The sequence below is a fragment of the Delphinus delphis genome, chromosome X (assembly GCF_949987515.2).
Source record: "Delphinus delphis chromosome X, mDelDel1.2, whole genome shotgun sequence".
Classification (NCBI taxonomy): domain Eukaryota; kingdom Metazoa; phylum Chordata; class Mammalia; order Artiodactyla; family Delphinidae; genus Delphinus; species Delphinus delphis.
In genome coordinates, this window is record NC_082704.1 from 41,173,441 (window position 1) to 41,245,220 (window position 71,780).

At 41.7% G+C, this 71,780-nt stretch overlaps 4 protein-coding genes and 1 long non-coding RNA gene across 10 annotated transcripts in view; 3 read left to right on the forward strand and 2 right to left on the reverse strand.

Moving 5' to 3' along the window:
- ARMCX2 (armadillo repeat containing X-linked 2) overlaps positions 1-8,522 on the forward strand; it is a 9,282-nt gene extending 760 nt beyond the window's left edge. The window contains exons 1-4 of one of the 4 annotated variants that reach the window (XM_060002117.2): positions 4,022-4,102; positions 5,318-5,381; positions 5,701-5,777; positions 6,132-8,522. In XM_060002117.2, coding sequence (XP_059858100.1) covers positions 6,261-8,120 — 1,860 coding nt within the window. In that variant the 5' untranslated portion in view covers positions 4,022-4,102; positions 5,318-5,381; positions 5,701-5,777; positions 6,132-6,260 and the 3' untranslated portion in view covers positions 8,121-8,522. Of the gene's footprint in view, positions 1-4,021; positions 4,103-5,240; positions 5,382-5,700; positions 5,778-6,131 lie in introns of those variants that run through there. The other 3 variants (XM_060002115.1, XM_060002116.1, XM_060002114.1) reach the window with 3 other exon arrangements.
- A 21,917-nt stretch (positions 8,523-30,439) lies between these two features.
- Positions 30,440-35,325, reverse strand: ARMCX3 (armadillo repeat containing X-linked 3). Of its 3 annotated transcripts, none has more exons than XM_060001761.1 (5): positions 35,086-35,325; positions 34,481-34,560; positions 34,121-34,181; positions 33,775-33,845; positions 30,440-33,508 (listed from the first exon to the last, which is right to left on the reverse strand). In XM_060001761.1, the coding sequence occupies exon 5, from the start codon at positions 33,357-33,359 to the stop codon at positions 32,220-32,222; it is 1,140 nt and encodes a 379-aa protein (XP_059857744.1). In that variant the 5' UTR covers positions 33,360-33,508; positions 33,775-33,845; positions 34,121-34,181; positions 34,481-34,560; positions 35,086-35,325; the 3' UTR covers positions 30,440-32,219. The 3 variants fall into 3 exon arrangements, with proteins under 3 accessions (XP_059857744.1, XP_059857745.1, XP_059857746.1); XM_060001762.1 differs by having other exon boundaries at positions 33,764-33,845; XM_060001763.1 differs by lacking the exon at positions 33,775-33,845.
- Positions 35,326-40,503: 5,178 nt separating this feature from the next.
- On the forward strand, positions 40,504-43,413 carry LOC132419005 (uncharacterized). The gene is made up of 5 exons (XR_009518064.1): positions 40,504-40,625; positions 40,928-41,006; positions 41,348-41,463; positions 41,770-41,838; positions 43,046-43,413. It is a non-coding gene; the product is annotated as an uncharacterized lncRNA (long non-coding RNA).
- On the forward strand, positions 41,857-43,049 carry ARMCX6 (armadillo repeat containing X-linked 6). The gene has a single exon (XM_060003116.1). The coding sequence runs from the start codon at positions 41,919-41,921 to the stop codon at positions 42,813-42,815; it is 897 nt and encodes a 298-aa protein (XP_059859099.1). The 5' UTR covers positions 41,857-41,918; the 3' UTR covers positions 42,816-43,049.
- A 20,405-nt stretch (positions 43,414-63,818) lies between the features above and the next one.
- LOC132418121 (protein ARMCX6-like) lies at positions 63,819-65,145 on the reverse strand. Its single transcript, XM_060002010.1, has 2 exons — positions 65,142-65,145; positions 63,819-64,967 (listed from the first exon to the last, which is right to left on the reverse strand). Exons 1-2 carry the CDS (start codon positions 65,143-65,145, stop codon positions 64,417-64,419), a joined length of 555 nt encoding a protein of 184 aa, XP_059857993.1. The 3' UTR covers positions 63,819-64,416.
- Between the last annotated feature and the right edge of the window lie 6,635 nt (positions 65,146-71,780).

Below are 71,780 nucleotides of genomic sequence, written 5' to 3' on the forward strand. Positions count from 1 at the left end.
AAAAGATTATTTTTTAAAAGGCATGTTTCATAAACAATCATTCTCACTGCATAATGAGTTTTATACATGCCACTCAAAGCAATCTTAATTAATGTCTTCCACATCTTGTCACATGACGAGGCCCTGATTTAGCTAATCATTTATTTGAGAGTTAATAAATCTGCTAATGCAGCAAAGCCAACTGGCTTTATTTCTGGACTGCAAGAGAGTCGTTGTAAGTGCAATGTTGGAAAGCCATTTCTTTATTTATTCATTTGTTCAACATATTTACCGAGCACCTACTACATACCATGCATTGTTCTCCATGCTGTGGTTACAAGGGTGAATAAAACAGACCTAAATCTCTAAATCATGTGGCCCTTACATTGTAGTGAGAGAGACAAACAATAAACAAGTAAATAAACTATATATATATATATATATATATATATATATATATATATATATATACTGTTAGTGATACATACTAAAATATTTTAAAGCAAGGAGATATGAAAAGTCGAGATGGGTTAAACTTTCAGATAGGGTGGCCAGAGAAGGCATCACTAGAAAGGTGACCTTTCAGTAAAGATCTGAAGTTAGTGAAGGATCTAAGTGTGGTGATATCTGGGGGAAGAATATCCCAGGCAGGAGGACAAGCAAATGCAAAGGCTCTGTGAAGGTAACAAGCCCAGTATGTTCCAGGAACATCAAGGAAGCCAGGATCGCTGAGCTAGAGACAGAGCAGTAGAAGATGAGGCAGAAAGGTAATAAGGTTGAAGAGAGTAGGGCTTAGTCAGTTGTAGTGAGGACATTTGCATTTACTCTAAACAAGGGGAAGTGGGTGGGGAGTTTGAGGAGTTAAGGGGAGTGGAGTTAAGGGGAGTTTGAGGAGTTAAGTGGGTGGGGAGTTTGAGGAGTTAAGGAGACTAGAGTGAAAGGGAGACTGGTTTATCTACATCATTCATTGCAACAGCAAACTGAAGGAGAAAATAAATCTTACAATTAAAGCACTTGATAAACTGAGTCAGCCAGTCCTAAATTAAAAAACAAAAAAACTATTAGTAAAATAGGAATAGTGGAAACTTTGCCTGTGCAGTAAGGAATTATATATTTATAATTTAATGAATTATTATTGGTTAAATTAAATTAAGTATAAAAGAAAATAGCCTTAGTCTGATGAAGACTATATCAGAGGCTCTTTTGACCTAGCAGATTCCTCACTCTTTGTGGGCTACCAAGACCACAGAACTTGTGACTTACCTCTACTCACTGATATTATTTCCTTCTACTACTTTTTGTGCAGTACTGGTAAACATAAACAAAAATAACCTTGAAAAACAGATAAAATATATCAGAAACAGCAAAAGTTACACTAAATGATGAAACTTCATAAGAGGTATTCCCATTTTCTTCAAGAACAAGAACAAGAGGTTCTCAAGCACCACCATTGTTCAACATAGTTCTGGTCAATATAACACATGCAGAAAAGGAAAAAAGTTATAAATATTGGAAAGGAAGAAATGTAAAAAATCATCATTTGAAGATGGTTATGTATACATACCTGGAAAAACCAAAAGTATCATTTGAAAACAATTGAAATTAATCAGACAGATCACAGAAATTGGCGGATACAAAATAAATATATAATAGTAGAACACTTTCCTTAAGCAGAAAATCACCTATAAGAAATTACAATTGGAGAAAGGAATAGCATTTCAGCAACATAAACTACTAATACCTAGGAAAAACCTAACAAGTAATAGGAATTATTTAGCTGAAGAAACTTACAAAATTTGATTAAAAAACATAAAAATAGATCTGAGCAAAATGGAAATATATCATATTCCTGGAGGGGAAGTCTCAATTTTAAGATGCTAATGTTCCTCAAATTAATCTGCAGATTTACCGCAATTACAATACAAATTCTAAATGCTTATTATTTGTTTATTGTTGTTCAATTCAGAACTTGATTAATAACCACAAATGCACTTACTAATATGTGCATAAAAAGAAAGTTGGAAATCTTTAGCAGTGACTAGCAATGGGAAAGATATCATGGAGCTCTTTCCCTGCATGCTTTATACATTTCCTTATTGTTTTGAATATTTTTAACCACTAATATATATATTACTTTCATTACCAGAAAAAAAAAAGATATTTCTAATCTGGACTATTTTATATAACACAGACTCTCTAGGCCATTGTATTGGTTCTTAATATCTAGGGCAGGGATCCTAGACCCCTTGAGAAACTGATGAGGTCAATGACCTTTATTCCCCTTTCCCCCAAAAAATGCACTTAATCACACATACACTCAAAAACAAAACCTTGCATACAATTTCACGTAGAACACAGAGGTAGCCAGTTGAGAATGCCTACTCTAGGTTAATCAGTATCGTCAGTGGGGAGAGACCCTGGGGCCCAGGTATACATTTGGCTAAGGAAGTATCAAAGTGGGTGTGGGCCTCGGGCAGTGACCCTGCAGCAAGGCTGGGTTCTCCCTGGGTGCCCTGAGGTGAGGAGGCCAGAGGTGAGAGGTCAACAGGCTGCAGGCCAGGTGATAGCAGCAGACAGCATCAGGAACAAGGTTAACTCGGCCACACCATGAATAAGGGCAGAGCAGGGCAGGCAGGCCTGGGTGCTTCCCCCAGCAATCTTTGTGGAAACCTGCAGCTGCAGGGGTAGGTGGGAACAGCAATCCCTTCTCTGCATCCCTAAGTTACCACTGTGGGAATTTGAGGGAGGGAGTGAGGGAAGAAGCCAAAGGCATTTACTCAAATTGGTCACCTGAGTAAAGATGGCATTTACCACCCTGGTCACTGTCCATGTATACTTTTAGGATGAACAACAGAGTCAGGTGCCAGAATGCAGGGGATGAGAGGTTCTGGAATATAGGAGAGGTGGGAGGGCAAGCACCTTCCTCCCTCCCCTCTTGACAGGACTGGAAGGATTTGACCATCTCTGCATCCCTCATATCCATCATTTCCTTCGTCTAATAGTTCTTCCTTTTGCCCAGAGCTGAATCACAAAACTGGAACCTAATCCATGGACAGGTGTTCAAAACTGTCATGGTTACAGCCATCAAATTACAAGAGGTTCACACAGCAGTCAGCAATGGTTTGGGAACATTAAATAAATGTGTTTCTCTAAGAGAACAAGACAGCATCATTTATTTACCCAACTTAAAAGCTGTCCCAGAAGGAGAAAAAGTAGGATATTATTTGTCCAAAATAAATAAGATCAGACAACTGAACATCTCTCCATGGATCAATTTACAGATCGTATGGAAACATGCTTATCTTGTTGAGAAAAATTCCATTTTTGGATATTCAAATGCCTTAGCATGTTTTGAAAACTATTTCCTATGTGGACAATAGAATCTTCTATGTGGTAAAAATTAACTAAAATTAATGGTGTCTTCCAATATTAGTGGGAAATCTTTTTTCTAAAACATGCCTACTCTTTTTCTTTTGTTGCTGCTTCCCACACTGAACTCTTGTTTTGTTGTATTTTCTTACTATAATAATAAAGAGTGGTGATAGCTTTAAAAACAAAACAGAGACGTATTACAGAAGTAAAGACCCCACTACCATTCCTACCCCTTACCTATACTGGAGCAGGGGCCCAACTGCAAGGTAAATGGTGGGCACTAGTGGATGGAGGATTGGAGGTGGAGTGAGGGGAGAGTATCCAGTTGCCCAAGAAAGGATGAGACGATTCCCCAACAAGAAAAGCAAAAATTGTCAATAGCCCTCCAAGAAGATGCATCCCCTCCCCAGTAACCAGAGAAAGGCAAATTCTAACACAAGGAGAAGGGGCTACTTGTGGCCTCTGGGACTACAAAGACAAAAAAATGAGTGACAGGACCTGATGTGGTGGGGTGAGGTGCTAGTGGGGGTAAAGGAGGGGGCTCCTGCTCTTGGTGGGAGTGGAAGTTGGGGACCCAAGCTTACTGGCGATGCAGCCCTCACGTGACCAGGAGCTGACGTTGGCAAAGGTACTTAAAGCCCTGACCGCCGTCCTCCGTCCTCCTCTGGGTACCAACTCTATTGCGCTGCGCACTGCCGTGCGTTTAACCCAGGCGAGGAGGAGGAGGAGAAAATTCCCCCAGATCGGGCAGGTGGGTGTGAGAGTGGGCATGGCCTGGCACCCCCGAATAGGGGTAGCCCAGAGATGAGGGAGTCTGAGGCCGCGGGTGTCTCCGCCTCGCCCGCCCCTGGCCGGCTCTCCAGACCCCCGCGCTCAGTCGCAGCTCATTTTGGTGGGCGGCGGGAAGAGGGGGAGGGGGGAACGTAAAGACGCTGATATACTTGTGGAGAATCCGCTTACTTCCCCTCCCAGCCAGTGTTTTTTTGGTTTTGTTTTTGACACTCAGGCCCCGCACCCCACATCCCGTCCTGTTTTGAAAGGAGGAGGGAAGAGAAATAAACGTGGCAGCGCATATAAGGCCAGTGGGGAGGTTGGGGAAAGGGTGATCGGAGGGGCACGCAATTAGTAAACAATCCGGCTTATTCACTCCCACTCTCACTTTGCAGATACCTCTCCCGACCACCGCCCCCGCACCCTCCCCTCTCCCCCGGCCGACCCCACGTCTTTTGGGGGTGCTGGGAAATGGGTGTGACAGCCTTTGTAGGGGAGGTGGCGGTCTGGCTCTGGGCTTTACAAGAGGGAAGGCCCTGAGAGAATCTGGTATTAAACCGCCGTGCTAAGTCCTAGGCTGCTTTCCAGACACCTCCGGCGCATACAACCCTTCACCCCCGTTTCTTCAGTCCTGAAAAAGGAGATCGGGTACCCTGGCGGGAGAAATGGCGGTTAACAGGAGATTGCGATGGGGTGTGGGAGGTGGAATCCAGAGCGGAGAAACAGTGGAAAATCATGACCCTCAAACCGAAAGGGCAGACACTGGGGACCCGTTGTGCAGGCTGATGCTAGGCGTGGGGGCTGGGGACTGCAGGACTGGTGGTCATAGGAAGGAGACGCTAGATTGTCTGGCCATAATCCCCAGTCGCGCGTCCCGTCCAGCCTTCTGTGCACCCTCGCTCCGCCCCCTCCCGCTTCGGTGCAGGAGAAGGGGTGTGGCCGTCTGTCCGGGAGAAATGGCGGACGGGGGGGCGGGGCAAAGGGAAGGAGAGGTTGACTGCCTGGGGAGTCTGCGCAGGGGCGGGGGTTGGGGTGCGAAGGGAGGGGTGAGAAGAGTTGAAGGAATTGAGAGGTGGAACCGTTTGTCATTCTGGTATGTGAATGCTGAAAGGCAATTGGGGACTTTGGTCTTCAGTCCGTTCCATCCGCCGGGCTCTGTCTCCAACGTCTTGCTATCTGTATTTCTGCCCTTCAGTCTGTCCTTAGGATGGAGCTCTAACTGAACTGAAGAAAGGAGAAACAACCCTGAATCATTGGAGGTCAGTGTGGGGGCTGGGAACTGTCTTGGAACCCCTGGTATGGTGTGGCAGAAACCAGAGCAGAAATTGGAGCTGGGGGCTCCTCTTCCCCCATCTTCTTCCTCCTTATAAGAAACCCTTGCCCTGGGCCTGTCCTTTTTGGTACAGCGAAAGGGGTGTGGCATTTGCCTTCTTAAATAAGGATTTGAGGAGGAAGGGATATGGAGGGAGTGAGGAGCCCTGAGAGGGGGAAACTTGCCCACAGGGGTTCAAATCAAGAAAAGAAGAGAATCCATCTACCAAAGGCCCCCGAAACCCCCTTTCTGGGATCTCTCCACAGGTCTGTCTGCCTTTTGGGCCCTGCACAACTACAAGCCTGGTGGAAAAGAGCAAATTGCTTCTGCTCCCAGCAGGTTGGTACGTGTATGAGAATCATTTGGGGACCTTTGGGCTGGGGGTGAGGGAATCAGAGAAGAATCTGGGGTTCTTTCTGGTTCTCCACCAGCTTTCCTGAAGTCTATATGGCCTCTCATCCCCCATTTAGGTGCTGGGAAATTAGATGTGTTTACATTGGGCAGTGAGGGCTAGGGATGAAGATGTAAGAAACATCAGACAACCAGGGTCCTGAATCAGCACACAGAGGCCTGGACACTTGTGTCTGGGTACTAGTCCACCCACCAAGCATTATGTTCCCAAACTCTCCTTTAAGTAGGCCTGGTTAAGCACGAAGTGAGCCAGAGCCCTAAGCCTCATTTTTATCCTTTACCCCAGGTCCTGCTTAGTTTGCAACCTCAGCAGAACTTTCGAGCCTGAACTGAAGCACCTTACCTTGTCGTGCACGCACCCCACTTGGGCACACCAGCTCCACACCCTGGATCAGGGAATCACTCCAGCTGCATCATGAGCCGTGTTCGGGATGCTGGCTGTGTAGCCGCTGGGATAGTGATTGGGGCCAGTGCCTGGTACTGCGTCTACAAATATGCCAGGGGAAGAAACCAGATGAAGAAGAGACTGGCCAAGCCCAAGACCAGGGCTGTGGCCGGGACTGGAGCCCGGGCTAGAGCTGGACTAAGGGCTGGATTCACAATTGACCTTGGGCCAGGATTTGGTCCTCCAACCCCAGTCCACACTGGGGCAGAGGTCAGGGTCCAGGATGAAACCTCTGCTCTGGACATGGCTGGAGCTGAAGCAGTGGCCCCAGCTGCATCTAGTGCCAAGGCTCAGAGTGGGGCAGGAAGTCAGGCCCAGGAGGCAGAAGGGGCCGGGGTTGGGCCTAAAGCTGAATCAGAAGCCACAGTGGCTTCTACAGTGGCACCAGCTCCCTGGGAGGCAGAGGCTCCCGTGGCTGCAGAGACCTCCACAATGACAGGGGCTCCTAAATTAGCAGAAGCCCCTGGCACAGCAGAGGCTCCTGGGGCACCAGCTCCTACTGAGGCAGCACCACCTACCGAGGCAGTGGAGGCTTCCATACCAGCAACGCCTACTGTGGTAGCAGCACTTTCTGGGGCAACAGCATCTTCTGGGGCAGCAGCACCTTCTGGGGCTGCAGTGCCTTCTGGGGCAGCAGCCCCTACTGGGGCTGCAGAGGCTCCTGGGACTTCAGGGTCCTCTAAAACAGCAGCAGCCGCCAAGAAAACAACCCCTGGGGCTCATACTGGGGCTATACCTAAGGCCGGGTCAGCTACTGGAGCTGTACCCAAAGGTGGAGCTAAGGGTGGAACCAAGTCCCGGACTGGAGGCAAGGGCAAAGGCAAGAAAAATAAGGTTGAAGTAGACGAATTGGGGCTGGGCTTCCGCCCTGGAGATGGGGCTGCGGCAGCTGCCGCAGCCTCCGCTAATGGAGGACAGGCTTTCCTGGCAGAGGTTCCTGATTCTGAAGAAGGGGAGTCTGGGTGGACGGACACAGAATCGGAGTCAGACTCTGAGCCTGAGACCCAGCAGAGAGGGAGAGGGAAGAGACCCGTTCCCATGCAGAAGCGCCCCTTTCCTTATGAAATTGATGAGATTCTGGGTGTCCGAGATCTCAGGAAAGTCCTTGCTTTGCTTCAGAAATCGGATGATCCTTTCATCCAACAGGTAGCTTTGCTCACTCTGAGCAACAATGCCAATTATTCATGCAACCAAGACACAATTCGCAAATTGGGAGGCCTCCCGATTATTGCAAACATGATCAACAAAACTGATCCCCACATTAAGGAGAAAGCCTTAATGGCCATGAACAACCTGAGTGAGAATTATGAAAATCAGGGCCGGCTTCAGGTATACATGAATAAAGTGATGGATGACATCATGGCCTCTAACCTGAACTCAGCAGTACAGGTAGTTGGACTAAAATTTTTAACAAACATGACTATTACTAATGACTACCAGCACCTGCTTGTCAATTCCATTGCAAACTTTTTCCGTTTGTTATCTCAGGGAGGTGGAAAAATCAAGGTTGAGATTTTGAAAATACTTTCGAATTTTGCTGAAAATCCAGATATGTTAAAAAAGCTGCTCAGTACCCAAGTGCCATCATCATTTAGTTCCCTCTACAATTCTTATGTGGAATCAGAAATTCTCATTAATGCCCTGACTCTATTTGAGATCATCTATGACAATCTCAGAGCAGAAGTATTCAACTACAGAGAGTTCAATAAAGGCTCCCTTTTCTACTTATGCACTACATCTGGAGTGTGCGTTAAGAAAATTCGAGCCTTAGCAGATCACCATGACCTCTTGGTGAAAGTGAAAGTTATAAAACTAGTGGACAAATTCTGATTGGCTATGTGTCTCAGAGACTTGAAGAAATGTCTGGTTTTGCAGTCTGGAAGCAATGAAAATTGAAAGTTACTGCTTTTCCACTTGCTTATATAGTAAAGGGATCCTTTCAGCTGCCAGTTTTGAATAATGTATCATCCAGAGTGATGTTATCTGTGACAGTCTCCAGCTTTAAGCTGAATAATTTTATGAATACCAAATAAATAGTCCTCTTGTACTGAAAACACATTTGTGACTTTAATCGTGCTGCTTGAATGGAAATATTTTTACTGGTTCCTCTATGTGAATTGATAGTGAACCTGTCCATCATGAATAGCCTACACTTCTATCATCTGTTTTGACTTGAATTTATTCACCAAAGACTTCATTTGTGTATCATTAATAAACTTGTATGTTTCAACTGACAAAAAAAAATTGTTCTCTTGCTTGAATTTAAAATCTAGCTGGAGAGATAAGGTACATAAATAGAAAAAGATTACAGTACCTGAGCATATGCTCATTGTCAAATATATGCTATCTGTTTAAATGAAACAGAAGTGGCTAGAATGCTTCAAGGAGGAAGGGCACACTTAAGGTGGGCCCTGAAGGACAGCATGAGAAAACACAGAAGGGCATTCCAGGAGAGGAAATGGCTTGAAGAAAGACACGGAGGTAGGAAATCTGTTCCAGTGACAGGAAGGTAACCAGTTTGCCTGGAATGGAAAGTATGGGAATAGAAGTGATGGGAGATAAGGGTGGAAATGTAGGGCAAAAAAAGTTTAGGGAAGACCCTGAACACCAAGCTGAAGATTGAAATATGATCCTGTCATTTTCTGGGAGTTACTGGGCATTTTTGGCAAAAGGAAAAATAATCTGGTGGCAATGTGAAAAATGGATTGGAGCTGTGATGGGGTTAGGTGTAGAGATATTCGTTAGGAAATTATAAACCAAGCATGAGATGATGAAGAGTGAAATAGGGCGATGGCTATAGGAAATGTTAGGGAATGATGATAAGAGATGCTTACCAAAAAATGTACCAAAATCTGCTATCTTGGCTATAGGTCAACAGAGAGGAAGGATTGTATGATCTTGTGCAGGTTCTGACAGAGAAAGCCCTCTTTCTTGGGCAGTTCTGGCAACCAAGCAATGCCAAAGTGAGTTACCATTTTTTTTCTTTCCATTTTTTTCTTTTTTTTGAGTCACCATTTATAATGATGAGAAAGAGCAGTGTTACAAAAAGAATGACTCTTGGTGCAAAGTGATTTTTCCCCCCTCAGGTTAGAGGTCTAGGTCCTCCTTTGTTTGGAAGAGGGGCAGTGGTGAGGCCTTTTTGGGAACCCCACCCCCACCTCTGAGTTCACTTAAGAGCAGGAAAACCTTCCTTCATCTGCCCCCTGGCCAGTGAAGCAATGAAAGAAGAAAATGGGAGAAGTTGCAGAGATTTTCCAAACCCAGCCTGCTCTCCTGACACCTCTCATGAAACCTTCATTTTGGTGCAGGTGTATGGTAGGCTGTGGCAGAAATAGAGACAGGGACTCCTGGGAGGGGGGCACATAGAAAATGGACAGTTTGGCCTAATATACTGGCACAACTTGTCTGGAAGGCAATTTGGTAATCTATATAAGAAGCTTTAAAGGTACACCTGCCTTTCAGCCAAGCATTGCACTTGTAGGATATTTTTCCCTATGGAAATAATCAAATAATTGTATACAGAGGAATATCAAGGGTATTCAATTGAGCAGTGTTTCTAAGAGAGAAAAAGAAGCAACTTAAATGTCTAACACTACAGAATTGGCTAAACAATAGGTGGTATGTCCACACAGTAAAATAGTATGCAACTGTTAAAAACTGCGATGTAGGGCTTCCCTGGTGGCTCAGTGGTTGAAAGTCTGCCTGCCAATGCAGGGGACACGGGTTCGTCCCCCGGTCCGGGAAGATCCCACATGGCGCGGAGCAGCTAGGCCCATGAGCTATGGCTGCTGAGCCTGCGCGTCTGGGGCCTGTGCTCCGCAACGGGAGAGGCCACAACAGAGAGAGGCCCGCGTACCTCAAAAAAAAAAAAAAACTGCGATGTACTTTTATATTATTGGCATGAAAAGACATTCACCATATGTAAGAGTCTGTTGCATCAGTCAAAAAAAGGCTCCTGCAATTGAAAGTCAGTGAAAATTCTTTCAGATGTTTATTATGTCATCTCAGTGTATTTTTACACAGAATTGGAATCATATTGTACATCAGTGGTTCTCAATGTGTAGTTCACAGACCACTACAGGTCCCTGAAACTGTAAGGTCAAAATTATTTTCAAAATAAAACAATGGTTGGTAAAACTGCTGGTGCCTCAGCATAGATCAAGGCAGTGTCCCCAAACTGTACTAGTAGTGATTGAATTCTTTACAGCCACACACTCAACAAATTTCTGTAATCCACTTTCATTTCTAAATGTCTTTAATGGAGTCCTTATTTATAATAAAATTATATTTTTTATTAAATCTTGTTGATTGAGTGCATATCTTTTTAAAATTCTGTAACACAAAGTGTGCACAAAGCACTTCTCCTGCATAGCTTAATACAGTGGTTGTCTCAAAGGAAAATGTTTGCACCATCATTTGAGTTGTGCACTGAATTAGCTGCTTTTGACGTGGAACACCATTTTTACTTGAAAGAATGACTGGCAGAAAGACTGTGGTTTTTCAGACTTGAGTATTGGGCAGACATTTTCTTGAAAATTAATGAAGTGAACCTTCAAGAAAAACAACTGACTGTATTTGCCACCAACAATAAAATTTGAGCTTTCAAGCAAAATTAGAATTTTGGAAAGCTTGTATCCACAGCCATAGGCTTGACAGCTCGTAATATTTAAGGATTTTCTGAAGAGATCAGTGGTGAAAATAATGAAGGTGAAAGCCTTTTTTCTGTTTCTCCTTTTAGGATAGAAATGATGGAGGACTCTGGGGCCTAATGTTGACCTTACTCAGTTTTACTGTGACCATTGTAACCCATATGACATCAAACCCATGGTCATTTAATAAAGAATATCATTGCTCTGGTAACAAGGTGACCCTGGGTGAGGCTAGACCCAAGATTGTTTGAACCCTTAATAAGGAGAATCTGAAAAGATGTCAATCCTGGAACAGTAATGTCTTCTTCTGGATGAAGTAGAGATGGTATCTGAGCCCATATACTGAAGATGGATGCATTAATGTCTCTTGGCTTGATCCCAGATATGAAGGTAATCTAACCAGCTTCCTTTGCTCTGATTAGCAGTGGAAATTTCCATCGCCTTCAGATGGAACCTATTCCCATGCAGAGACATGTAGTCTGGTCTTATGAATGAGCTAAGAATCACACAATAGGCAAATATTTCATTTCCTAAAGTCTAGGTTTTTGTGTCTTAAATCATCGCATGAGAACGATCAACAGCATAGTCCAGGTGGTGCTGAGATTTAAAAAGGTAGTTCTTTGGAAAGATTTAACCTGGTAAAATTATGACAACAGGCACCAGGAATTGAGCACCAACTATATAGTGTTCTATTATTACTTAAGCATGATTGTTGAAACATTCCTTAGACATTCTGTAGTACTATAGTTTTTACCTTCTACATTGTGTGTTCAGGGCATGGTTGAAGTGGGGGCAATTCTCACAACCATGTTTGCACTGAATAGTCCTGCCTTCCTTGCTTTAATTTATTGGTCTGGGTAAACAATTTGATCAAAAGTTATCATGGTTTCTTTAATTATTTTTAAAGAATATGAACTGATAAATGCAAGAATTGAGAATACAGGGCTGTCATTTTAGTGGTAGAGCACAAGGATGAAGTGATACAAACTCCTGCTCTTGGAGTCCCTGAGCTGCACTTGTTTCCATCCTTTATCAGGCCAGATATTCAACTTTTCCATTACTTGTAAAATATATCACAACATCTTTCCTTAAATTCCCTTTTTGTGCTTAAACAAAAGTCTACAGACTAAGAGTAAGACCAGAAGTGGGTAGTAAGCAATAGAGTCTCAAGAAAACGTGAGGGATTGGGGTTGAGGTGGGCAAAATGCAAATAAGAATTTTTTCCACAGTCTGGGTTTGAAAACTAATAGCCTACAATTAACTGGGTGTCCTTTCCCGCTGACAATGGGTTCTAGGTGACAAGGTTTTTCCTCCCATAGAATGGTTTCATGGAGAAGAGGATTTGGGTGAGATCAGATGTTTGTTTGTAAAATCATTGAGCAAATTCCAGTGAAAACAATGAGTAGACTAAATTATGGAATACCTGATTCAATGTAAAAGATAAAATAGAGCAATTATGAACTCCTACTGCGTGAATCTTTCTCCACTTAAAGCTGTCAGAGACAACTTGAAGAATGAGTTTAGAAACTGGCCTTTTCAATTACTTAATTGTTATATCAGTTGAATGCACCATTTTATCAGATTTCTTTAGTAATATGGGAACACTGGTAACTCAAGTAGGTGATCTGGGAAATTCTGAGCCTTTCTGGGCCTTTTAAAAATAGTTACCACTGTGCCCTGCTTATAAGGAAAATAAATAGCAATTTGCCTCCTGCCTTAACTGAGATTCATACTTTCAAATGTGAAAACACCTTAGGGCTGAGGGTGATATTGCATTATCAGAACAAAAAAGAAAAGAATTATAGATTTTGAGTGTGCCTAAGAACATAAGTTTATATCAGTCCAAATTAATCACAATTAGGACTCTCATCTATTCTTAATATAATTGATTAACTCTAGACTTAAGTTAGATATGAATGATAAAATTGCAAGAGTGACCACTAAAATAATAGAGAGTGTAAAATGTCCAATGCATTAAAGGGAAAAATGCACTAAGAAGAATAATTTAATCCAAAAGAAGGTGAGAAATGAGAAAAGTGAAGCCTTAAAAGAGCAAGAAAAAGAGAAAGCACAGAACTCACATGTATTAGTAATCATAATAAGAAAAAATGGGCTAAACTTACTAGTTAAAAGATTTTGTCAGATTTAAAAAATCAAGCTACATGATAAAGAATAAGCATGCAGAAACTTTGAAAGTAAAAGTCAGAAAAATATACCATGTAAACACTAACCAAAAGGAAGTTGGAAGAGCTAAATTAATGAGACAAAAATAGGTTTTAAGACAGAAGGCATTATTAAAGATAAAAAATATGTGAATGGTTAAACAAACCATGGTACATCCATACCATGGAATATTACTTGGCTATAAAAAGGAATGAACTATTACTGATACACAAAACAACTTGAGTGGATCTCAAGGGCATTGTACTGACTGGGGGGGAAAAGCCAATCTCAAAAAAAAATATACTCTATGATTCAATTTATATAACATTCTTAAAATGAAAAAAATTATAGAAATGAGGAATAGGGAGTTAGGGATGGTGAGGGGGAGAGTGTGTGTGACTAGAAAGAGATAAGACAAAGGAGATCTTTGTGGTGTTGGAAGAGTTTAGAATATTGGTTGCCATGGTGAGAGAAAATGGCATAGAGCTATACACACATATTGTACCAATGTCAGTTTCCTAATTTTGATATCACACTATAGTTATGTAAGATGTAACCATTGGGGAAAACTGTGAAAGGTACAGAAAAATTCTCTGTATTATCCTTGCAACTTCCTGTAAATCTATAATTACTTCAAAGTAAGATTTTTTAACTGATGATAAATGGTTCAATTCACCAAGATAAATAAAAATTCTAAGTGTGTGGGCATTTAATAAAGTAACCTCAAAATATGTAAAGAAAAAAAGAAATGAACACATCAACGATCACATGGGATAATTCAACACACTTTTCTAAAATATTTAAAGGACAAGTATTTACTAAAAATGGTAAAGTTATAGAATAGAGAACAATACAATCAACAAGCTGATTTAATGAAAATAAACAGAATCCTGCACCCAATAATAGGAAAATACACTTTCTTCTCAAGCATACACAGGACTTTTACAATAATTGATCACATAGTTGGCCATAAATCAAGTCTCAACAAATTTCTGAGAATGACTTTCATAAAGTTCACCTTATCTGACCAAAATGCAATTAGAATAAAAATCAATAATAAAAAGGCAACATTTTTTTAAATCCATGTGCTTGGAAATTTTAAAACATATTTCTAAATAATCAATGGGTTAAAAAGGAAGCATAGTGGACATTTTAAAATACTGAGAACTGAATAATAATAAGAATGCTAAAGATCAAAATTTGTGGGATTCAGTAAAAACGGTATTTCAAGGGAAATTTATGGCCTTAAATCTTTATGTTATACAATACGTCCAGAATAGGTGAATCTATAGAGACAAATAGTAGAATCATGGTGGACAAGTGCTGGAGGGGTTGTGGAGGAGAGATGAAGAGTGACAGCTAAAGGGTACAGGGTTTCTTTTTGGAGTGATAAAAATGTTTTAAGGGCTTCCCTGGTGGTGCAGTGGTTGAGAGTCCGCCTGCCGATGCAGGGGACACGGCTCGTGCCCCAGTCCGGGAGGATCCCACATGCCACGGAGTGGCTGGGTCCGTGAGCCATGGCCGCTGGGCCTGCGCGTCCGGAGCCTGTGCTCTGCAACAGGAGCGGCCACAGCGGTGAGAGGCCCGCATACCGCCAAAAAAAAAAAAAAGTTTTAAAATTGATTGTGGTGATGATGGTTGTACAACTCTATGAATATACTTAAAACACATTGAATTGTACACTTTAAATAGGTGAATTTAGTAGGTGAATTATCTCTCAATAAAGTTATTTTTTTAAATCTGTTAGACTAGAAAAAAAGGCTAAACATTGATAAGATAAGCATTCAAATTAAGAAGTTAGAAAAAGACCAACAGAATAAAGACAGAAGAATGAAAAAGACAAGAGCAGAAATAGATAAAATAGAAAGTAAAAATACTTTAGACAGTATCAACAAAGCCAAAACCTGGTCCTGTGAATGGTATAATAAAAAAAGCAAACCTTTGGTGAGACTAATGAAGGAAAAAAAGGTATTAAGAAAAAATATTAGCAATGAACAAGAGGACATAATAATGAGTAAGCAAAGATTTTTAAAGATAAAAGAATATTATGATTAACTTTATGCAATGAATTTGAAAATGTGGATGAAATGTTAGAATTCCTTGAAGAATAGAACCTACCAAAACTGACTCAAAAAGATACAGAAATTCTAAAGGGTCCTATAACCACTGAGGAAATTAAATCAGTAGTTTAAAAGTCCCTCTGCTCCCCAAAATAGGCCCAGATGGAATTGATAATTCCAATCTTGTACAAACTCTTCCAGAGAACAGAAATAAGTAATACTATCCAATGCATTTTATGAGACTAGTACTAACCTTTATATCAAAACCAAAGTTAGTATGAAAAAGGAAAACTATACATCTTACCTATAAACATAAATGTAAAATTTTTAAACAAAATATCAGCAAGTGGAATCCAGCTATGTATAAAAAATTTTTTCATGATCAACTTGGAATGCAAAAGTGGCTTAACACGAAAAATAGCTATCAAAGCTTGATTGACACATTCTAACATATATATATATATATATATATATATATATATATATATATATGAAGTATTAAGACTCTAAAAGAGCTATGCCAGTTTTGAAAAATAATGATAAAGAGAGGAGACTGATTCTACCAGATAGTAAGATATACTACAAAATTTTATCATTAGTCAAGATAACAATAGGCTATGCTGCAGTAACAAATGAACCCCCAAATCTCAATGAATACACAAAGGTTTATTTCTTGTTTACATAAAATTTAATGCCGGTTGGGCAGCTCTCAGTCTTCCATGTTGTTACTCTTCCATCTTGTGGTTTCTTCTATCTCGTGGCTCCTCCATCTCAAATGTGGCCTCTTATACAGGATTTTAAACTACCTTGAACCAGAAGTAATTCACATTACTTTTGCTTATAGTACCTTGTCCAGATCTAGTCATATGGCCTCAATTATTATAAATGCAAGGCAGGCAGGAGAGTAGGAAAAAACAGAGATCATTTGGTGATTGATTACTAGCTGTCCCTGCCATATCATAGTAATAAAAGAAATATGTAAGAGATAAACAGATAAATGTAAAAGCTTAGAGGCAGACTTAAGTAAATATAAAAACTTATACTATAAAATTGGCACTACAAATCAATGGAAAAGGATGGACTCTTTAGTATATGGTATTGGGAAGACTGGCTCTCGATTTGGAGAAAAATAAAACTGGACCCCTGCCTAACACCAAATATAAATCTGGACTCTGGAGGATGAAAGACCTAAATATGAAAGTTAAAATTATGAAGTTAATGGAAGATAATATAGGAGAATATCTTTGTGGCCTAGAATTGGACAAAAATTTCTTAAAACCTCAGAAATACATACCATACGGCAAAAAAGATGAATAGATTTTGTTATATAAAAATAAGAATTTCTATTCAATAAGGGACGCCATGAACAAAGTTAATAGAAGACAGATAGAAAAAAAGATATTTGCAATATTTTAAACTAACAAAGGATTAATATCTAGCATATGCACAGTACTCTTCAAATACAAGAGAAAAAGACAGAGACACACCACCCTAAATTGGCAAAATATATGAAAATTATACCTAGAGAAGAGGAAAACCAAAATGCTTAAAAATACATGGAGATGTTCAAACTCATTATTAATCAGATAATTGCTAATTAAAATATAATTATAAATACAGGTTTCCCCCACTGGCTAAAAGTAGAGTGTTTCATAAGCAGAAATGGTCTAAAGTGAAGAAACAATTACCTTAGGACACATCTTGCTAACGGATGCACAAAATAAATCGAGATAAAACACAGATGCTTACAGACACAGTTCACAGCTATGGTAGCTTGATGCTGAGTGTAGTTCCGGGAGAAGGAGCTTGATGGTGCTACTCCTGCTGCTCTGGATGCACGCTGCCTCTATAATGGCTTGCTGCAAAACAAACCCTGAACTGCTATTTTCACTTTTCTCCATTTTTCATAAAAGCAAAATCCTCTTCAGATTTCTTTCTGTTAGCAGAAAGAGCTACTAAGGTTAAGTCTTTCGTAAAAGTGAACTTTCAAAAAGCAGAGGATACCTGTACACTTACACCTATTTGGCCAGCAATTCAAAAGATGGGAGATGCCAAGTGTTAGTAAGGGTGCAAGGATATAGGAACTCATACACTTACAGGCAGCTAATTAGATTTTAAACTGTCGCTGCTATTCCAAAAAGCAATCTGACAGTATTTAATCACATTAATTATATATGTACCCTATGACCTAACAATTCCATTTTTATATTCCAGAACACTTCTCACACAGGTCCATAAGGGGACATATATGAGGACATTCATCTCAGTGTTTGGGGTAGTAAGGAGTTGAAAGCAGTCTAGATTCTATTCCTAGGAAAATGAAGAAGTAAATTAGAGTGATGAACACTTTGGTACATCATGCAAAAGCTGGAAACTACAGATTAGATGTACCCAGAGTAACATGTAACATAAAAATAATACTGCTGAGTGGGAAAAAAAACCAAAATAAGAACCACAGCAACATACCACTATCTAAATTAAAAATTCATGCATATTAAATAATGTAAGTTCTAAAAGAAACTCAGACAAACAAGAATATACACATCAAATATATTAAAACAGTTGCCTGTTGGGAGGAAGATGGAAGTGAGGACTAGAGATGAAAGAAACAAAGTAGTATATGAATGAATAAAGAAGAGGGATTTTTAAAACTTATTTATATATTTATTAAAATAAGCAGAATAGATCTTGTGCCAAAAAGCCTTTCAAAGAGGAAAAGGTTTTGATTAGACCTATGCAAATGGTATGATATGAAGGAAGGAATCTGATTCGTGTAATCTTCATCATCTGAGGTCCAAAAAAAAAAGGAAGGAAAGAAAGCCATGAATGTCATAGTAGCATAAAAGGGTAAAACTGTTACAACAAAAGACTCAAAAAAGTATGATTTTATCCATCATCAGATGAATGGATAAAGAAGATGTGGCACATATATACAATGGAATATTACTCAGCCATAAAAAGAAATGAAACTGAGCTATTTATAATGAGGTGGATAGACCTAGAGTCTGTCATACAGAGTGAAGTAAATCAGAAAGAGAAAGACAAATACCATATGCTAACACATATATATGGAATCTAAAAAAAAATGTCATGAAGAACCGAGGGGTAAGACAGGAATAAAGACACAGACCTACTAGAGAATGGACTTGAGGATATGGGGAGGGGGAAGGGTAAGCTGTGACAAAGCAAGAGAGAGGAATGGACATATATACACTACCAAACGTAAGGTAGATAGCTAGTGGGAAGCAGCTGCATAGCACAGGGAGATCAGCTCGGTGCTTTGTGACTGCCTGGAGGGGTGGGGTAGGGAGGGTGGGAGGGAGGGAGACGCAAGAGGGAAGAGACATGGGAACATATGTTTATGTATAACTGATTCACTTTGTTATAAAGCAGAATCTAACACACCATTGTAAAGCAATTATACTCCAATAAAAAAAATAATAATTTTTTTCCCACAAAGGAGTCTCAAGTTAATGTTTCAGTTTAGCAGAGAGGTTCCACTGTCCATCCATTCAGCTGGTGGATGGGAAAAGAGAGAGCACAGGTCAAGCATGGAGAGGTTTTACGTGGAAAAATCTGGAGGTGACTTACATCACTTCTGCCACAATTCTTTGGCCCACAATTAGACTTATGGCTGCACTCAATCAAAAGGAACACTTACCATTGTCATCTAGCTGGATACCCAGGAGGAAGCAGACAACATGAATATTGGGGAGCATTAACAGCCTCTGCCACAATAGGCAAGAGCTTTGTGGAAGGAATTATAAAATGTTATTAAAAGACATTAATCATCCAGGATGCTGGTCTCAGTGGCTGCTTTTTCTGACTCTGGGTAACAGTTTTCAAATGTTTTCAGCCCCATCGATATCTTTCACAAGACTAGTCTGATTCTCAGGCCCCCTACCTCTGCCTTCAATCCCCTGGGGCAGTAACGTCTTCCATCTCCCCTACAACCATATCCATATACCAAAATGGAGCAGGGGATTGGGGTTAGAGAGTGGGCAGGAAGTCAGTAGTAGAGGCAGAGAGTAAACATGAGATTTGTACTTACTTCCTCATATTTTCTAGTACTATTGCAGCCCTTTTAAAAATAAGCATCAGCATGCAATCATTTTTTACCATCAGAAAAAAAGGCAATGAAATTATTTTCACTGAAAAAGTAACAAGGAATCAATTCGAGGAAAAATATATTGTAAAAAATATTTCCAACTTAAGAAGGAGGCTTTGCTTCATGCAAGTGCCTTAGTCCAATTAAGTTTTACGATTGTACTGTTTTTCTACATAAGAAGTGTTATAAACATGCTTAAAGTATGTTTTTTTAAGACTTTTTTAATGTGGACCATTTTTAAGGTCTTTATTGAATTTGTTACAATATTGCTTTCATTCTACGTTTTGGCTTTTTGGCCACAAGGCATACGGGATCTTAGCTCCCCAACCAGGGATTGAACCTGCACCCGCTGCGTTGGAAGGCGAAGTCTTTAACCACTGGACCGCCAGGGAAGTCCCCCACATGCTTAAAGTATTTGGTAAGTTTTTAGACTGAATCCTTCTGAACAGTGAGATTCAACTCTGAGCAAAGGGAAGAGCTGTGAGGCTGAGGCAGCTGAGAGTGTAAGGGTTGCAAAGATGGTGTGATTCTCCCTGTCCTGTCAAGATAGGCATAAGCTGCTGTCTCCCAACCCCTTCCCATATTCCACAGCCTCTCATTCTTTGCACCTGACTCTGTTGCTCACTTCAAAAATATACACGAACAGGTGACCAAGGTGGTAACCTGGGTAAATGCCTTTGGCCCTTTCCATCCCTCTCCCAAATTCCCATAAAGATAACTCAGCCTCAACATAGATGGGAGCACTGTTCCCACCAATGGAAAACAGAATGGGATCACTCTCTCCTAGACCCCTGTACCTGAGGGTTTCCATGTAGCCTAGAGAAGTGATTGCTGCAGGGAGAGCCCCCCAGACCCACTTGTTCTCTCCCTGAGTAGAAGCCTCCCTGGACCGTGTCTACTACCTCCCACCTGGCCTGAGGAGTGCAGTCTGGTAGGCCTCTCATTCCCAAACTCCAGGGAACCCAGGAGGAGCCTAGCCTTGCAGCAGGGTTGCTGCCTGCCATTCCACATCCTCCCTGGTGGCCCCTCAGCCAGGCTTAGGCCAGTGTCCAAGGAGCTCTCACCCACTAACCATACTGATAAACCTAGACCAGGTGTTCTCTGGCCAAGTCTAGAAATACCTAAAGTATATGTAAAGTTGTGTGTTAGGAATGAAAGGAGGGTGTATGTGGATTTTTCAGGAGACAGAAGCTATAATTACCAACACATTCTTATTAGGAAGTGTGACCCTCAAATAATCACTGGCCCAGAAGATCTACGTTTATATTTGTTCTAAATAGGATAATCTTTATTTTCTTTTAATAATGAAATTAATACAATCATTGTAAAATATTCAAACAATGTAGAAATATATTCATTTATCCATTTAATAAGTCTTTATTGAGTGCCTATGCAAGGTACTGAGAATACAATGATGAGAAAAACTAATCTTTGCGTTCATGAAGCTCACAGAATAGTGGGGGATATACATTAATCAAATAATCACACAAGTGCATGTATAATTATAATTCCACATAAGTACAAAGAAAGAATGGGACACCGGTATATAAGAATATACAACAGAAGATCAAAGCTCTCTGAAGGGGGTAGAAAGGGGACAGAAAAAAATTCCCCAAGGAGTAAAATTTGAGCTAAAATAAGGAAAAGTGTAGTTAACTAGGCAAAGAAGACAATGTAAATGTCTTGTAACCTTACTGCTACTACAGAATGCCATTCTAATACACTGTGGTATATCCTTCCAGCTTGTTTACTATCCATATACAAATATGCGTGTGTGTATATATGTATGTATTTATATGTAACTGGAATAAATCTCAGTCCACAAATTCAAGTGTGTAAGACATCCAACTTTTATTTTCCATAGCAGTACTCACAATTTTCATCTTGTCTTCTCATTCCATGGGGGTGACTGAAACAGTATCAGTTCAAGATCTACTGTTTTCTCCATCTGTTTTCTCCATGGTGTGTCTAAGTTCAAGGATGCTTATGGAGTGCCTTAGAGTTCTTAGAAGGAAGGAGTCCATGTGGATCTAGTATTATTCTACATAATTCACCACTTCCATTCCCTCCTTGTGGCCCCTTCAGACAAGATGGCTCTCTATTTGCTTCTGTGTCTTCCTTGAATGATCAAGACTTTCTCTGCTGCTTCCCTGCCGTTGCCATTCTGGGATACAGAAAGCTTGGTAAGACCCTATATTATTTGGCTGGAAGAAATATAAAACAGCATTCCCCCAAGATATCTCTTAAGAGGCATCACATAAGTCACCTACACAATCCAATGCAACAAACCTGTATGAGGAACTTCCAGTCAATAGCATACTGAACTGACTCAGAACTGACTCCTTCCACTTAAAACTCACAGAAATTATAGAATATGAACCCCCTCTAAAAGTAGTAATATAGTCAAGCTCATAATCATGAAATGGAAATCCCCAAGGAACAAAGAAAGAACTAACAGCAGTGAGCAAGAGATAAAGACGAACAGATGGATATTGGCCTTAAGGGCTGGGGAACAGGGTTTTAATCCCACATGGCAACAGGAGGCAATGCCTCTAGGAAGTGGAAGATGGGAGGCTGGTACTGAGCTCCTGTCTAAATCCAGATCCCATAGAAGCACAACCAGTACCTAAAATGATGACTAGAAAACCTTTTCTCACAGCGAAGATATATAACAAGAAAGCTTGCCTTTTATGTGAGGTTATGGGTGGATAAAGAGATCCCTGAGAGCAATCAGAACACAGGCCAGCTCCACCCATAGGTGTAGGGTTGAATTCACAGTTCCTACATGTTAGTGAACCCAAAGGACACAAACTAACATAAAAATTAATCTGGAACTGGTTAAAGTTGTGTGACGCTAGCAGAGGTAAACTCAAACCCAAGGAGATAATTAAGACATTCAAAGATATATCTCAAAAAATAATCACCCAGAATGCAGCATAAAAAGATAAAGTGGTGCAAAATATGCATGAGAACCTAGAAGACATGGCAGAAAGAATGAAAAGTATCAAAATACGCTTGGAAGAAATTCCATAAAAAGAAGACTAGAAAGAATAAGCAAAAGGTAATATTTGAAGAGATTGTGGCACAGAATTTTCAACAACTGAAGCAAGACATGAATCCTTATATGTAACACACTGACTCTTGAGCAGGTTGAATACAAATAAAACCATAACTAGACACATCTTAGTGTAGAGCATCAGCTATCCCTAGCATGATACTTTCATGTGTTTGGGCTTTGGGAAATGACAAAGCCCTTCCATAAACCTTTCCTGAAGAAAGGAGTAGGGAAAATGGAAAAGTAAGAGATATTGTGGGAGAGAAAAACAAGAATATAAGTTTATATCTAAAACATAATATTATATCATATATGAATACACATAAATATGTGAGAGAGTACATGGAAATGTTCATGTAGTTTTTGGTGTCTGTCACCCCATCCCTTAGTAAATTACTGTATATTTTTTTCTTTCTGACTATTCAGACGTTTCCCGCAGAGACATAAGTAGGATGAGCCCATTGGGAAATTGTATCAGCTGTTGGTTAAGCCACAGTCTCTACACAGCTTATTTGCCTGCACTGTGTTTTCTCTTGGACTCTAAATTCTGAGCATAGCTTTTTTAAGCTACAACTAAGGTAACCAACATACAATACAATAAAATAATGATAGCTGGAGCACTGTGTTAATGAGATACATTGCAAATCTGGAAGAGGTAAGAGAGACAGAGTGAGAAAACAAATGAATTATGGGTAAGAGTCTAAAGATACTTTCTAAAAAAATCTTTAATCTACCACTTAGGTAGGCATCACTAGGTATGTCTAAGAAACAATGTTTGAAGAAAATGCACATATAGTGAAGAATAAATGCAGAATCATAAAATTATTTCAATCAAATCCCAGTCCTGCCTCCAAGGGATATCTCCCAGAAGACCTTCCTCAGAGTTTCTATTCTCCAAATTTCTCCAGTCCCTTGTATTACTTCCACAGATGACTATTCATATCCATGTCTGTGCACTTCAAAACATATTATCTCCCATTGAAATAGAACTACTTAAGGAGTCAGATATAATCTTTAGCAAAATAAGTAATAAGGGCACTGAAAGGAGTACAAGTAAAGCAGAAAAAAATAATTTCTGGGATTGAAAAACATGATTTTCAAATTTAAAAACTCAGAATAAATATAAGAGAAAATACATTCTAAAAAGGAGAGAATTTATAGGCACATCCTCTTACCTTAACAAAATAAAATTAGAAATAAATAATAAAAGATCACCATTAAACATAACTGCCTGACAATATAGCACTGTTCTCCATAATAACCCCTGGGTCAAAGAGGAAATTAAAAGCAAAATTGCAAGCTATAAGGAAAGCAAAGAAAAAGAGAATACATCATATCAAAGCTTATGGGGCATGGCTAAAGCTGTATTCAGAGAAAAATAAATAATCTTAATTACCATTATTATTCAAGAAGATCATAAATAAAAGAAATAAGCCCTATTCTTGAAGCATTAGAAAAGCACAATAGAACAAATCCAAAGATAGAAGAAATTAGTAAAGTTAAAAATAATGACCAGAAAAAACATTGTAGAAATGATAAATAAAAGCCTGTTTCTTTGAAAAGACCAATAAAATAAACACACTCTTCATAAGTAAAACTAAGTAATAACGGAAGAAAAGCAAAAGTATACAAATTATGAATAATAAAGGATTTCACTACAAAAATAGATGTGATTAAAAGAGTTATAATTTTACATATACATCTTCGACATCAAATTTAAAAATCTAAAGGTAATGGATGATTTCCCAGTAGAATAGAAGTTACCAACATTAACCCAAGAAATAGAAAATTTGAGTAGACAAATTACAAGAGATAAGATTGGAAATGTGATTGTAGACCTACCACTAAAAAAGGAATCAGGATCAAATAGTTTTGCAGTTCAGTTCTATCTAACATTTAAAGAGGAGATAATACCAATATTATTTACACTCAACCAGAAAAGAGGAAAAAAATTGAAGTTCACTAACGAATTTTATAAAGCTAGCAAACCTAAGACCAAAACATGCTAAAGGTAGTACATAAAAGGTAACTATAAATAAATATTAATAATAAATATAAAAATCAAAATAAAACATTAACAAACTATAAAACTTATAAACAAACAGAACTCAGAAGTTTGGCAATAAAAAGCTCTACTATGACCTAGTAGGATTAGAAAAAAATCAGCAGCTACTTCTAATGGGTACCAACAAGAATAGAAAGGAATAACTTAAACATTGAAAGTGCTTTTTACCAACAGTCAACAGCAATCCTCATTCTAACCATGAAATGCCAAAGTCATTTCCACTAAAACCAGGAACAAGTCAAGGTCATCCACAATCTCCATTTTTATTCAATAGTATTTTGGGTGATTCTAGTTATTGCAATAAGATAAGGAAATAAATAATTAGTGTAAAACTGGGAAAAGTTAAAAGCAATTTCTATTTACAACTGATATGACTGTATTTGTCTAAAACACAGAGGACTATTTAAAAATCACAAAGTCAATAAGCAAAATAGAAGAGATGGTGAGGCAAAGATAAACACAAAAAAATCAATAGCTTTCCTCTATTCTAGCAAGTTTTTAGGAAGTATTGCACTCTAGAGACCATGTGCTAACATTATTTTCTTATTTCTTTTGCTTAAAAGGATACATATTACTAATGAAAGGAGTATCCTCTATCAAAGTCATCCATAGAATGTTTTAATCAATTGCCACTCCAACCAATTGTTTCAGTGTCAATGTGTCACTGATGTTTATTTCAGTTTTTTCATTATATTATTTTCTCTATTTGTACACAAGTGTCTTTTATAAATTTAAATCTGTATCTCTACCAGTTTTTGATAAGAATATTACTTTATCTTGTAAGTGTCCACCAAAATGTCTTAATTCATAGTGCTCAAGCCTTCTAGATCTGACAGTTCATTCCATGTTTCAAAAATATCGGTTTCTTATCTTCGGTTTCAAGGCACATGTGACAATATGTAATAACTCCCCTGCTTGGAAGACTGAGTTAGCTAGCGGATTTTCAAACTCTCAAATACACCGATTAGCTTGCTCATTGTCAATGCTTTGAGTGAAGTGTTGTCACACTCGTGTAAGTCACTTGCTAGACTACTTTTTACAAATTGTGGCATTTTCATAGCCCATAGTGCACTGTATTTACCCTTTGGTGTTTCAAATTTCTTCATAATAGACCCATAAACAATTAATTACTAGTATCACAACCCAATACTATTCATTCCAACTTTAATAAAACAGGTTCTGTGATATAGGACTTCACCAACAGTCTTCAGTGCATCATGCCTCAAAGATAGCAAAAAGAGCAATAATGTTTCCATTTATAGAGAAGAATAACATGTGGTAAATAACCTGTAACTAATAATCTCTAAAAAGTTCTGTCAAAAAGTGGAGAAAAGGATGACACATTCAATGTCTGGGGATGGGAAAAAGAAATAAAATTACATCTCTACTTCATACCACATACAAAATTATATACCAGAAGGATTAAACACACACACATACAAATAGCTATTTTTAAAAGCTTGAAGAAAATATTAAAAATTATTGTAAACTCTTGGGATAGGAAAAGCTTGCCTCAGCATGTCCAGAATCCTAGAAGCCATAAAGGGAAAGGCTGAATTATATGACTACCTAAATATGTAGCTCTTCTACAGAAGAAGACACCATGAACAAAGTTAAATGAGGTAGGATATGCATGGAAATACACACATGATGTATTTTAAGTGAAATAAAAGTTGCAGAACAGAACAATATATGGACTGTGACTTCATTTTCTGATAAAAATATGAATATGTGTATCATTTATGTTTAAATACACATAAAACACATTCATAGTAAGTAACTGTAAAAATGGGCGAGAAAAGGGCAGTTTTACATTTTAATTTATATTTTATCTGTTTTAGTTTTTAATAGAACTGCTATGGTTTAAGAAAATAAAGAAGATTAAAATAGAGTTCTTTATGAAAAATAATCTCTCAGAGTGGTGTTAATTCCCAAATCTGTCTCAGAGTGGTAGTCAAATATCCAGATGGATGCATAATCCTGTCCACCAGTGCAGAAGCGATAATATGGCCTTCTTCCCCAGATACTAATTTTTCCCCTTTCTAAGTTAAAACAAATATGTCTGGGACTTCTACTGATAGGTTTAAAATAGATGAAAAACAGGGCTTCCCTGGTGGCGCAGTAGTTGAGAGTCCTCCTGCCGATGCAGGGGACACGGGTTCCCGCCTGCCAACACAGGGGACACGGGTTCGTGCCCCGGTCCGGGAAGATCCCACATGCCATGGAGCGGCTAGGCCCATGAGCCATGGCCACTGAGCCTGCGCGTCCGGAGCCTGGGCTCCGCAACGGGAGAGGCCACACCAGTGAGAGGGCCGCGTACCGCAAAAAAAAAATAAATTAATTAAAAAATAAATAAATAAATAAAATAGCTGAAAAACAATTCCAGAGTGTTACTAATATCTTAATATTTCCCCAATTATAGTCATTTCCACCTAAACACATGTGATGTTATATGTATGACATATATTTATAGACATTCACAAGTTATGACATTCATAAATAAAGATTTAACTTTTATATCGGAAGAAAATCAACCAGAATTTAATGGAATTATAAGCGACATGGTGCAATTTAATACTTCCAACTTTGGCTATAGATTACACAGACCAGCATAACAAGAGCTGATGACTGATGATGTTAAATAATTAGTGATTACAAAGAATCATTCCCCAAGTCAGCTTAAATGGATTTAAGATTTAGAAAATATTTTAAATATTGTTTGTTTTATTTGGTCTTGCCTAGATTCCATCCTTTCTAATAACAAAAAGAGAATCCAATTTAATTCATTTTAAATGATGGAAGAAGGTAAAAATTAAAAGTTTTCTTTTATTGATCCATTTCATTATGTCAGGGTTTTCATTACAGCTTATTGAAAGAAAGCCACAAAAATTAGCAAGATTATAGTTAAACCACATTTTAGCAAAGACTGAAATAGAAATGGAAAAAAAACTAAAGAGGTGACAATTCATTTTGCTTGAGTTTCAAAAAAAAATCAATAACAAGTTATCATTACTCATCAAAAAAAATCCAGAAAAGAAAGATACTAATCAACATGTAGGAGAGGATGCATTGCAGATATTACAGTTTTCTCCTGTTGTAAAAGTATACACTCTCAAACTCTGTATGAAAGCTAATTGATAATATACCTTAACAGTCATAAAACTACCATCAATTGATGATCCACCTCTGGCAAAGGGGTATCTAGGCAGACAAAATTTTTAATTGTGTCCAAGGAGAAAGATGCTCTAGCTCTTGAATACAAGTATTTGATTTCAGCCACAAGTCAATCACCATAGCAGATGTGGATGCACCTGGTTCTACTACTTTGACAGCACTAACATCTAGCTAAGTCAGCTTGCCCTGATTCCTTGAGCACTAAATAAAAAACCTTCTGATAATTTGGTTTCTGATGCAAATTGACCTTAGGGACAGAATGTTCTTAGCAGCCAACACTAAGAATCTGATCTATTTGGTAATTACATTTCTTATAGTAACATAGACTGTCATTCTGTTATTTTATTTTCAAAAAGAAATTCCATCCCATTTAATAACATGTTATGTCCATGTGCAAACTTAGAAAAATGCTCAATAAACAGAAGGCTCTAATGCCCAAACAAAGATGCTTGTATTACACTTACTCTTTCACTTTTTAAAATGTAAATGGTCAACAGGGCCAAAAAGTTACACTTAGCCCACTGCCAGTGCTGGATTGAATTCCATTGGCATGAACCTGTTAGGATAAAATTACCCATCCAATAAGGCTTCTTTCCCACCCCCTACCTTCTCCCTCCACTCAGACTTACCCCCAAACCTAACATTGCCCAAGCCCTTAACACAAGGCCTGAGAGGGACCCAATGGAGAGGGGAAAGCATGGAGATACACATCTCTGAAAGTAAATATGTGTTGACCTGCTTGACACCACACCTCAGGACAGAGCAAACCAGGGGTCATTACCCTAGTCTTCGGCACCCCGAGATGGCAGCACGATAGTTCTGGTTTAAAGGCAAGGAAGAGCCACAGTTTAAACAGAGAAATCAGAATAAAACGTTCAACCTGGGATGTGATGTAAAATGAATGTAAAAAGATAGCATTGAAAATAGTCATAATCACTCTTCAAAAAAACCATTCTCAAGGGAATTTAGCAGAGAAATTAACCAAACAGAGGCATAAACACAAAATTTGCCTGAACCACATCAATTTGCTAAACCTACACTTAGAATCCCTTTTGAAACAAGGCAAGTAAAATATGAATTTAAAAATAGAAAACCAGTTTCCTGAGCCTTGAAATATTATGCTTTGGGTGACAATTTATAAGAGAACTATACTCCATCTTTGTAAACTTCCCTTTGAACACATTTGACTGGGATAGACCCACTTAAATTCCTAAAACAATTAGATGAGAGAAAAACCAAAATAGCAAAATATCCTCTGAGTTTCTAATTTCCTCAGTTACCCAGAAGTTGCCATCCTCTCTAAAGAGAGGACACTGCCCCCTCCCTGCCCCGATGAGCTGCCACAATCACAGAACTGTGCCCTTCCCAAAATGTTTGAGTGGCAGCCTCCGATGTGAAAGCATGAGGACATCTGCGTGTGGCTGGGCCGGCCCTGTGGCCTCCCTGGACCAGGCAGTCACATATCTGTCTCACACAGCACTTACCAAAGTCTGGGTGATTCTGTGCCAAACAATACCAGGTGTGGGACATCAAAATTGCATGCAGTGCACATAGTGCTGTGCCACGTTAAGACTGGTGCCTTCTCAGTCTCTGTTCAACAAAGGTCCAAAAAATCTTGGCATCCAGCCACACCCAGGTCACCGTATTACCACAGCAATGACAAATATTATTCTGTATCAAATGCCCACCGGTGCATGACCTGGTGTCATGGGGATTAAATGGTCATCCACAAAAGACACAGAAGCACAGAGACTACTGCCAATGGTCTCTCAGAAGGAGGAAATAAAAAAGACAAGTGCAAGGGAGGGAGAGGGAAGAAGAATGGGAAGGGATGAGAAAAGAGACCTGCAGGAGCAGATGGACACTGGTCAGACCTGTGCCCCTGCTGCACAGTGGCTTTTTATTACGCAAGTTGACCTCATTTTTCACCGCATGTAGAAAAGTCACTCAGCACCCCAAGTTCAACATGGCTTGATCTGAATATTTTTTAGATGTTCAAGATACAGATCCGGGTCAGGGGACAAGTTTGTTCTTGTTGTCTCTATTTTCTTAAGTATCTCCAATGAATAATTTTTAGTAGAAAAATAGAAAAAATTTAAATCAGGCTCTGAAAATTCATCTACAGTATCATCCAATTTGATGTATAGAATATATAGGTATATGGATAGTACAAGTGTCTGGAAGGGTATCCACAGTTGCAATTCTATGCTTCTCTCCCCAGCTGCCACAGTCCCTTACCCAGTTCTTTCTGCAGCCCTCCACTCTTACTCTCTGCACCTTCTCTCTGGGGATCACATCCACTCCAATGTCCTCAATTATCATTCATCCTCCAGTGGCCCCCAAATCTTATCTATAGCCTAGTCTTCTCTGAGCGCCAGATCAATACATTCAAGTGACAATAGGGTGTATCCATCTGGATGTCACACAGTTACCTCAAACTCAATTTATTTTAAATGGATTAGGCTTCCCCTCCCAAATCCTTTTCTCCTGCCTAATAATAGAGCAAGAAAAAAGTTAGTTCCCTTTACCCTCATCCCATCCTTAAAAATGATGTCAAAGTAGCCCCCACGTGTTCATGATTCAGTAGGGTCACCATACCCAACAACTTTAAGCTAACCAGTCCTTGGTCCTTTTGTCGACTATAGGCAACATTAGAGTAAGTATATGGAAGCCTGAGGCTAAAACCAGATCATAACTGAACAGACATTTTACCCTTTCCTGGCCTCATGTATAAAGCAGGATAAGGTCTCCAAACTGACTAGGAATATGTTGTGAGGGCGGGTGAGATCATGTCTGATGAAACACTTTGTGTCCTTAGAAATAAGAAAACCCTATTTCTTTGAGAAATTATTGTAACAGTTGCCTTGCAGGAATGACATCACTCTACACAGTGGTCACTTAATAAGTGCTAAACTTTATTGTTGTTATTATTTATTAAATGATGCTGACATGTGGAAGAATGCCCCCAGCGAAACAAAGGTCAACCAAAAAAGCTATCAACCTTGAATTCCAGGGAATTAAGCGTGCTCACTTTTCTTAATTAACTGCTATGTGCCAGAACATTCTAAGTATTTCCCATGTATTACTTCATTTAATCCTCACAACGAGCCCCATCTTCAGCACTCATCTATTATTTCAGAGAGAAAACTTCAACCCATCTCATGTTTAATCTAAATATTTTTTCCACTCAGTACATGCTCCAATCACCTGCTCCATTCCCAACACTTCTTTTTCAAAAATTTTTGAAAAAATCAGTATTTGTTTTAGATAAATAAGAACACATAGATGAATAAAAAGTAAAAAGGTAAAGATTACTCTATCCTTCCACCCAAAGATAACCACTGTTACTATTTGGGTGTCTGTAATTCCAGAGTTTTTAGTGTCTACTTAAACGTCTTATATTCTCAAAAAAGTGGAATCATACTATGAATACTGCTATCTAACCTACCTTTCTCACTTAACAATGCATGATGAATATCGTTCCCTGGCAATATGGATTGCAAGTGACATATTTATCTTATACCGTGTGAATATTCTTTAATTTATTTAACCAATCCAGTGTGCTAAATTGTTTAAGTTGGTTCCAGTTTTTACTATTTTACACATTGCTGGGATGAACAGCCTTGTACATACAGTTTTTGGCCAATGAATCAGTTATTTCTTTGGGACAAAGGGTTTACATATTTTAAGGCTTATGATATGTATTACAAAATGGCCCTCCACAAACCTTGAGCCAGTGTAAGCTCATTCCTACCACCAGGGTTTGAAAGGATCCATTTTGCCACACCCTCAAGCACACTGCACAGTGGGTGAGAGAGGAACTTTTATATGAATTCCAATTATTCTTTCTAGTCAAAATTATTTACTGGCTCTCAGTGTTCAGTGGGATAATATTCAAACAGTTCTCCACAAACTGGCTTCAGCCAGTTTTCCAAATTTATTTACTTCCCATCCTTACACTCTCCACTCTAAGCAGACTAGTCTCCCCCTTACTGTCATAGGAAGACTTCCTACCTCCATGCCTTTCTCACACCAGTCCCCCGTCACTCCCATCATACGGAATGCCCTAACTACCTATCCCATAGAGGACTCATTTTAAATGGCCACTTCCTCCATAAATCTGTAGCTGACTATTGTATCCCACAGAAACCTTTGCTTCCTCTGTGCTCTGAACGCACATATTTGACGATGAATATATGCTTGAGATATTGTTATCTTTTTGTTTGTATGTTTCTTATCTCTCCAACTAGATTATAAACCAAAAGACAAGGATGGTTTCTTTTTCTTCTTTCTTTTTTTTCCAGCATTAGCACACAACTTTATTGATGATATACAAATTAAGTCAATGCCCATGACAGGAGAGAGCTTATTTATGACGAATTGGTTCACTGTCACTTGTGCAGAAGAAATAGTAAAAATATTTCAATCTAGGCAGTGAGATAAAAAGCAACAAACTTGTTTTCAGAACAGGTAGTGATATTCATTCATCCAGCTTAGACCTGAAGACCAACTCAGATAAATATCAGCATTGATGATACAATATGATATTCATTACTCAAAATTGGCAGCTGAAAGGATTCCTTTACCATATAAACAAGGTGGAGAAAAGGAGTAGTTTACAATGTGTGTTGCTTCTAAACTACAAAATCAAGAAGTTATTCCTGGCTCTTTGGGAACATATGCTCAGCCAGTTTGGCCATGAATTTTCCAACTTTTACTTTCACCAAAAAATCATGATGGCTTTCTATCCCCAGAATCTTATCAGCACACACTTGAAATTCTTTTAAAAAGAAAAAAAGTGAAACTTCGCTGAATTGATTCTGAGTAGGTTCATTTTCCTCCCATTTAAAATTGTCGTTTATGTTCTCAAATATGACCAGAAGTTTAAGAATCACCTCTTTGTTCTCCTTCTTATTAAAGAGGGAACCCAGTGAAGATGGTACTTGGGCCCTGAGCAGTTCTCTAGTCATGGCTGGATTTTCAGCCAAATTCAAAAGGAGTTTCAAAACCTGAAATTTGGTTTCTTCATTTCCTGCTGAAAATAAACGAAAAAAGTCTGAAATGGAATTAGCAAGCATGTGCTGATACTCATTAGTAACAGTCATGTTCGTAAGCAATCTTAGTCCCGCCAGCTGCACAGATGAGTTCAAGCGAGAAGTGATTGTGTCATCACACACTTGATTCATGTATATCTTAAGCCTGCGCTGATTTTCAGCATTCACACTCAAGTTATTTAGGACAATTAAAGCCTTTTCCTTAACTATGGGATCCCGAGTATTGAGAATCTTTGCAACAATCGGGAGACCACCCAGATCACGAATAATATCTCTGTTAAATGCGTAAGCAGCATTGTTACCCAGGGCAATTAAAGCTGCTTCGAGAATATAAGGCTTTTCAGACATCTCAACCAAGCAAAGAACTTTTTGCAACTCTTGAGGGGACAAAATAGTATCATCTGAATTGGGGGAAGCCCTTTTCTGCACGGCCCGACGAGCCCGGGTAGCCCTGGCCCTTGCCCTGGCCCTAGCTCTGGTCCCAGCCTCAGTCCCAATCCGGGCCCAAGGTGGGTACCATACTATACCTTTGTTCTCACTGTTGTCATCATCATCATCAGACCAGTCATTGTACCTGGCCCCAGGACAGTCCCCAACATCATCCATGTCGCCAGACCCGCCCTCAGCCATTTTCTCCTTGTTCTGTTTTCTTCCCCTGGTCAGTCTATAAATGCAATAGCAGGCGCCAGCCCCAATCACCAGTCCTGCGGTCACCCAGCCTACTTTCCTGGCGTAGCCCATGCAATCGTCCCTGACGATATCAGGGACCAAGGAACACAGTAGTCACAGGCTGGGGGAGGAGGGCTATGGGCCTGGCCTGGGTGCAGGCCTTCGGAGGATGATTGTCTTCAGCCTCTTCAAGGCCACAACAGCTGATTCTGGAGGCGGACCTTAGGGGGTGGAGGAAGGAAAAGGGGTTTGAGTTTCTCTTCTCCTTGTGTTGTCCCATGCAGAGAGTTGCACAGAGGGATAAGTAAATGAGTTCTTGGCAGGAAATGTAGATTGTTAACAAATTCTTTCCTCATTTCACTCTCCCCCTACCCTCCGCAGTCCACCCCCTCCCCAAGCCTAGATAAAGGCAACGGAGCCCATAGTCCGCTGGGCCCTCAGCCACCCCAACCTCGGGTGTTCCCAGGGAGTGGCACCTTGCACTAACCTCCTTCAGACAGGCAGTTTGCCCCTTCTTCCCTCCCCTGGAGGTGTGCCACGCCCAACAACCCTTGCAATCTGCAGAGAGACCAGAGCCAGTGAGAACTGAAGCCTTGATGGATTGACTGTTCATTCCTTGCTTTCCTGATTCACCTATCTAGGTTGTCAGATTTAAAAAAACAAAACAAAACAAAACCTCTCTATGCCATCCAAAACATGCATGTGCCTGCCCCTTCCCTAGCCTGAAATGGGAGGGATGTTAGGGAAATAAGGTAGGATTGGGTGAGCCTGTCCAACCGCGGGCGATTTCCAACCCCTCCCCCATTCCAAGCAGCCCCCACGCCCACACCGACCTCTACTGATCTGAGGAAACTTCCTCCCTCTTTTCAAGTGGTGCCACCTGCTACAGCAGACCTGCAGGATGACAGATCGAAAACATGGGGACTAAATGCTGTTGAGAGAAGAGGATTATGAACAAACTATCTGATAGGTTTCCCTTCTGTCATTCTCCCCCACCCCACCCCCCGCGACACACGCGCGCGCGCTCGCACACACACACACACACACACACACACACACATCGCACGCCATTTCGCCACAGTCCCAGCAGTGCAAGAAACACACTCAGACTCAAACCCAACCTAGATTATTGCCATCTCTGGTTTCTCCCCACCCCCACCACCGCCCCGGTTAGGGTCCCCATTTGGTCTTACCCTCAAATCGACCTTCACCGATCGGGGTTAATTTCCTTCCTCTTCTCTAGCCTGGCGTAGTGCCGCAACCTACGGAAAGACTGGCAACCCGGGAGAGGCTCGGACCCACAAAACACAGAGCCATGGTCAGGAAGACACAGTCACAGAAAAACTGGAAACAGCCGCTACCGAGTGCTTGGTGGACGGACCGGTCCCCAGAACAGAAAACTCTTTCCTAATTCGGAGGCCTGGTTGTCAAAGGTTTCCCACCCCTATAACCCCTCTCGGGGTTCTGCTGACACATCACGTTGCACCCCCGCCTCCCCATGTCCAGCCTTTCCCCGCCGGCACTGTCCTGGAGTACTGGGGGCAAACACCCAGGCCGCAGCTCCCTTTCCAGATTATGGCCTCGGTTCCACCAGATTCCCACCTCCCAATCTCTGAGCTCCTCCCCAAACACCCCGCTGCTCACCATTTCGCAGCAACGAAATGGGCTGCGGGCGGGACAGATGTCTTGGAAAGCCGGCGGCGAGTGGGAGAGACGATGGAGGTGCCCCAGGACTCGCGACGGTCTCCGCCCTGCGCCCTCGGCCACCCCCACCTTCTGGAATCTCCCAGGCACTGACCTGCAGGGATCCGGGACAATTTCCTTCTCCTCCTCCTTCTTGCCTCTGCTGCAGGCCCGCTCGCCCTCAGGGCAATGGGGAGCTGGTACTCAGACGGGAACAACGACCAGAACAAGAAGGACTTCTGCACACGTCAGCTCTTGGTCACGTGAGAGCTACGTCATCCACCAACTCGGGTCCCCAATTTCCCCTCCCACCAGCAGTGCGGCAGAAGAGGGCCCGCCCCCCTCCATTCCCTCCCCCATATCAGGCCTTGTTACTCTTTCTTCTTTGCTAATCCCATCTCCCTGTAGTTGTGTTTGCCTTCCTCTGATTACCAGAAAGGGACAGCATCTTCCCCTGGGGTTACTGGCCACTTGTACTTTTTGAAAAATTGCCTCTTCCTTCCCTAGGCTCCTGGGGCAGCAACCTCTCCTTCCACCTTCCAGCTACAAATGTCTACCGTTTCCTCTGAAATCTAGTCCCAGATCTGAAAAGAAAAAGCCATCAGAAAAGGAGACCTGGAGTGAGTGTGGTTTTTTCTTTCTTAATGCTTTTTTGTTCTTTCAGTTCTGCCCTCTCCCACCCCCAGCCTACATTCTTTTTATGAGAAAAGAATTGCTGTAAAGCTATTTTCATTTGAGAAAGAAAAAAAGAGTGGGAGTTGGAGAGTGATGTTGGGTGATGGCCTCCAAAAGTCCCACATTTTCTCACTTGCAGGGAGTGTTACACACTTCACTCAAAGCAATCTTAATGTCTTCTGGGGCCTAGCACATAACACAATCCTGAATGAGCTCATCAGTGTGTCTGAGGATACATAAATCTTCTGACTAGGCCAGTCTTCTAAACAGTAGACTTTTACTCCCATCAGTTAGCAGGGAAGAGGCATGGAGACCTCAGAAGCCACTGACACAGAAAAGGTTGAGTAGAAATCACAACTATGTTGTGGATGTCTGTCAGATAGAGGGGCACGCACACTGACAAAGTGAGTGGCAGACAAAGAACATTACAAAATATACAAATAGTATCATCTTTAAATGAAATAGGTGTTAGAGGAACACTGAGACCAAGACAAAATTTGCTGAACTCGGAATCTAGCAATTAGTGTGAAACCTTTTCACTGACTGCTTTGATGAACTCAATGATTCATCTGTCAGCAATGAGAAAACTATTTAAGAGTGGGAAAAATAATAAAATAATGTCAGAACACGGGGTCTACAGTGGGATATGCCCTAATGTTAAAGATATAAGTTTATTATCTGAGTATAAATTTTAAGATCCACAGACCATATGGGAGTAAATCAAGAGTCTGGGAAGTTGGGGAACAGGCAAAACTCCAGGGAAATTCATATCGATGTAACTTCTGGAAGACAGTACTAGGATATGACTAAAATTTATTTTTTTCTTCCAGTTTTATGAGATATAATTGATATACAACACTGTGTACGTTTAAGGTGAACAGGATATGACTGAAATTTAGTAAGCAGAAACCAAATCAACTATATGATTCTGTATTTGGAGAAAGATCATGTGCAACAAGGGGGCTTATTTAAGCACAGGAATATATGAAAAGGAGAGTCAGAGGAAAGTGTTGATAGTTCCCACCCAAGCACTGTCTGGAGGAGAGGGAGTCTTGGCGAAGATGAATGGAAAAAAAGAGCTTTCTTTGGCAGAGCCATCCCCGTGATGCATAAGTGTACTTCAAGTTTCTTAGCTGAGAGACTCTTCTTAACATGCACCAATGCCCTTGCTCTGACTTCAGGCTCACCACACAACCTTCTGAGGTTGTGGCTTCCCAAGGAGTAGCTTGTCAACAGGGAGAGAATGAGCTGGTAAAACTGACAGAAACCTCTAGTACCCCTGAAGGTTGTATTTCTCAGGATAAATTTTTCAGTTGTCATTCCTTTGTGAGACTTAGCTTCCCTTGTGGCCTTCTTACATGGAGAGAATGCAAAGATCCATGGGTTTGGGCATTCAGACATAGATTTATGTATGTCTCTTTGAATGGGAGTCTTTCCTTGACAGAGGCATCTGCTCTCATCGTACAGACAAAATCAGGTATTGATCATGAAGGGATGAGAACAAGACTGAACTGTAGATGCAACCTTGTCTACAATCTTGTCAGGGAAGCCAAGTAGCTTTAGCTTAGAAGACAGCCTTGTGCGTCACCATTTCAGAATTGTACCTCTACAACGTTCACTTAATGTGAAAGTGAAAACTAAAGCATGCTGTGGCAAATAGGCCCCCAGCACCTCAGTCACAGCTGAACAAAGGATTCATATCCAAAGTAGTTAAAGGTCTCCTGCAAATCAACAATAACATCTGAAACAGTTTACATTTCTCTCTGGGAAAAGAAAGGAAGTGCATTTTACATTTTACATGCCCTGTCATTTTCCCCAGCAAAAGGGTGGGCATTGTGCCCAAAACAGACCAACTCAATACTCTCTTACTGAAATTTAAACCTTAAGCAGAGATAGAAAACCAAAAATCAGTGGAAGTATGGCATCCTGAAAAGACCATATATCAATTCCTTCTACCTAGACACCTCAGAGCTGATGCTGGTCTTCAACATTCGTTTAAGTTAAACAGGTTTGCTTTCTGTTGCTTGCAATTAAACAAAATTAACTAATACACAACACAAAAACAAATAACACAATACAAAAAGTAATACAGCTTTTTAAGATAACAATCTTCTATAATTTATTTTTTTCACCCTCCAAAATTCCATTAGTGTTACCATCTGCTGATCCTTTTCTGCTTTTGGATACTTTATAAATCACACATCACATGTGACCATATACTGATTTAAGCCAAAAGGTTCTTTCTGGCAGTGGCTTCACATAGTCTTTTGAAGGCTCGTCTGAAAAACTGCTTAAGGATTTTCCATTTTTGCTGTTGAAATATTATGTCAGGCAAATAGCATGTCCTTAAATAAATATTTGTTGGTGGATTTATAACGGAGAGAAAAGTAGATTTTAAATGCTAGTCTCGGGCTTCCCTGGTGGCGCAGTGGTTAAGAATCCGCCTGCCAGTGCAGGGGATAAGGGTTCTAGCCCTGGTCTGGGAAGATCCCACATGCCGTGGAGCAACTAAGCCTGGGTGCCATAACTACTGAAGCCCCCGCGCCTAGAGCCCATGTTCTGCAATAAGAGAAGCCACCGCAGTGAGAAGCCTGCGCACCGCAAGGAAGAGTGGCCCCCACTCGCCGCAACTAGAGAAAGCCCGCGTGCAGCAATGAAGACCCAACGCAGCCAAAAATAAATAAATAAAATAATTTTAAAAAAAATGCTAGTCTCCAGGTTCCTTGGTAGGAATTGTGGGTCAAAATTACAAAGTAAGAGAACTGAAAGTGTTATCATTCCCATGGGGTTTAGGAAGTTTAAGAGAGGGAGTGGATCCAAACAGAAAAGTTCTGACAGCCTGGGAGAATGATGGTCAGGGGTTATACAGTGGAATAACTGAAAAATATACCAAAGGGGAGAGATATTTTTTACTAATGAGGAGCGGTAAGAGTGGAGCTTTTGTCCTTGAAGGCTGGCTGAGTTGTGAGAATGAGTTCTTACTGGAAAGCCACGTCAATGACACTGAAGCACCTGCCTCTTTTAAGCTTTACATACTCCTTAGTTCTTTCTAATGTATATATTCAAAATAAATAAAAGCCACTTATATAAGTTCTTAGCAGCCAAAGATTGAATGATAACAGTTGAATCTGCGAGTTCTGTTAGTAAGGTTTCATAAATAGAATTCACTTGCCTCGGAGAAGCAAATAAAGGGCAATGAAAAGAATGGTGTAAGGAGATGATGGCAAAACAAATAAGGTAGGGGTTTAGAGAGATGAGCTGTAATACTGGTTTGTTTGGTCTATAAAAGTTTGAGGAAGACCAGAAAGCTGTGACATGTTCTTGACTTCTGAATTTTCACCAGCAAGGCACTCTGGGCTTCCTGGCTCACCTCCTGAAAGGGCCTCCCCCACACTGGGGCCCCTCACACAGGGAGCTTCCTGCTGGGGTGTCAGATTTCAGCGTTCTAAGAAAGAGGCTGCCTGAAGGGACTATATTTAGAGTATGACTCCCCACCGGGGACAGCTGAATGTCTGGGGACTAAGTTCTGCATACTTTGTCCCTGAGTTCTGGGATTATTCTGAGGGGCTTGTATGGGTGGTGCAGTAAAATTGTAACAGAAGGCAGGGAATGGAAAGGACTCTTTCCCCTGGCGACTGCTTGGGATCCTGTAAACCGTGCCTTTTGTGAGAGAAAAATGACGGATCTCAAGGGTTGTCGCAGTGATTTACAGTCACCCACAGACTCTAACTACTATTTCCACTGGAAAATGCTGGACACTAGCCGCTGCTAGGGGGACATACAGTGCACGAATGACAGATACCAGAGATATTTCTCCAGTGTAATGATGAAATGAAAATTCCATCTACCAAGTCTCATTTTCATCAATGGGATAGCAGGGAATCCTCTAATTTCTGGATGATTTATAGGTTACACCATGAAACTTCAGAATAGATTTAAATAAAGACATTTGAATGAAAAGCAAGCTCATCTGTGAAGTTACTAATTTGTAAGATTCATCTAAATTTGGGGTCTGCAGAAAGTCTGTCCTTTGAAGCCAGAATGAAAGCCATCCAGCAGTCCCCTCTGACGATCTCAATCGTGTGACGCCTAACACCAGGAGTTCAGCCAGGAAGAAGGGATAGTGGTTCACTTAACTAAACTGGTCACAATTAAAGCACTGACCACTTCACTATAGATTCATTTTATCCGTCAATTTATAAATCATATTGAAAGCACACTGGCTTTGTTTGTAATGATATGTTTTTAAATTTTAATATACTGCTTGAAAGCTGCTATTTCCTGTGCAGTCAGAAGAAAATATTTTCAGTGTGGTATAAATTAGCTTAAATCGATGAGGCCTCCTTATTAACTAGGAAATCTTGTTATATATACGTATATATATATATATTTGTATTTTCTGATTACAAAATAGTGTAGCTTGAATCAATAAAAAAAGGAAGGGCCGACGAAAGCGAACATAAATATATTAAAAATACTAACAAAAATCTCACTGCTACTTGGGCTTTTCTTCCCCACCCCTCCGCTTAATTTTGGTGCAGAGACTGGTTGTGGGAAAGGGTAAAAATTAAGAAAGAGAGGACAGGAACTTCAGAGCCAAGGAAAGGATAAGACATTTCCCCAAAAAGAAGTATAAGTAATGATAGACCCAGGAAAAGATGCTGCCCCTTCCTGTAATTAGAGAAAGGCAAAGGCAAACACCAGAGAGCCACGGTCACTTCTGGTTTCTGGTATTGTTACAGAGGAAAAGAGTGACAGGGCCCAGTGTGATGGGGGGAGGTACGGGGCAGGCTGGCGCCTGCCGCACTGCTTGTGGGAGTGGAAATTGGGGGCCAGAGCTCACTGGTGACGTGGTCGTCACGTGACCAAGAGCTGCCTAGAGCAGAAGTACTGCTAGTCGCCTCCGTCTGGGTACCAGCCCCCTATCACACTGCAGGCGTGTGAGGGAAGAAGGAAAGTAGCCCCGGACCGTGCAGATCGGTATGAGCGTGGGCTCTGCTTGGAGGGAGATGGGATGGGAGAAGGCCAAGAGCGCCACGGATCCACGTTCGGGCCGATGGGGGCTGTGTCCCCTTCTCGCCTACTTTCTAAATACCGCCGCCCCCCCCCCCATGCCCATTTTAGTAGAGAGAACTGGCGGACTTCGGGCGGCGGGTGAGGGGAGTGAATGGCTGGTACAGAGACTCCGAGGAAAGAAAGGTTCCACAATCAGGGCACTCGTGTCCCGAGTGCTGCTCCGTCCACCAAGCACTCCGTCCCCTCGGTCCCCCGTCTGTCTGCAGGTTTGTAGATCTGTTGGCCAGTAGGTCGCTGGGGAAAGTCGCGGCGAGCGAAGGACCAAAGTGCCTTGGGACCGTGCAGGTCGGTGTGAAGGTGGGATGAGCCCTGGTCCCTGGGTGGGGGTGGCGGTGGGGATGGCGCAGAGGGGGTGCTGGGATCGGTGCGGGCCGGGTCCGAGTCGCCCCCTCCCGGCCCCTTCTTTCTCCACACCCCCTCCCATTTCAGTGCAGGGAAAGGGGTGTGGCGGCCTTTGCTGGGGAAATGGCGGACGCCAAGGGGGGTGGGGCGGGGAAGCCCGCGTTAGGAAAGTCAGGAGGGTGTGAGAAATATTTTAAACTCAAAGGCTGGAAATTCAGAAAAGCGGGTACTGGGACCTGTGTTCTCAGTACTGATCCATCCACTACACTTTCACTTCCCCAAAGGCGGCTGTCTTTCCATCTGTTCTTCTGCCAGACTGTCTGTCCGTCAATCACTGTGGAAGGCGCACTGACCACAGAAGACAAGAGAAGGAGAAGGAATTTACCTGACTTTGGTAGAGGTTGGTGGGAGAGACTGCCTCTGAGTCTTTGGGGGTGGGGGTGTGGTGGAGGAGACTACCTGAGGGTTAGCCTCTCCTGTCACCCTCCTGGCTGTCACAGCCCAGCCCCACCTCCTGCCCTTCTCTGTAGGCCCTGGAAGAGAAATGGTGGGTCCTGAGGGTAGACAGAGGATGACAGAAAAGAACAAAGAAATAGTTGCCAAATAATCCACCTCTCTCAACCAGAACTCAAACTCCACTCTGTCTGCCTGGTGAGGCACAAATCCAGGCACAGCCCAAAGTCCTAATGTTATTTTTCACCCGTAGATTCATCACAAGAGAGCCTCAGGAGCCTGGGATATAGACTGAAGACGTCTCCCCTCCACCATCATTCAGGTGGAGCCTTAAGAACACTCTTCATTCAGGTGGAGCAAGGCCCTCTCCTGTCCTGCCCCCAGGCTGGCACGGACCTGAGCATGGGCCGGGCTCGGGAAGTGGGTTGGATGGCAGCAGGACTGATGATTGGGGCAGGTGCCTGCTACTGCGTTTACAAACTAACCATAGGAAGAGATGACAGTGAGAAGTTGGAGGAGGAGGAGGAGGAATGGGATGATGAACAGGAGCTTGACGAGGAGGAGCCCGAGATTTGGTTTGATTTCACAACTATGGCTCGGCCCTGGAGTGAGGATGGGGATTGGAATGAACCTGGGGCCCCTGGTGGCACCGAGGACAGGCCTGCAGGTGGGGGCAAGGCCAACCGAACACATCCGGTAAAACAGCGCCCATTCCCTTATGAACGTAAAAATACTTGGAGTGCTCAAAGCTTTAAAAATTTCAGTTGTGTTCTTGGCCTCTCCAAGTGCCCTTTCATTCAGGGAAAAGTGTTGTTAGCTCAGCCCAGGGACACTGGTTTTTCATTTAGCCACGATATCAATAGTCATTTGGCCAGCCTCTCCATCGCTGGAAACACGATCCCTATTCCCGACCCTGCTGTTGAGGCTTTCTGTGCCCTGGATAACTTGAAAGCCAGTGTTGAAAATCAGGGCCAGATTAAGATGTATATCAACGAAGTGTGTCGGGAGACTGTGTCACTTTGCTGCAACTCATTTCTGCAGCAGGCCGGATTAAATTTGTTAATAATCATGACAGTTATTAATAACATGCTTGCCAAGTCCGTTTCAGACTTGAAGTTTCCTTTGATACCAGAGGGAAGTGAATGTGCTGAGGGGCACGTTGTGAAACCCTTGATGGGTTTGTCTGAAAAGCCAGTCTTGGCGGGGGAGTTGCTGGGAGCCCAGATGTTGCTCTCCTTCTTGTCCCTCTTTATCAGGAACGCAAACAGACAGCTTCTCCCAGAAATCCCGGCCTCTTAAATGGCCCCCTCCAACAGGATGGGACTGATCCACCCCGAACCAAAACCCGATCAGTGAACCACACACTTGTGTTCTCAATCAAAGACTCTGCAGTGGGTGCTATTGAAGATCCAGCCTTAGCCAGTAGCCGTATCTCTGGGTGAAAGTTACACTTGCTAAATCCAGGACCACTCTCTTGTTGGCCAGGCAGGGGTTCCCACAGAGCTTTGAGTAACCTCTTGGTTTTGCAGTCTGCAGGCAGTGCGCATTGTAAATTGCTCCCTTGCGGCCTTCTTCCTGTGGTAAAGGGATCATTTCAGCTGTGTGGTGAAAGGACAACATTTTCTAGCCTGACAAGGGATGCCTTGCCTGTGGTGGTCTCCCTGTCTAAGCTGGACCGTCTTGTGGAGACCAGACCCATATGGGAGCTTGTGCCGAAAATGCATTGGTTGCTGCGTAGGTTGAATTCTTTTTCATTTACTCTCTTTTCTTCACGAGCCTATGGATGGTAAACCTGTTCAGCAAAAAATGTACACTCCCCTTCTATGAGTTGTACTGACTCAGCCTCGTCCACCAAGTCTGCATTTTTATGTATCACCAATAAAGCTGTGTGCTTTAGCTGGCAAAAACGAGAACATGGTACTTGTCTTTGAGTTTATAGTCTGCGTGAAGAGGAAGCCCAAAATACATGATCAGTGCTAACTAACTGGGGCGTTTGCTCCTGAAGAATGTCCGCCTAGCAGTGCCCACAGGAGGCAGTGGAAGAGATGGGCTGCAGGGTTCAGGATAAGCTTCCAGAAGGGGCTGGGGGCGGGGCTGGGGCAGGGGAATGGGGTGGAGGGTGGAATTAAGAAGGACTGCTGGGAGGACTAAAGGAGACAGCACCTGTGAAGCAGGCAGCACAGTGCCTGATGCAGAGGAATCCTTCCCTCGATGAAGTTGTCTTTCCTCGCCTGCTGGCCTCTTAGAGAGGAAGGTCAGTATCCTTGAGGTTTTGTCTACACATCCTTGGGGGCCACAGGGCAACCCATCCCTGCACAAGTTAGTGCACAGTTATAGCAGTAACAGTTGCTACTTGCTGAGTGCCTGCTTTGTGTTGTTCTCTCTCCTGAGAAGCAGCTGTGAAACCTACTTCCAGGCCCCCTCCCTTCCTTGGGATGCCAAGCTCAAATTCCTGGCCGAGTGAAAAGGCTTGGCCGTTGCTTCCTCTGGCCAAGGAAGGGCAGAACCTCCTTTCTGCCCTATCCCTGGTACTTCTGTGGGATCCAGGAAGGGGACAGTGGAGGCCTCCGTGAATCCCCGAAGGGGTGGGAGGGCAGATGCTGAGGGGCGTGGCATGGCCATGGCTGGTCCATCCATCAGGAGACATATTCATGCCCTCCATCCAAGCCCCTGGCACCCCTTGGAGGAAAGGAAGAACACAGCCCTGCACACTGAACCACTCCATGAATCTGGGCAACTCATTCCACCACCCCCTCCCAACATTTACAGACCCCTCCCAGCAAGCCTCAGCCCCTGCATCACCAAAGCCAGGTTCCCTGCGTGTTGTTGATGTGTCCTGAAATGGTTCTCCTCCTCAAAGCCCTGGCTAACAGAGGGGACAAGAAGCTTCCTTTGGGCGGTGCTGCTTCTGAGCTCGGTGCCCTCTCCTGGTCTCCCTGGGATGTGACTCTGGGCCACTGCTCCCTGGGCATCAGCTGTGTACAAGTGCTCTGCCTTCTGACTGCCCTCCTCCATATAGAGCATAGTTTTATTTCAAATTTTTAGGGCTTTTTTTTTCAATTTTTTCCTCCCTTCTCCTGGAGTTTGGGGAGCAGGTGGGTTGCCACTCTCCTGCTTGTACTCATCCACCCCACAGTTTGGGCTGACTAGTAGTCACGGGTGCCTGCCAGGGACTCTGCCCCTTCCCAGGCCCTGCTGCCTTGATGGGCCAGCATGTGACTGTGGTTGCTGCAACATCACACCCCCAGCAACGTTCACCCCGCTGGGGCTTTGTTTGCTGGCTCTGGGGCTCTGTCTTGTTTCCAAAGAGCTGCTAACGTGGTCCCCCCTTTCTCCCAAGCCAGCCTCAGGTGGGCTGGGCAGTCTGTTTCCCACGCAGGATTGCCCTGCGGGCAGCCCTGCATGCACTTGTCCCAGTGGAGCCTGCTGGCCGATGGTGTCTTCAGCGACACCTTACTGCTCAGCCTCTGTAATCTCAGCCCAAAGGCAGAGCATTTCTCCTTCCTCCTGGCTCGGGGTCCCAAATTAACACGTGCTTCCCTCCTGCTCTGCGCTCTGCCGAGTCCCCCGTTTTGAGTCCTGCCACAGGTAGTAGGCCCACCATCTCCGAGGCAGGCATTTGGCACTTTCAGGCCACAGCTGATTCCTATCGCAGGGAGGGCCTCGGAGACCTTCTGCCCATCTCCTGAGCAATTCTGTCACAGGGCAGCCTGCCAGCATTGATGTGTCTCCACGGTGTGGTCTTGGCCCAAGTCAAGAGCCCCTTCTCCATTTGCTGGCACTGCCCTCCCGAAAACACTCCCTGCGTGTGGAAGCACAGGGCTCTGGTCTGCCCTTCATCCCTTTGTTGGTTGCTGTGCCAGGGCAGGAGCCCAGTTCCCAGTTCTGCCTACTACCGGGGTGCGGAGGGGGACTTCAGAGGGGGGCGTGGAGGGGGGGCGCAGGGGGCGGGGCGCATGCCTGCCAGTCAGGGCCTGATTAAGACATTCAGAGGCTTTCAGCACTGGAAAGACTAAGGTGCCTCCTCCCATGCTTAATTCAAAAATGAAACAGCAGGGGACCACCAAGCACAAACTAACCCACCTCTCTTCTGCAACCAAATGAGCTTCTTGCCAGGTTTCCCCATGGCAAACATTAGACAAGGTCATCAAAGCTTGAGCTTGTCACACTCTGTGGGGAGATGCCTGCCTTGATGGGGTCGCCCTAGCCGAAGCTGTCTCTTTGGTAAATCTGGAACTGCCTCCACAGACTGCCCTCCAGCTCCAGAAAGGGCCTTGGATTCCCTTCTTCTTCATCTCATTATCTTGTCTACACTTTGTGCCTGTAGGTACTGATTTCTGCACTAACTCCCAGCCTGCTACATCTCCTGGGAATTTTGTTATTTGACCCCCCCACTGCACCCCTCCCTGCCATAAGTGCAGGCAAGGTTGCAGACATCCAGCTTCCCAGCTGGTACACCCAGTCTCACACAATGCATCCCCACGGGGGCCCTTAGTGCCACTCTCAGAGCAGTTTCAACCACGATCCCCTCACTTTGAAATGTCACCAGGGACAGGCACAGCCCTCACCAAGTCGGTCTCTACGCTGGGCCACCGCAGCACCTTTTGGCTAAGAGTGTGACAGCTGTGTGCAGCACTGCCCCCCACCTCCTCGTAGCGGCCACCGGTTGGTCTAAGATGTGATGGGCACTGCAGCACAGTCCTGTGGGGCATCAGTCAGTCCCTTGTCTGCTCCTCATGCTGCATGGATCACCTTACACTCTGTCGCTTCCCCCTTCACTTTACTCACGACCTCCTCTTCCCCTGAAGGCTCATTTTCCCTTATTGCCTCTTGCTTTTGCGTGTGGCTTAGGACGGCCTTCCCCACTTCCCAATTACAAAAGGAGTCTCCTATATGGTTTCCTAATTCTTTCATACCTTTCTACTTAAAGGGTTGTCTCAGGGATATACTTGGAATTTCCTGACTCCTTTTCCAAATGGATAACCTGTTAACCCAGCACCACTTATCACTCCATTCTCACGGTATAATTGGTGCATTCTGGGACCTTCATGCACCCAGCTGAGCATCCCCGCTGTGGCTGCCTGCTGTGGAATTCCTCTTGGGGCACAACCCTTTCTCCCAGGAACCCCTCACTGACTCGGGGACCCTCTGCTCACTGGGTGGCCTGTGGCAGGTGGGGTGTGTGTGTTGGCAGGGAGGCTGTGTTGGTGCCTGTGAGCAGGCGTCTGCCCCAGGTACCTTCTCAGGACATGCTCTGGCCCACAGGAAACTTAGGAACCCCCCCGCCCTGCCTGCTTCAGCACCAAGGGAGATGGGACTGTTTTCTTCCCTCACCAAAATTGCCTCATTTTTGTGCGGCAAAACAAGTTGGAGCACACTGTGTTATGCATATTATTATAAACATTTTATGTAATATATTCTGTCGTGTATGATTTTAAATTTTCTCTTTTAGTAAAAATTATCTTTTTTAAATCATCATATAAAATTGTGTAGTGATACACATTTATAGGCATAACACTTTTTGCCTCCATTTGGATATATTGGGTTTGTATGGGGAAAAGTCAGTAAAAGACTCATTTTTATTTTTCTGTCTTTTGTGCCTTTGGAATTTTGTACTTATATATATTTTTTTCCATCAAAAGTAAGTATTATGGGAAATGATTTTTGCTTGTTTGTATAAAAGCTCTTGATGGAACATTGTTTCTACAGTCAGGCTCCTTTGGTGAACGCTCTTATTATATTTATTTTTTGCCTCTTTTTTCTTTCTGACTTTTTTTTTTTTTTTGCAGTCCACGGGCCCCTCACTGTTGTGGCCTCTCCTGTTGTGGAGCACAGGCTCTGGACGCGCAGGCTCAGTGGCCATGGCTCATGGGCCCAGGCGCTCCGCGGCATGTGGGATCTTCCCGGACTGGGGCACATCGGCAGGCGGACTCTCAACCACTGCACCACCAGGGAAGCCCTCTCTCTGACTTTTTAACTAGACAAACATAGTTTACAAATTATGACAGTTTTATCTCTTCTTATTCAATATTTTATAGCTCATTTCTTTTTCTTATCTCATTGCACTGTCAAGGACCTCCAGAGCAACAGTATTGATGATACAGTGCATACTTGTCATGTTTCTGATTTTAATGTCTGATGTTTCAGCAGTAAGGTTGATATTTGCTGTAGGTCTTTGAATAATATAATATGTCATCTATCTATATAATAGAATTTATAAAGCAGTAAAAATAGGTGAACTAGATCTCTACAGATCAGTCTAGACAATTCTCAGAAACCTAATGTTTAGTGAGATAAGTAATTTAAAGAAAGATACAATATAATGCCATTTATATAATTTTAAGACTATAAAACAATACTATATATTATTTTGGATACAAAATTAAAACTGGGTACTGAAAGATGCACATCAATTTTACAATATTACTTGCTTCTGGGAAGAGATTGAGGAAAATGTGACCCTAACAATTTTGTAGTTTAATTTTGTCTATTAATAAAGAAATTATAAACAAATACAAAAAAGTGTTAATGTTTGTTGTTAATTATGAATGATTTATATGTAGAACCTCATTATTTTTCTCTGTATTTTTTTTTTTTTTGCGGTATGCGGGCCTCTCTCACTGCTGTGGCCCCTCCCACCGCAGAGCACAGGCTCCGGACGCACAGGCTCAGCGGCCATGGCTCATGGGCCCAGCCACTCTGCAGCATGTGGGATCTTCCCGGATCGGGGCACGAACCCGCGTCCCAACCCGCGTCCCCTGCATCGGCAGGCGGACTCTCAACCACTGTGCCACCAGGGAAGCCCCTTCTCTGTATTTTTTTTAATTAAAAAGAAACCTGCATTTTGTGTCGAATACAATGAATTAAAAAACCCTCATCTAGACATATCGCCAAGAAATTTTAGAATAATAATGATTAAAAGGAGACCTTAAAATTTCTCAACGGTAGGAATAAAGCCATCTACCAAGCAGACTGGCATCAGACATGTTATTCATAATACTGGATATGATATGACAATGTATAAATGCCTTCAAATTCTTAGAAAATATGCTTTTCTCTAGTATTCTACTTCTAAACAGACATACCCACATACCACATCAGTATGTGATGACCATACAGATGTTTTCAGGACGGAAAGTACACAAATTTTGCCTCTTGTGGACCTTCTCTTAGGAAATTATTTGAACATGGACTCCAAGAAAAGAAGGTAGTAATCAAGTCAAAGGTAAATATGGAATCGAGGAAATGGTGATCACAACATGGGAAAGGAATAAAGGTTAATTTTAAGACGACAGCTAAACAGCAGGCCCTGGTTTATCAGACCAAAGTGGAGCAAGAAGACAGAAGATTTGGGGTAGTAGGTGAACAAAAGGGGACTTGTTAAAATCAATTGAGAGGTTAGAAGAACTAGAGGGTATGATACAGGCAAATAAGGGAAGAAAAACAATTAGAAGGACCTCTAAGAAAATATTACAGTAAGAGCCCCCAATGGACCATGCCTCCTTGTTACCATAACATTGTATAATCCCCTCCCACGCTGAATCTGGACCTGGCATGTGATTTGCTTTGGCCAGTTTGAACATTAGAAAACATGACCCATGAAGAGGCTTGAACAGTGCATTTTCAGTGGGCATTTCACTCTTCCTGCTCTGAAACCACCATGTGCCAAGCAGACTAGCCTGCTAGAGGATGAGACCATGTAGAACAGCCATGAACTGTTCTGAGGACCCCTAGGAAGAGCTGCCAGATAAAATTCAGAACTCCCAGTTAAATTTAAATTTCAGATGAACATAAAACATTTTTCAGTATAAGTATGTCCCAAATATTGCATGGGGCATACTTATACTAAAACAATTATTAATTATTTAACTGGAATTCAAATTTAACTGGGCATCCTGTATTTTTATTTGCTACATCTGCCAACCTTAGTCAGAGGAAAATCAGCCCCCAACTGATTTGCCAGCTGACTCCAGTCACATAAATGACCTCAGGCAAGATTAGCAGAAGAACCAACCAGTGCAAATTCCTGATACGCAAAATAATGAGTAAATAAAATGGCTGTTTTAAGCTACTGAGTTTTGGAGTGCTTTGTTAGGCAGCAATCAACAACAGACTTAAAAAAACCCAAAAAGTTCAAAGTGTATACTTGCTTCAAATATGCAGCAAATTAAGATAAAGAGTGAGTTCAGCATTTGAAGGAGTATAAGGAAAAAGAATCTATTTAGTCTTGAATCTAACAACAGTATCCTTTAAGTGACTCAAGTTAAGAGCCTTGACCTCGGATTCCAGAACATTTCTAAGTGACTATAGTGGACCAGATTGAAGCAAAAGCTAATCTTAGGTGTCTGTGGGATCTGGCCATGTCACCTAGGATGGTACAGGCTTGAATGAGCTCCTAAGTTACTAAGTAAGTATTCTCAGGATAAGTTGTATCCATACCCTGATAAAATTGATTTATAACTTACACCTAGTTCTACCATACCAGATGACAGTGCATGAGTGGACCATGGCTACATGGCTCCCAGAACAGTCTGAAGTGACCAAATAGATATAAAGCCAACCCTTCTGCATCCCAAGAAAGACCTACATTGAACACGTGAAGGCACCTGAGGGAGTCAGGTGGTATCATCATCAAAAGGGTGTCTTCATGGGGTATTGAAAGCAAGGGGAACTTGCCCTTCTAATGGAGAAAACGTTCCTAGTTTTTTTGCTTTACATAGCCATATGTCTATTTCTCTATATCTACCTATCTATCTATCTATCTATCTCTATCGTGAGTTCCAGTTAACTTTTACATTAAGTTCTATAACAACCAAGTCTTCCATTAAAGCTTTCTGCCTTCAGCTCTATGCATTGAAAATCAATAAACAGTATATACTTTTTATTGAAGTATAGTTGATTAACAATATTACATTAGTTTCAGGTGTACAGCATACTGATTCAGTACTGTTACAGATTAAAAGTTATTACAAGATAATGGTTATAATTCCCTGTGCTATACAATATATCCTTGTTGTTTATCTATTTTATACATAGTAGTTTGCATCTCTTAATCCCATACCCCTAACTTGCCCCTCCCCACTTCTCTCTCCCCTCTGGTAAACAATAGTTTGTTTTCTATATCTGTGAGTCTGTTTCTGTTTTGCTATATTGGATTATTTTTTAGATTCCACATATAAGTGATATCATACAGTATTTGTCTTTCTCTGTCTGACATTTCACTGAGCATAATATTCTCTAAGTCTATCCACATTGCTGCAAATGGCAGAATTTCATTCTTTTTTAATGAGTAATATTCATATATATATTCATATATAATATTCATATATATATCTCACATATATAAATCTCACATCTCACATCCATTTGTCTGTTGAAGAACACTTGGGTTGCTTCTTTGTCTTGGCTATTGTAAATAATGCTGCTATGAACATTGGGGTGCATGTATCTTTTCGAATTAGTTTTTTCATTTTTCCCAGGTATATACCTAGGAGTGGAATTGCTGGATCATATGGTAGTTCTATTTTTAATTTTTTTAGGAACCTCCATACTGTTTCCCATAGTGGCTGTACCAATTTACATTCCTACCAACAGTGTACAAGTGTTTCCTTTTCTTCACATCCTCTCCAACATCTGTTATTTGTAGACTTTTTGACGATAGCCATTCTGACAGGTGTGAGGTGATAATTCGTTTTGATTTGCATTCCTCTAATAACTAGCCATGTTGAGCAGCTTTTTATATGCCTGTTAGCCATCTGTATGTCTTCTTTGGAAAAATGTCTATTCAGGTCTTCTGCCCATTTTTTGATTGTGTTGTTTGGTTTTTTGATATTGAGTTGTATAAGCTGTTTATATACTTTGGATATTAACACCTTGTCTGTTATCATTTGCAAATATCTTCTCCCATTCCGTAACTGTCTTTTCATTTTGTCAATGGTTTCCTTTGCTGTGCAAAAACTTTTAAGTTTAGTGAGGTCCCATTTGTTTATTTTTGTTTTATTTCTTTTGCCTTAAAAAAACAGATCCAAAAATATATTGCTGTGATTTATGTCAAAGAATGTTCTGCCTATGTTTTCTTCTAGGAGTTTTAAGGTTTCAGATCTTACATTTATGTCTTTAATCCATTTTGAATTTGTTTTTGTATGTGGTATGAGGGAATGTTCTAATCTCATTGTTTTACATGTAGCTGTCCAATATTCCCAGCACCACTTATTGAAGAGGTTGTCTTTTCTCCATTGTATATTCTTGCCTCCTTTGTCATAGATTAATTGACCATCGGTGTGTGGGTTTATTTCTGGGCTCTTTATTCTCTTCCATTACTCTATGTGTCTGTTTTGTGCCAGTATCATGCTGTTTTGATACTGTGGCTTTGTTGAATAGTCTGAAGTCTGGAAGGGTGCTACCTCCAGTTTTGTTCTTTTTTTCTCAAGCTTGCTTTGGCAATTCAGGGTCTTTTGTGGCTCCATATGAATTTTAGGGCTATTTGTTCTAGTTCTGTGAAAAATGTCCTAGGTATTTTGATAGGGATTGCATTAAATCTGTAGATTGCTTTAGATAGTATGGCCATTTTAACAATATTAATTCTTCCAATCTAAGAACACAGAATATTTTTCCATTTCTTTGTATCATCTTCAATTTCTTTCCTTAATGTTTCGTGAACAGTATTTAGATGATTATGACTATATAAATGCTGTTCATTGCTGAGCTGAAGTAGTCTCCTAACATGTGAATCTATTTTGTATAGTTTTAGAAAATGATTCACATATTACCTGTGGGGAGGAAATTTTAAGTAGGCATGAGACAATAAAATATAGCTGACAGAATGTGGGATGTAGAAGAAGATGATAAAAGACAGAAGAAAAGACAGCAGAGCTGATATCCTCATTTTATAAAGTGAGAAGTGAACAAGTCCTGCTGGAAGTTTATGAAACAAAATAAATGTTTATGTATATAATTTAAAGTTAAATTTAGCTACTTTATTTAGTTTAATTGATTTTATGGCCTACTTTCTCCATAAGAAAGCAAGCTTAATAAAGGCTGTCTGTCTTGCTCACTACCGAATTCTAAATGCTTTGAATAGTGCTTGGCACACAGTGGTGTTCAATAAATAATTGTTGACTGTATGATTAAACTAAAATAATAATAACATTACAAACATCAGGAATAAGAGAAAGGAAGGAAGGGCTGTAAGATTAATGAGCTAAGTGTCCTATTTACATATCAGAAGTTCATTAGAGTACAAGTATATTTTTGGCATTTTGAAGATGACCACAAGAACAGTTCTCAGTCTTGGCACTATCAATTGTTTGGGCTGGGGGCTGCCTTGTGCACTGGAGGATCACTGACATCTACCCACAAGATGCCAGTAGCACACCTGTCCTCTGTTGTGACAATCAAAAATGTCTCCAGACACTGACAAATGTATCCTGGAAGCAAAATCACCCCTGGTTGAGAAACACTGCATCAGAAGAAGCTAACATCAGATAAGTGAAGAAAAGTTGCCTCTGGACTCTAGAGAATGGTCCTGAGTCTAGGGAAGAGCAGGAGGGGAAATGACTCATTTTCATCATAAACTCTGTACTAATTGCTTTGCTATTATGTATGTATTGTTCTGATAATATTAACATTTGTAAAAAATATGAAATAAATGGAATAAAAGGGATTTTGAGATAGGCTAGCAATATGGGATGAGAGAGAAGGAAGGAGTCAGTAATGACTAGGATTCTGGCAGGTGCAACTGGGTGGATGGTGATTGTGCTCACCAAGACAGGGAAGACAGGAAGGAAAAAAGTTTTGGTGTGGGACTGGGGAATGATGACTCCAATTTCAAATTTGTTGAAGTTGAAATATCTGTGGGATATGAAATCTGTAGACATCAAATAAATTAATCTTGGACTCTGGATATATAGACTTGTGAGTCATTAACATACAGGTGATAACTGAAGCCATGGCAATGGATGAGATTCCTAGAAAGAGAAGAGACTTGAGAACAGGACCTCAAGATACAGAGCGTGTAACGTTCTTGTCTTTTTCAAGTACCTACATTTTTAAAATTAATTAGGGCCATATTGTAAATATTGTTTAACATACTTTAAAAACAAATTTCTTTCTGCAAACATAATGCACATTTACTGAAGATATTTCTCAAAAATATCTAGATAAGCACAAATTCCTGTCCAGAGTCAAAATTGCAGCTTGAATGCTAGACAATCAAATTGAGTAGACACTGAGCACTAATTATGTGCAGGGCAGATGGAGATTCAATAGTAAACAAACAGGTATCATTCCTGTGTTCATAGAATGTATCATCTAGTGGGGAATACAGGCAAAGAAAATGGAAAATACAGTGGAGTGTAATGAATGCTAAGAAAATTAATCATGAAAAGCTACTTCAACTAAAGATGCAATGAGATGTGATTTAAGCATCTTTTGTGTCACCCAATTTTCTCTTAATTGGCACAAGCTCAGTTACCGGGACAGGAAGAAACTTTGTTGTGTGTTACTTTTCCCCCTGTGTCATGTAGTAAGAACGCTCAGGAAGGCTGGCAGAGAGCATGGAGTTATTTGTCTTTCTGGGCCTGACTAGAGGCTCTGTCCAAACTAAGTCTCGCAGTATGCTGGGCTCTAACTCCTTCACAGAGAACATCTCCATGAATTGTAAATTAGTTTTATGCTTTACAGTCTGTTCAGTTAATTTTCCAGAAACTCTCTAGCTGTGATTCTACTTTCTTAAGTAAGCTACAAGACAACAATGAATTCCAGAAAAGAAAAAGACTGTTTCTTCCTTCCTTCCTTCCTTTCTTCTTTATTCCTTTCTTTCTTTCTTATTATGGTAAGAACACTTAACATGAGATCTACCCTCTTAACAAATTTGTGTATTTCTTAAAGATAAGAAGCATGCACAACTTGACAGCTGGAGCCACCATGGAGCAGAAGATCCATAATAAGAAGGAAAGAGAGATTGGGCCAAATAAGGAGTCACAAAGGTCATATTTGCAGGAAATAATCTGTCCCCAACAAGCATTAGAGATGAGTCTGGCCTCGAGCAGCAGAAGAGAAGAGAGACTGCACTTTTAGCAGCCCCACAGCTACCTCTCTCTAATGACTTGAGCCATAAAAAAATTATTGGTATCAGACAATCCTGGCCCTTATCCTAGATGAACATTCTGCAAAAAACTGGTTCAGTAAAACCTGATATCCCTCAAAGATGGGGAATCAAAATGGAACTGACACAAGAGGTAAACAGAGGTAATGCACGGGAAAAAAGAAGGAAAGGGACCTGAAAATGCATGGCAGATAAAGAAAACTCATCTGAAAAATAGTAGGTGAAAATTGTCACCAGATATTTCACCATGAATTAGAAAGTTTTAATGAAGCAATAAAGCAAGAGCTCAAGAAAAGGATGGTAAGAGAAGAATGAGCTGAAATGTGAGCTGTCAGGCCTCAGGGAAAATGTAGAAGAAATTTAACAATCACAGAGATGAAGGCAAAAGTGACAGGAAAGGAAGAAACCTTAGCAAAAGTCTAGCAATTAGTGTCAAATCTATGCAAATTTAAGACGAAGACCAAAACAAACGTGGTGATTATGGTTACAGAACAAATGTAACGGTGATAAACCCAGATGGAGTAGAAATGATAAAATTAGCAACAATTGGGAGAGAAAGAAAGAGAAAGAAAGAAAAAGAAAGTGAGAGGTAATGTAAATATGTTGGTTTTCCTATCCTTAGTACCTGGGGGTCAAAACATGACATCTAAAGCAGACAAATCTGGCAATAAGGGTCCAAGTATATTGAGCAGTAAAAAGACAAACACTAAGAAATATAATTTAATCAACTAAAATTGGGTAGATGAAACAAGGAAATAGAAGGGACGAAAAAGAAATATGTATAATATGTAAATATGTATAACCATTGAATCATTATTTCTAATATCAAGAAAAATGGTGAAAAACCCTAATATCCACACATAAGGGACTGACTAAATAATTATGGCATATTTATACAATAAAATACTATTCAACTATAAACTAAAAAGCAATTTTTTAATGTAGTGATATCAAAGGATTGAGAAGATTATTATATGTCTGTGAATATATATATACAAGCATATATTACATATTTTGCCATATATTCCCCCCCCCTATATATATAGATGCACAAGAAATTGATAATATTGCCGCTGGTGGCGAAAAACTGGGTAGTGGCGACACAGAGGTGAGAGAAAGGTTTACAATGTATACCCTTTGTTATCTTTTGAATTTTGAACCATTAGGCTCCTACTTATTTTTTTAAATAAATTAAATTTAAATTTAAGATGAAATATAAAGAATTGGTTGACCTGTCTTTGCCCAGACTTGTGGATGTCATGTTATGTGAGATGCCTGATACATACTTTGTAGAGCTTCCTGACTCCACATACATCTCTCTCTGTTCTAGACCCCTGAGGAGTGAGGCAAACATACAGGGCAGTGCCCTGGTTGCCCACCTGCCCAACTATGTCCCTGCCCATTCTTTTTTTTTTTTTACATCTTTATTGGAGTATAATTGCTTTACAATGGTGTGTTAGTTTCTACTTTATAACAAAGTGAATCAGTTACACATAAACATATGTTCCCATATCTCTTCCCTCTTGCGTCTCCCTCCCTCCCACCCTCCCTATCCCACCCCTCCAGGCGGTCACAAAGCACCGAGCTGATCTCCCTGTGCTATGCAGCTGCTTCCCACTAGCTATCTACCTTACGTTTGGTAGTGTATATATGTCCATGCCTCTCTCTCACTTTGTCACAGCTTACCCTTCCCCCTCCCCATATCCTCAAGTCCATTCTCTAGTAGGTCTGTATCTTTATTCCTGTCTTACCCCTAGGTTCTTCATGACATTTTTTTCTTAAATTCCATATATATGTGTTAGCATACGGTATTTGCCTGTCTCTTTCTGACTTACTTCACTCTGTATGACAGACCCTAGGTCTATCCACCTCATTACAAATAGCTCAATTTTGTTTCTTTTTATGGCTGAGTAATATTCCATTGTATATATGTGCCACATCTTCTTTATCCATTCATCCGATGATGGACGCCTAGGTTTTTTCCATCTCTGAGCTATTGTAAATAGAGCTGCAATGAACATTTTGGTACATGACTCTTTCTGAATTATGGTTTTCTCAGGGTATATGCCCAGTAGTGGGATTGCTGGGTCATATGGTAGTTCTATTTGTAGTTTTTTTAAGGAACCTCCAGACTGTTCTCCATAGTGGCTGTAACAATTCACATTCCCACCAGCAGTGCAAGAGTGTTCCCTTTTCTCCACACCCTCTCCAGCATTTATTGTTTCTAGATATTTTGATGATGGCCATTCTGACTGGCATGAGATGATATCTCATTGTAGTGTTGATTTGCATTCTCTAATGATTAATGATGTTGAGCATTCTTTCATGTGTTTGTTGGCAGTCTGTATATCTTCTTTGGAGAAATGTCTATTTAGGTTTTCTGCCCATTTTTGGATTGGGTTGTTTGTTTTTTTGTTATTGAGCTGCATAAGCTGCTTCTAAATTTTGGAGATTAATCCTTTGTCAGTTGCTTCATTTGCAAATATTTTCTCCCATTCTGAGGGTTGTCTTTTGGTCTTGTTTATGGTTTCCTTTGCTGTGCAAAAGCTTTGAAGTTTCATTAGGTCCCATTTGTTTATTTTTGTTTTTATTTCCATTTCTCTAGGAGGTGGGCCAAAAAGGATCTTGCTGTGATTTATGTCATAGAGTGTTCTGCCTATGTTTTCCTCTAAGAGTTTGATAGTTTCTGGCCTTACATTTAGGTCTTTAATCCATTTTGAGTTTATTTTTGTGTATGGTGTTAGGGAGTGATCTAATCTCATACTTTTACATGTACCTGTCCAGTTTTCCCAGCACCACTTATTGAAGATGCTGTCCTTTCTCCACTGTACATTCCTGCCTCCTTTATCAAAGATAAGGTGACCATATGTGCGTGGGTTTATCTCTGGGCTTTCTATCCTGTTCCATTGATCTATCTTTCTGTTTTTGTGCCAGTACCATACTGTCTTGATTACTGTAGCTTTGTAGTATAGTCTGAAGTCAGGAAGCCTGATTCCTCCAGCTCCATTTTTCGTTCTCAAGATAGCTTTGGTTATTTGGGGTCTTTTGTGTTTCCATACAAATTGCGAAGTTTTTTGTTCTAGTTCTATGAAAAATGCCAGTGGTAGTTTGATAGGGATTGCATTGAATCTATAGATTGCTTTGGGTAGTAGAGTCATTTTCACAATGTTGATTCTTCGAATCCAAGTCATGGTATATCTCTCCATCTATGTGTATCATCTTTAATTTCTTTCATCAGTGTCTTATAATTTTCTGCATACAGGTCTTTTGTCTCCTTAGGTAGGTTTATTCCTAGATATTTTATTCATTTTGTTGCAGTGGTAAATGGGAGTGTTTTCTTGATTTCAATTTCAGATTTTTCATCATTAGTGTATAGGAATGCCAGAGATTTCTGTGCATTAATTTTGTATCCTGCTACTTTACCAAATTCATTTATTAGCTCTAGTAGTTTTCTGGTAGCATCTTTAGGATTCTCTATGTATAGTATCATGTCATCTGCAAACAGTGACAGCTTTACTTCTTCTTTTCCGATTTGGATTCCTTTTATTTCCTTTTCTTCTCTGATTGCTGTGGCTAAAACTTCCAAAACTATGTTGAATAATAGTGGTGAGAGTGCCTGCCCATTCTTAATTCTGATCTGGGGCAGTCTCATTAGCATGTAACAGGAATGATATTACAAAAAATATTTAACCAATCTATATCTAACTGCCTCTGTAAATAATGTTGTTGTATAGCCCATTCATCATTAAGATTAAATAATTAGGATTATAACCTCACACAAAGAGAAACAAACTACTGCTTATACCTGGATCAAGAAACTTAGGGTTGGGCTTCCCTGGTGGTGCAGTGGTTGAGAGTCCGCCTACCGATGCAGGGGACACGGGTTCGTGCCCCAGTCCAGGAAGATCCCCCATGCCGCGGAGCGGCTGGGCCCGTGAGCCATGGCCGCTGAGCCTGTGCGTCTGGACCCTGTGCTCCACAACTGGAGTGGCCACAACAGTGAGAGGCCTGAGTACCGCAAAAAAAAAAAAAAAAAAGAAAGAAACTTAGGGTTCTCAAAGCTAATTTTTAAAACTCATAACCATCGATTTAGAGTTTTCCTAAATCCCTAAAACTCTCATTACATATAAAAATCAGGTTTGGAAGACTCTGACCATAGATCTCTACCACAAGCTATAGGTAGTGAGAACTTGGAACCTAAAGGAAGTGTCCATCAGAGAGGAACTTTGTGGAGTGAGAGAGGGGAGAAGAAGGGAAAACAACCAACTACATGTCTCCTGGCTCAAATCAATTCCTAGATTGAAACCTTACAGGGGGGTGGGTGTTGGTAATGACCAGATGAGTTATTGGAAAATCTCAGAGCACTGGGATTAGTTTTTCATTTCCCCAGGCACAAGCTTGGAAAAGTGTGGGGTCTGACATGCGACAGCACAAGTGGCAGAGTAGAAAAGGCTGAGAGATACAGGTGGTGGGAACATCCCCCATCACTCCCCTTACCTCCACAGGCCCTCCCTAGTTGAGAAAGTCACCAAATCCACCTACTATTTAATTTAAAGGCCTGGATAAATAAAAATACAGAATTCTGGATATATAGTTATGCATTGACAATTTCTCTTTGTGAGATGCAAATATTTATTCTGAGGGGGGTTGTGTGACATGTTATTTGGAGTGCTTATTTGTGGAAATAACTTGAGCCATCAAACTACCTTTCCTTCCTTCAAAATCATCCCATATCCAGATATCAAAGAACAATAGAATACTGATGGCTAGACTTAATGGAGACTTTGCCAGGGTTAAAGAAACATGATTGGATAAACCAGAAGAACCTGTTTGAACTACTCCTCCACTGCCAGGGGAGAGGGAGGAAGAAAATATAAAAGTAAAATGAAAGAAATGAAAGGTCTACAGGGAGAGTTCTAAGAAAAGAGCACTTGTGGAACAATAGGGCTTAATGCCTTGTCTTTTCCCCTTCCCTCCTCTTTATGAGTAATGATGCTGAGGCACTTGACCATCCCCCCTTTTCACTGTTGTTCCAAAGCAGCAGAAACCACAGATATGTCCAGTGTGCTGGCAGACAGGATAAGGACAGCAGAGTTGAAGTAGCATAGCATTGTAGGAGAGGTAAAGACCATGACCCTTCACAAAGCAACAAAAATAGACCCCAAAAGAAATGTGAAAGATCATTATGAAGAAAACTTCACTAAGTGACAAAAAGGATGAAAACAAATGTGCTTAGATGGGAAAATTGTAAAGTTGCCAATTAATCCATCAACGTAGCACATTTCAATCAAAACATTAAAACCAGATTCTGCAAAAAATGACATTAGTGTAATTAATTACACATTCAGAGAAAATTAAGGTACAAGGCCTACCTCAAACCAAATGTACACACGCACAAAAACACACACCACTAACAGGTTAACAAAGGAACTTACTTTGAAAAGGAAACTATTTGTATTAGAAGGAAATATAGCCAAATGTTTTCTAATAACCTTGGGCTGTCCAAGACTATCCAAAGTAAAATAGAAATATAGAAGTTTAATAGGAAAATATTGATAGACACAGAAAATGTAAATTCCTGATTGACCAAATATATCACACAAAAGAAAAATAAAGGGAAGGGTTGAGACAAACCATGGTGATTTCAACATGTAACAATAGCCATATTTCCAGTGTGGGTAATGACTACCATGTAAATTGTTGAGCAAGTCTATATATAGAAAAAAACTTGTTTTGCCGCACAAAAATGAGGCAATTTTGGTGAGGGAAGAAAACAGTCCCATCTCCCTTGGTGCTGAAGCAGGCAGGGCGGGGGGGTTCCTAAGTTTCCTGTGGGCCAGAGCATGTCCTGAGAAGGTACCTGGGGCAGACGCCTGCTCACAGGCACCAACACAGCCTCCCTGCCAACACACACACCCCACCTGCCACAGGCCACCCAGTGAGCAGAGGGTCCCCGAGTCAGTGAGGGGTTCCTGGGAGAAAGGGTTGTGCCCCAAAAGGAATTCCACAGCAGGCAGCCACAGCGGGGATGCTCAGCTGGGTGCATGAAGGTCCCAGAATGCACCAATTATACCGTGAGAATGGAGTGATAAGTGGTGCTGGGTTAACAGGTTATCCATTTGGAAAAGGAGTCAGGAAATTCCAAGTATATCCCTGAGACAACCCTTTAAGTAGAAAGGTATGAAAGAATTAGGAAACCATATAGGAGACTCCTTTTGTAATTGGGAAGTGGGGAAGGCCGTCCTAAGCCACACGCAAAAGCAAGAGGCAATAAGGGAAAATGAGCCTTCAGGGGAAGAGGAGGTCGTGAGTAAAGTGAAGGGGGAAGCGACAGAGTGTAAGGTGATCCATGCAGCATGAGGAGCAGACAAGGGACTGACTGATGCCCCACAGGACTGTGCTGCAGTGCCCATCACATCTTAGACCAACCGGTGGCCGCTACGAGGAGGTGGGGGGCAGTGCTGCACACAGCTGTCACACTCTTAGCCAAAAGGTGCTGCGGTGGCCCAGCGTAGAGACCGACTTGGTGAGGGCTGTGCCTGTCCCTGGTGACATTTCAAAGTGAGGGGATCGTGGTTGAAACTGCTCTGAGAGTGGCACTAAGGGCCCCCGTGGGGATGCATTGTGTGAGACTGGGTGTACCAGCTGGGAAGCTGGATGTCTGCAACCTTGCCTGCACTTATGGCAGGGAGGGGTGCAGTGGGGGGGTCAAATAACAAAATTCCCAGGAGATGTAGCAGGCTGGGAGTTAGTGCAGAAATCAGTACCTACAGGCACAAAGTGTAGACAAGATAATGAGATGAAGAAGAAGGGAATCCAAGGCCCTTTCTGGAGCTGGAGGGCAGTCTGTGGAGGCAGTTCCAGATTTACCAAAGAGACAGCTTCGGCTAGGGCGACCCCATCAAGGCAGGCATCTCCCCACAGAGTGTGACAAGCTCAAGCTTTGATGACCTTGTCTAATGTTTGCCATGGGGAAACCTGGCAAGAAGCTCATTTGGTTGCAGAAGAGAGGTGGGTTAGTTTGTGCTTGGTGGTCCCCTGCTGTTTCATTTTTGAATTAAGCATGGGAGGAGGCACCTTAGTCTTTCCAGTGCTGAAAGCCTCTGAATGTCTTAATCAGGCCCTGACTGGCAGGCATGCGCCCCGCCCCCTGCGCCCCCCCTCCACGCCCCCCTCTGAAGTCCCCCTCCGCACCCCGGTAGTAGGCAGAACTGGGAACTGGGCTCCTGCCCTGGCACAGCAACCAACAAAGGGATGAAGGGCAGACCAGAGCCCTGTGCTTCCACACGCAGGGAGTGTTTTCGGGAGGGCAGTGCCAGCAAATGGAGAAGGGGCTCTTGACTTGGGCCAAGACCACACCGTGGAGACACATCAATGCTGGCAGGCTGCCCTGTGACAGAATTGCTCAGGAGATGGGCAGAAGGTCTCCGAGGCCCTCCCTGCGATAGGAATCAGCTGTGGCCTGAAAGTGCCAAATGCCTGCCTCGGAGATGGTGGGCCTACTACCTGTGGCAGGACTCAAAACGGGGGACTCGGCAGAGCGCAGAGCAGGAGGGAAGCACGTGTTAATTTGGGACCCCGAGCCAGGAGGAAGGAGAAATGCTCTGCCTTTGGGCTGAGATTACAGAGGCTGAGCAGTAAGGTGTCGCTGAAGACACCATCGGCCAGCAGGCTCCACTGGGACAAGTGCATGCAGGGCTGCCCGCAGGGCAATCCTGCGTGGGAAACAGACTGCCCAGCCCACCTGAGGCTGGCTTGGGAGAAAGGGGGGACCACGTTAGCAGCTCTTTGGAAACAAGACAGAGCCCCAGAGCCAGCAAACAAAGCCCCAGCGGGGTGAACGTTGCTGGGGGTGTGATGTTGCAGCAACCACAGTCACATGCTGGCCCATCAAGGCAGCAGGGCCTGGGAAGGGGCAGAGTCCCTGGCAGGCACCCGTGACTACTAGTCAGCCCAAACTGTGGGGTGGATGAGTACAAGCAGGAGAGTGGCAACCCACCTGCTCCCCAAACTCCAGGAGAAGGGAGGAAAAAATTGAAAAAAAAAGCCCTAAAAATTTGAAATAAAACTATGCTCTATATGGAGGAGGGCAGTCAGAAGGCAGAGCACTTGTACACAGCTGATGCCCAGGGAGCAGTGGCCCAGAGTCACATCCCAGGGAGACCAGGAGAGGGCACCGAGCTCAGAAGCAGCACCGCCCAAAGGAAGCTTCTTGTCCCCTCTGTTAGCCAGGGCTTTGAGGAGGAGAACCATTTCAGGACACATCAACAACACGCAGGGAACCTGGCTTTGGTGATGCAGGGGCTGAGGCTTGCTGGGAGGGGTCTGTAAATGTTGGGAGGGGGTGGTGGAATGAGTTGCCCAGATTCATGGAGTGGTTCAGTGTGCAGGGCTGTGTTCTTCCTTTCCTCCAAGGGGTGCCAGGGGCTTGGATGGAGGGCATGAATATGTCTCCTGATGGATGGACCAGCCATGGCCATGCCACGCCCCTCAGCATCTGCCCTCCCACCCCTTCGGGGATTCACGGAGGCCTCCACTGTCCCCTTCCTGGATCCCACAGAAGTACCAGGGATAGGGCAGAAAGGAGGTTCTGCCCTTCCTTGGCCAGAGGAAGCAACGGCCAAGCCTTTTCACTCGGCCAGGAATTTGAGCTTGGCATCCCAAGGAAGGGAGGGGGCCTGGAAGTAGGTTTCACAGCTGCTTCTCAGGAGAGAGAACAACACAAAGCAGGCACTCAGCAAGTAGCAACTGTTACTGCTATAACTGTGCACTAACTTGTGCAGGGATGGGTTGCCCTGTGGCCCCCAAGGATGTGTAGACAAAACCTCAAGGATACTGACCTTCCTCTCTAAGAGGCCAGCAGGCGAGGAAAGACAACTTCATCGAGGGAAGGATTCCTCTGCATCAGGCACTGTGCTGCCTGCTTCACAGGTGCTGTCTCCTTTAGTCCTCCCAGCAGTCCTTCTTAATTCCACCCTCCACCCCATTCCCCTGCCCCAGCCCCGCCCCCAGCCCCTTCTGGAAGCTTATCCTGAACCCTGCAGCCCATCTCTTCCACTGCCTCCTGTGGGCACTGCTAGGCGGACATTCTTCAGGAGCAAACGCCCCAGTTAGTTAGCACTGATCATGTATTTTGGGCTTCCTCTTCACGCAGACTATAAACTCAAAGACAAGTACCATGTTCTCGTTTTTGCCAGCTAAAGCACACAGCTTTATTGGTGATACATAAAAATGCAGACTTGGTGGACGAGGCTGAGTCAGTACAACTCATAGAAGGGGAGTGTACATTTTTTGCTGAACAGGTTTACCATCCATAGGCTCGTGAAGAAAAGAGAGTAAATGAAAAAGAATTCAACCTACGCAGCAACCAATGCATTTTCGGCACAAGCTCCCATATGGGTCTGGTCTCCACAAGACGGTCCAGCTTAGACAGGGAGACCACCACAGGCAAGGCATCCCTTGTCAGGCTAGAAAATGTTGTCCTTTCACCACACAGCTGAAATGATCCCTTTACCACAGGAAGAAGGCCGCAAGGGAGCAATTTACAATGCGCACTGCCTGCAGACTGCAAAACCAAGAGGTTACTCAAAGCTCTGTGGGAACCCCTGCCTGGCCAACAAGAGAGTGGTCCTGGATTTAGCAAGTGTAACTTTCACCCAGAGATACGGCTACTGGCTAAGGCTGGATCTTCAATAGCACCCACTGCAGAGTCTTTGATTGAGAACACAAGTGTGTGGTTCACTGATCGGGTTTTGGTTCGGGGTGGATCAGTCCCATCCTGTTGGAGGGGGCCATTTAAGAGGCCGGGATTTCTGGGAGAAGCTGTCTGTTTGCGTTCCTGATAAAGAGGGACAAGAAGGAGAGCAACATCTGGGCTCCCAGCAACTCCCCCGCCAAGACTGGCTTTTCAGACAAACCCATCAAGGGTTTCACAACGTGCCCCTCAGCACATTCACTTCCCTCTGGTATCAAAGGAAACTTCAAGTCTGAAACGGACTTGGCAAGCATGTTATTAATAACTGTCATGATTATTAACAAATTTAATCCGGCCTGCTGCAGAAATGAGTTGCAGCAAAGTGACACAGTCTCCCGACACACTTCGTTGATATACATCTTAATCTGGCCCTGATTTTCAACACTGGCTTTCAAGTTATCCAGGGCACAGAAAGCCTCAACAGCAGGGTCGGGAATAGGGATCGTGTTTCCAGCGATGGAGAGGCTGGCCAAATGACTATTGATATCGTGGCTAAATGAAAAACCAGTGTCCCTGGGCTGAGCTAACAACACTTTTCCCTGAATGAAAGGGCACTTGGAGAGGCCAAGAACACAACTGAAATTTTCAATATCTTAAGCATCACTAAAAAATAGTCCTCATTTTCATTAGTGAAAGAGTGATTTTTCTTCATTCAGACTACTTCCTCTTTGAGAGGCCCTAGGTTCCTACTGCCCATATCTCATGTCAACCTCATCCCCAGGACTTGGCTTTTCCTGGATCTTTGAGTAAAGACCAGACCCCTTACCCATCCTTATCCATATGAAGTTCCCTACAATTCTGGTTGTTTCTCACTGTGGTTATATCCTCTTCTGATTATTGGATGAACACTGTAGCAACTTCTAGCCCTGACCTCCAGAATTGCTTTCACTAAATCAGCATTTCGAGCATACTCTATATCTGTGAGAAGTCACAGGAGGTTCTCACTCTTTTAAAAGCTATCTAATTGTAGTGTTCTAGGTAGGAGACTGTTAGACGTTCTTTTCCTGGACACAAATTGCACTAACTGCCATCTGACCGGAAACTAGTGGAAATGCAAATACATAGAGCTTTCATATGAGTTTCCATAGATATACATGTCAATACTCAGGATACAAGGGTATCAGTATCTCTCTTTCCTGAGTTAGGGTCTTAACTTTCAAACGTTTCTCCTCTGGTATTTATCTCCTTTAAGCTCATTCCCACTGTTTCCTCAGAGGTACAGCATTTAACTTTTCCAGCACCCAAGTAAGAGGAGAGGAGAACAAAGACAAGGAGAGGTAGCTGAGTTGCCTCTAGACCCTGCATTTTGACTCCAACCTCCCTCCCCATCCCTATCTCCAAGAGATAACAATGTGTAGAGCAATTTCGTTCTTCCTTTGCCTAGATTTATGTCTACTTGTAGACACAGAAGAAAGAATGGAGACTGGTAGATGTACAGGCACATATGTGTCCTCTCTCCAGAGTGAGAAGTCTGGCTTTCAAATGTCTCCCATTTAGGTCTTAGGCACAGCCCCTACCCTGCCCTCCAGACCCTTTCATCACCCCCTCCTTCCCCCACAAATGCCCACCTTTTCCATTGCTCTGCGCCCCAGTCACTCTCTTGACCTCGGTTTCTTCCATCAAATGGCCACTTTTCTGTTCTACCCGTCATTTCTGCTCTATAAACACTGCTTCCCCAGAGCCTAAAAGGATTGGGGTTAAGTAATGCTTTTCTGAAGGCAGGATAGTGAAAGAACAGGTTCTGGTTTGGGGCCTGCCTCTACCGCCACCTTGTGACCGGCCCAGGCCCCACGTTTCCTTGAAAGAACTCACTTCAGTTTCTACTAAATATCCTGTATGTAATGGGTTTCCTCTTCCTTTCCTTTGGGTTGTGCTGCCCCCTACAGACAGACAAGCTAACCAACAGATAAAGGTCTGTGAACATTTAGCGCAGGGTGTTAGGCCACAGTTCCTACCTTTTACTGATTCAAGACTGTCAAACGATCCCCACCTCTCACTCCCAGATCCCAGCATCAGCTCTCCCCCCGACCTCATGCACCATTTAGAGAACTAAAATGAGCTGGTGGATAGCCGGAGGGTGTGGGGAAAGCTGACTCTGCCCCTTCAGGTCTCTGCTACCTAACTCCACCGCGACCCCAAGACTCCCCAGGCAATGCTCACTCTCACACCAACCTGAACACAATCAGAGAAGTCTCTTCCTTCTTCACTTGGCTACAAACACATCTCCCTGATATCAACAGGAAGCTGATGGCCGGACCAAAAAGACCACCTCTCCACAATTCTTGGTCAACTGAGATACGTCACCAATGAGCCATGGTCTCCAAGTTTCTCTCCTACCAGTAGTGATGCAAGAGTATGCCCGCCCCTCTCCTTTCCCCCGCAGCACACCAGACCTGTCACTCATTTTTTCTTTGCCAATCCTAGAGACCAAAAGATAAGGCATTTCCATTTTGTTGAAATTTGCCTTTCTCTAATTTCCAAGGAAGGAACCTATCTTCTCCTGGAGCAACTATTTCAGTTTATACTTCTTTATCTTCTCTTAGAATATAGGGCAACAGCCCATCTCTTCTCTTCCCCTCCACTCAGCCGCTAATATCCATTATCTTTCTTGGACCCATGAGAAAGCACATTGCATGAAATAAGACATAGAGCAAGAGATAATTTAGATATTTATTGCCTCTGCTCATTTTCTTGGAAATACTGGCTTTTTATAAAGATTTGTACATGCTTTTATATGTATAAGGAGTGATGTTTGCCAAAATGTCACCACTGATTATTTCTGAGACATATATTTAAGGCATAATACATTCTAGGTATAGTGCCAACTGCTAAGGTCAATGGGACATGGAGATGAACAGACTTGTCTCTTAGTAAAGACCACCTGGTTTCTCAGACAGACCCCCACAAGGCAACATTTACCTTGCTGAGTTCACACACTCCAGAATCTAGATCTTAATTTTGTCTTCAGACTAAAAATATGCACAACTGGTGACCTTATGCACAACACAAATGCATACATATGTTCACCAAAAGACAAGAATAACAATATGCATAGTAGCACTGTTCATATTATCCCCAACTGGAAACAACTCAAATATCCATTAACAGTAGAATGGATAAATAAAATACAGTATATTCATAAATGTGGAGTATATTCATAAATGGCAATGAATACTATATATGCAACAGTATGGATTAATCTCACAATGTTAGCTAAAATAAAAAAGATACAAAAGAATACATACTGTGTGACTTCCTTTACAGAAAGTTTAAAAAAAACACATAAGACTAATCCATGGTTTTAGAAGTCAGAATAGTGGTTACCCTTGGGATGCACTATTGACTAGATGGGCACATGGGGGAAGCTTCCAATGTACTGTTCATGTTTTGTTCCTTACTCACTTTGTGAAAATTTATTGAGTTGAACACTTAGGATTTGTTCACTATTCTGTGTATATGGTATACTTCTACAAAAATTTACCAAAAGTTCTCAATAACGAGTTAGGGAAATGGAAGATGAGTAAATGAAACCAATCCTCCTGCTGATCTGGAGAAGCTGGACAAAACATAGATTTTCATTTCCCTGAAGGCACTAGAGGGCTAACAAAATGGTGAAGAATACCTGGTTCAGAACAGGAGTGGGAAAAGTTGAGCTTAATATTACGGCCACTTTTCCCAATGGCACATATGCAGTTATTGAAGGAACTACTGGGAGGTTATGTAGAATTTTGGGTAGCCTTGGGGGACTAGGGAGACAGGTACTGGAATCCAAATCTTGCCAAGAGGTATACCTGGTAAACCCTAAAATCTTTGGATTGTGATACTGAAAGAGCTGCACCTCAGAGTCAGAGTGAAGGAGACGTAGACAGGCTTTTTTTATTTTTTAACATCTTTATTAGAGTATAATTGCTTTACAATGGTGTGTTAGTTTCTGCTTTCTAACAAAGTGAATCAGTTATACATATACATATATCCCCATATCTCTTCCCTCTTGCGTCTTCCTCCCTCCCACCCTCCCTATCCCACCCCTCTAGGTAGTCACAAAGCACCGAGCTGATTTCCCTGTGCTATGCGGCTGCTTCCCACTAGCTATCTACCTTATGCTTGGTAGTGTATATATGTCCATGCCACTCTCTCACTTTGTCCCAGCTTACCCTTCCCGCTTCCCGTGTCCTCAGGTCCATTCTCTAGTAGGTCTGCATCTTTATTCCCGTCTTGCCCCTAGGTTCTTCATGACCATAGGGTCTGTCATACAGAGTGAAGTAAGTCAGAAAGACAAAAACAAATACCATAAGCTAACACATATATATGGAATCTAAAACAAAAAAAAGGTCATGTAGACAGGCTTTTACAAGGACTTCAGTTTAACTTTAAGTAATCCCAACCATTGGAAATTGGATTAAGGTAATTCCAGAGTGCTAATGCCTCTAGGTGCCTTGCAGAGACAAATACAAATTTTCTTCAGAGAGAAACAATATCGGCCTCAAATTTTTTCTGAAGTTTCGTAAAATACTATATCTAGCACACAATAGAAAACAACCAAGTACACAAGAAGACAAGACAAAATTAACAAAAGTCATCGGAAATGACACACAATAGAAAAAGACACATCAGGGCTTCAGATATTAGAGTTATCAGATATATCAGACATAGATTTAAAATAAATATGCTTACTATGCTTAAGGAGATAAAGGACAATATAGAGAATTTCTGCAGATAAATGGAAACTATTAAAAAGTATAAAACAAATTCTAGACCTGAAAAATAGAATAATCTCAATTAAGAACTGAATGGAAGGATTTAACAGCAGAGTACATATAGGTGAAAAGAAAATTATTGAACAGGAAGGTAGGTTGGAAGAAACTATCCAGAAAAAATGCCAGAGTCACAAAAGGATGAAAACATTGAGTAGCTAAGAGACAGAGAATACAGAAAGATTTCAAGTAACGTATGTATACTTGAAATCCAGGAAGAGAAGAGAATGAATAGAGGAGAGAATGAATGAGGCAGAAGTAATATCTGAGGAAATAATGGTTGACAATTTTCTGAAACTTTCCAAAATGTCAAGCTACATATTCAAGAAGCCATTCAAATCTCAAGTAGGATAAAATTTAGGATTAGAAGATGTGGTATATATCATGATTTCATATATACTTATTTTGTATATTACCACTGAACTCTCTTATAGTTCTTATAGTTTTATATCTTTTTCGGTAACTAATTATGAAATATGCAATATGTGGCATAAATGTTGCAAGTACTTTCTCCAGGGTCAGTGTCAGAAATCATTAATTGGTCATCTGATCGAGGCTAGGTGCAATAAATCCTTCTCAAGCTGCACTCTGTTGGGAGACAATTCTCTGTGGCTTTGTCATGTGCCTGCACATATTCTGAGTAAGGCACTCACTGCCCATTGTTCTGAACTATCTTTTCAAGGTTGTATAGCAAACAGCCTTGGAAGATAGAGATAGTGTCTCCCTCATGAGCAAAGGTAAGATTTGCTAGTAAGGATAAAAGACTCAGATTCTTTAAGCTCAGAGTTCTTCTGTGACACATCTCATTGTGTGTGTTGGTGTCATCTGGCTCTCTTCATATCACCAGCTGGGAAATGGGATCCAGGAACTGGTGTAAAAATGCTGATACTCTGGCTACTGCTATTGATGTGAGTAATAAATTGTCTTTCATTTCTGAAAAAAAAAGATGTGGTATATAAAGCAAAAAAATGGACAGAACTATAAGAAATAATAGAGGTGCCCAATCATAGTGGGAGATTTTAAAATATCTTTTTTTGTAGATGACAGAATAAGCATATAAAAATAGCAGAAATATAGAAGATTTGAACATGATTAGCAAATATGATTCAATTAGTTCAATCCCTAATTGGTATAAAACTACACTCAACAATCACAAAAGTTTCATTCAAAAAACCATATGGTTTTTTAAGGAGTGATGTACTTATTTTATTGTACTTCCCTTTATTTTATTGTATTCCCTTTATTTATTTTATTGTATTTTTATTTTATTTTATTTATTTTATTTATTTATTTTATTTATTTTATTTATTTTATTTATTTTATTGTATTCCCTTTATTTATTTTATTGTATTCCCTTTATTTTATTGTATTCCCTTTATTTTATTGTACTTCCCTTTATTGCACTTCGCAGATACTACATATTTTACAAATTGAAGGTTTGTAGCAACCCTGCGTCAAGTCTATCGGTACAATTTTTCCAATAGCATTTGCTCACTACATGTCTCTGTGTCACATTTTGGTAATTCTCACAATATTTCGAAGTTTTTCATTATCATTATATTTGTTATGGTGATCTGTGATCAGTGATCTTTGATGTTATTATTGCAAAAAGAGTACAACTCGCTGAAAGCTCAGATGACAGAATTTTTTAGCAATAAAGTATTTTAAATTAAGGTATGTACATTATTTTTTAGACATAATTCTATTGCACACTTAATAGACTACGATACTGTAAGCATAACTTTTATAGGCACTGGGAAACTAAAATATTCATGTGATTCACTTAATTTTGATATTCACTTTGTTGTGGTGATCTGGAACTGAACCCACAATATATCTGAGGTATGTCTGTATCAAAATTGATCATATACTGGGCATAAAGCAAGTTTTAACAAATTTCAAAAGATTGAAATCATACGGTGTGTGTTCCCTAACCATGGTGCAATAAACTAAAAATCAATCATAAAAATATAACCAATAATCTGCATATTTTTTGGAATTAGGAAATACATTTTTAAATAACCCATGGGTCAAAGAAGAAATCAGAATTAAAATTTGAAAATATTTTGCATGGGATGGTAATAAAAATATTACATTCAAAGTTATAGAGGATAGTTTGCTTCTGGCTATGACAGCCTACTAATAGAAGACCAATCCTCTCACTTAGAAGGACAAGAAAAGCTGAAAAATCAATTGTTATTACATTTAAACAAGTTAAATTGTTTAAAGACATTGGAGAGGGACTTCCCTGGTGGTGCAGCGGTTAAGAATCCGCCTGCAAATGCAGGGGACATGGGTTTGATCCCTGGTCCGGGAAGATCCCACATGCCGCAGGGCAACTAAGCCTGTGCACCACAACTACCGAGCCCGTGCTCTAGAGCCTGTGAGCCACAACTACTGAAGCCCACCCGCTCCAGGTCCCGCGTGCCACGACTACTGAGACAACGTGTTGGAAGCACTGAAGCCCACGCACCTAGAGCCCACATACCGCAACGAAGAATAGCCCCTGCTCACCACAACTAGAGAAAGCCTGTGCACAGCAATGAAGACCTAACGCAACCAAAAAAAAAAAAAAAGACATTGGAGAGCTGTGAAAGCAGCCAGGATTTGAAGTACCAAAATCGTGGAGAGAAGGGAAACTTAAAGAGGTG

What these genes read in the sequence shown, in the direction of transcription:
- ARMCX3 (XM_060001763.1), bottom strand. Translation starts at nt 33,359, where the DNA reads ATGGGCTACGCCAGGAAAGTAGGCTGGGTGACCGCAGGACTGGTGATT.
- ARMCX6 (XM_060003116.1), top strand. Translation starts at nt 41,919, where the DNA reads ATGGGCCGGGCTCGGGAAGTGGGTTGGATGGCAGCAGGACTGATGATT.